Source organism: Brassica napus, chromosome C4 (genome assembly GCF_020379485.1).
Source record: "Brassica napus cultivar Da-Ae chromosome C4, Da-Ae, whole genome shotgun sequence".
NCBI lineage: Eukaryota > Viridiplantae > Streptophyta > Magnoliopsida > Brassicales > Brassicaceae > Brassica > Brassica napus.
Genome location: NC_063447.1, coordinates 45699151 through 45768689, shown reverse-complemented (window position 1 = coordinate 45768689; position 69539 = coordinate 45699151). Strand labels below are relative to the sequence as shown.

General features: G+C 33.8%; 9 protein-coding genes, 1 non-coding gene and 1 pseudogene across 16 annotated transcripts; 6 read left to right on the top strand and 5 right to left on the bottom strand.

Moving 5' to 3' along the window:
- Nucleotides 1–8010: 8010 nt before the first annotated feature.
- Nucleotides 8011–11171, bottom strand: LOC111212362. Its single transcript, XM_022713887.2, has 8 exons — nucleotides 10183–11171; nucleotides 10067–10088; nucleotides 9814–9870; nucleotides 9641–9722; nucleotides 9002–9097; nucleotides 8789–8913; nucleotides 8642–8660; nucleotides 8011–8558 (listed from the first exon to the last, which is right to left on the bottom strand). The coding sequence occupies exons 1-8, from the start codon at nucleotides 10283–10285 to the stop codon at nucleotides 8238–8240; spliced, it is 825 nt and encodes a 274-aa protein (XP_022569608.2). The 5' UTR covers nucleotides 10286–11171; the 3' UTR covers nucleotides 8011–8237.
- A 217-nt stretch (nucleotides 11172–11388) lies between these two features.
- On the top strand, nucleotides 11389–13812 carry BNACNNG66940D. Its single transcript, XM_013891420.3, has 4 exons — nucleotides 11389–12606; nucleotides 12696–12851; nucleotides 12942–13055; nucleotides 13483–13812. Exons 1-4 carry the CDS (start codon nucleotides 12058–12060, stop codon nucleotides 13588–13590), a joined length of 927 nt encoding a protein of 308 aa, XP_013746874.1. The 5' UTR covers nucleotides 11389–12057; the 3' UTR covers nucleotides 13591–13812.
- A 13574-nt stretch (nucleotides 13813–27386) lies between these two features.
- On the bottom strand, nucleotides 27387–30106 carry LOC106432902. Its single transcript, XM_048755930.1, has 4 exons — nucleotides 29166–30106; nucleotides 28715–29072; nucleotides 28167–28667; nucleotides 27387–28118 (listed from the first exon to the last, which is right to left on the bottom strand). Exons 1-4 carry the CDS (start codon nucleotides 30104–30106, stop codon nucleotides 27387–27389), a joined length of 2532 nt encoding a protein of 843 aa, XP_048611887.1.
- On the top strand, nucleotides 29574–29680 carry LOC125586603. The gene has a single exon (XR_007323140.1). It is a non-coding gene; the product is annotated as a small nucleolar RNA R71 (small nucleolar RNA).
- A 4326-nt stretch (nucleotides 30107–34432) lies between the features above and the next one.
- LOC106432918 (general transcription and DNA repair factor IIH helicase subunit XPB1) lies at nucleotides 34433–40680 on the bottom strand. Of its 3 annotated transcripts, none has more exons than XR_007322784.1 (18): nucleotides 40450–40680; nucleotides 40320–40363; nucleotides 40166–40241; nucleotides 39922–40090; nucleotides 39543–39765; nucleotides 39409–39462; nucleotides 39063–39203; nucleotides 38873–38953; nucleotides 38698–38785; nucleotides 38245–38582; nucleotides 37865–38134; nucleotides 37525–37688; nucleotides 37375–37447; nucleotides 37156–37269; nucleotides 36981–37061; nucleotides 36755–36898; nucleotides 35189–36181; nucleotides 34433–35090 (listed from the first exon to the last, which is right to left on the bottom strand). XR_007322784.1 is itself a non-coding variant. In XM_013873764.3 (17 exons), the coding sequence occupies exons 1-17, from the start codon at nucleotides 40457–40459 to the stop codon at nucleotides 35948–35950; spliced, it is 2304 nt and encodes a 767-aa protein (XP_013729218.1). In that variant the 5' UTR covers nucleotides 40460–40680; the 3' UTR covers nucleotides 34433–35947. The 3 variants fall into 3 exon arrangements, 1 of the variants encoding a protein (XP_013729218.1); XR_007322785.1 differs by having other exon boundaries at nucleotides 35262–36181; XM_013873764.3 differs by having other exon boundaries at nucleotides 34433–36181.
- A 3027-nt stretch (nucleotides 40681–43707) lies between these two features.
- On the top strand, nucleotides 43708–45941 carry LOC106446261 (probable E3 ubiquitin-protein ligase RHB1A). Of its 3 annotated transcripts, none has more exons than XM_013887960.3 (5): nucleotides 43708–43904; nucleotides 44579–44707; nucleotides 44865–45303; nucleotides 45401–45510; nucleotides 45596–45941. In XM_013887960.3, exons 2-5 carry the CDS (start codon nucleotides 44639–44641, stop codon nucleotides 45623–45625), a joined length of 648 nt encoding a protein of 215 aa, XP_013743414.1. In that variant the 5' UTR covers nucleotides 43708–43904; nucleotides 44579–44638; the 3' UTR covers nucleotides 45626–45941. The 3 variants fall into 3 exon arrangements, with proteins under 3 accessions (XP_013743414.1, XP_013743415.1, XP_022569611.1); XM_013887961.3 differs by having other exon boundaries at nucleotides 43742–43830; XM_022713890.2 differs by having other exon boundaries at nucleotides 43755–43920.
- Nucleotides 45942–47021: 1080 nt separating this feature from the next.
- Nucleotides 47022–48839, top strand: LOC106432917 (ubiquitin-conjugating enzyme E2 4). The gene is made up of 6 exons (XM_013873762.3): nucleotides 47022–47216; nucleotides 47327–47406; nucleotides 47602–47716; nucleotides 47811–47863; nucleotides 47956–48084; nucleotides 48480–48839. The coding sequence occupies exons 1-6, from the start codon at nucleotides 47173–47175 to the stop codon at nucleotides 48617–48619; spliced, it is 561 nt and encodes a 186-aa protein (XP_013729216.1). The 5' UTR covers nucleotides 47022–47172; the 3' UTR covers nucleotides 48620–48839.
- A 142-nt stretch (nucleotides 48840–48981) lies between these two features.
- LOC106432915 (BTB/POZ domain-containing protein At5g41330-like) lies at nucleotides 48982–52039 on the top strand. Of its 2 annotated transcripts, XR_007322786.1 has the most exons (3): nucleotides 48982–50398; nucleotides 51419–51506; nucleotides 51658–51791. XR_007322786.1 is itself a non-coding variant. In XM_013873760.3 (2 exons), the coding sequence occupies exon 1, from the start codon at nucleotides 49008–49010 to the stop codon at nucleotides 50376–50378; it is 1371 nt and encodes a 456-aa protein (XP_013729214.2). In that variant the 5' UTR covers nucleotides 48982–49007; the 3' UTR covers nucleotides 50379–50398; nucleotides 51419–52039. The 2 variants fall into 2 exon arrangements, 1 of the variants encoding a protein (XP_013729214.2); XM_013873760.3 differs by having other exon boundaries at nucleotides 51419–52039.
- LOC106446259 lies at nucleotides 51222–53269 on the bottom strand. Of its 2 annotated transcripts, none has more exons than XM_048756201.1 (2): nucleotides 53115–53269; nucleotides 51222–52808 (listed from the first exon to the last, which is right to left on the bottom strand). In XM_048756201.1, the coding sequence occupies exon 2, from the start codon at nucleotides 52765–52767 to the stop codon at nucleotides 51421–51423; it is 1347 nt and encodes a 448-aa protein (XP_048612158.1). In that variant the 5' UTR covers nucleotides 52768–52808; nucleotides 53115–53269; the 3' UTR covers nucleotides 51222–51420. The 2 variants fall into 2 exon arrangements, with proteins under 2 accessions (XP_048612158.1, XP_022569610.1); XM_022713889.2 differs by lacking the exon at nucleotides 53115–53269 and having other exon boundaries at nucleotides 51222–51750; nucleotides 51832–53035.
- Nucleotides 53270–54427: 1158 nt separating this feature from the next.
- Nucleotides 54428–60463, bottom strand: LOC106432896 (annotated as a pseudogene).
- A 2812-nt stretch (nucleotides 60464–63275) lies between these two features.
- On the top strand, nucleotides 63276–64520 carry LOC106432901. The gene has a single exon (XM_013873751.2). It carries the CDS (start codon nucleotides 63276–63278, stop codon nucleotides 64518–64520), a length of 1245 nt encoding a protein of 414 aa, XP_013729205.2.
- Nucleotides 64521–69539: the final 5019 nt, after the last annotated feature.

The following is a 69539-nucleotide window of genomic DNA, read 5'->3' as shown; positions in this document are numbered from 1 at the left end:
AATATACTTAGAGTATTCTATTTTGAGGGGAAAAATGAAGGGAACCATTGAAGCAAAAGTCAAACTTATTTTGGGTTTACTTTATTTTGAGAAAAATTTGATGATAATCACTGGAAATGCCCTAACAAAATATGAACGATCATAAAACCATGTGAGTACGAAATTTATATAATAGATATTCATATTAAAAATATATTCTAATATCGTTATAAACTATATACAATATAAAAATACATAAATATTTTAATTTTCAAAATTTTAGAAATATATAATAATTTTATAAATATCTCACTCTACTAAGGATGTGAGTTATTACCTAGTTACACAGTACTTGAGGATTTTGGTATAGGGTTACTTCTATATTTACTATGACATTCTGTCTTCGAATGGTAACAGTGGACTGAACAGGGAGGGATAAGCCCATTGAGTATTGCGATACGGCTTAACTACGGTTTATATAAAACATATACTGCAGAACAAATGCGGTTTGTCTAAAATAAACGGTTCAAAATAAAGTATGAATGCTAACATGTATAGTAAATAGTATAACTGCGGGATACATATAATATATTTATATTTTACAAACTAAAAAAAATCTGAGATACTAATATAATTTTTAAACTATAAATTTTATTTTACAAATTATTTTATAAATCTTAAATATGAAATTTAATATGCTATTATTGAGATTTATGGTCAACTATTTTATTTTAAAAAATTACAATTGCTTTAATTGTCTTTAAACAAAATATAGTGAGATAACTGAATTTTTTTTATTTAATTTATAAATTAAGATATCACTAATACTAGTATAATTTAAACAACTATTTTATTTTATTTATAAAAATATTTTATATATCTGAAAACTTTAAAAATCATATTCACATATTTACTCATATAAAATATAATATTGTATTTTCAAATTTCAAAACTGTAGCTATGTCTAGACACATTATCCGGAACAAAATCGAACTGAACTGTAAAACGAGGTTTGGTTTGAGTTTGAAATCTATCAATTATACTAGTGGATCCTATATCTCTAGATCTGGAAAGCCGGAACCGAATCAGAACCCAGCCGATAACCGAACCGAATAGGTACTCGAGTTTCCTATAATATAGTTAATATTATCCGGAACCAAATCAAATCGAGCCGTAAAACGAGGTTCGGTTTGAGTTTGAAATCTATCAATTATACTAGTGGATCCTATATCTCTAGAATTGGAAAGCCGAAACTGAATAAGAATCCAACTGATAACCAAACCGAAACCAAACCAAGAACCGAATGTACTCGAGTTTCTATAATATAGTTTATGTATTTATAATATTAACTATATTTAGAAATAATCAAATAATTTAAAAATATTATTTATAGTAAATAAATATGTATACAATAAAAATAATTCACTTACAATAATATAACCTCTTAACCGCACCATATTAGCCTCTTTCAGTTTTGAAGTGCGGTCATTGACTAAATGCATCCCGCACTACTCTTTTTCAAAAAAAAACAAATTATTTTATTTGAAAAATTGACAGCAAAAAAGAAATACTGAATGGTAACATGATTTCTCTCCCGCATGGGCGTTCTACTTGTCCCGCAGATAACATTCGAGGCCTCTGTTTAATTATTTTAAGGCATGGGTAAATTAATCTGAACCAAAAATTGAAACATTACCAAACCAAAACTATATGATCTGAAACCAAATTAGAAAATACAATAACCAGAATGGTTCTTATCTTAAAATATTGTGGATACCTGGACCGAACCGATAATTGAATCATTACTCTGGATATTCATAATATAATACATATTTAAAAATCTTACTTATATTTATATCAAAATTAACAAAAAAAATAAATTATATTACAAACAAAATAGTTATATTTAAACTAAATACTGAAATATTCAAATGTCATTAGTTGTAATTTTTAAGTTAGAACATATTTGTGTAGAATTTAACATTTTATTTTATTTTTTTGATTTTTTTCTGGGGTTTCTGGATAATTTTCGGTATTCAGATAACTTTATCATGGCAATTCGGATAATTTGGTTACTTTTGGATATTTTAGGTAATTTGAATATAAAACAAATGTAATCAGAACCGAATTGGACCCTGCATTTTATTCCTTAAATTTTCCATATCTTTATTATTGTAACGTAAATACAAAATATGAAAAATAGAGTAGTTGGTTAAAGTTAGTTACTTCTGATGTGTTCTAACCTAAACCATCTCACTATAAAAGAGCGGTTGTTGATTAACTAACATTGACCAACTAATCTATTATTCATACTTTGTTAAAAGAGAATCATTAATGGACCTATTAATTTAAACATAGATATACACCAGAAGTGAACGAAGTGAAGAACGATGTATATGGTTTTCTAGAGTTAATGGTGTTGACATGAAGAATTAAACAAAGGGAAGTAGTGGAAGAAGTGGGAGAAATGGCCATATCACTTACCAAATGGGGAGGAATGGCTAGTCCACTACTAGTTAGTGGAGGAAGTGGGAGAAGTGGCCATATCACTTACCAAATGGGGAGGAATGGCTAGTCCACTACTAGTTAGTGGAGGAAGTGGGAGGAGTGGCCATATCACTTACCAAATGGGGAGGAGTGGCTAGTCCACTACTAGTTATTTATTCTTCCACCATTGAGTGCTTATTGCTTTTGTTTCCTTTAAATACACCATGTATGTTACACAATTAAACATACAATTCAATACAAACATTTCTTTCATTCTCTCAATCTCACAAATCCTCTCATTCTCTTAAATTCTCAAATTTCTCTTCTCTCTCAAATACTTACGGTTACTTCACTCCTTTTTACTTTGTTCGTGTGCTTCATCACGGTTAAAACACTTAGAAGCTCTCATAATCCCACAAATTATCATGGTATCAGAGCAGCAACAATCTTGAAACCTTTCTAAATTCCGCAAAATCAAAACTCTGTTTCTAGTTCTTAAACTCTACCTCTGACCAAGTAAATCCCCAAGATGGAGAACAACAACAACAATAACAACAACCGCATCAGCATACCTGTGACCCTGAAGGGGATTAACTACCTCTTGTGGGCCAGGATGGTGAAGATTGCCCTTGGAGGAAAGGGTTTGTGGAGTCATGTCTCAGCAGAAGCAGCTCCAAAACAAACCACCCAAGGAGAAGATGGACAGGAGATTGTGGTAGCTACTGATGAAGACAAATGGGCTCAGGAAGATCTCATGGTTCTCACAGTGCTCCTTAGCTCCCTAGAACCCGCCATCATGGAGTCTTACTCCTACTGTGAAACTACCAAGCAGCTGTGGGATACACTCTACAAAGTGTATGGAAATACCTCCAACCTTACAAGGGTCTTTGAAGTAAAAAGAGCTATCAATACCCTCAACCAAGGAGATATGGAGTTCCAGCCTCACTTTGGCAAGTTCCGGTCTCTTTGGGCAGAGATGGAACTACTCAGACCACATACTACCGACCCCGCCACTCTCTTAACCAGGCGTGAAGAGGACAGAGTGTTTGGACTACTGCTCACGCTTAATCCATCTTATGGGAGCTTAATCAAGCACATCCTGAGAGCTGACAAGTTACCTGACCTGGATGAAGTATGCGCTCAAATTCAGAAGGAAGAAGGCTCTGTGGGCTTATTTGGAGGCAAGGGAGACTTAAACATGGCACATCAAGCTGAACGAGCCGTGTCAAACAAGGCAGCTTACAAGCTAGATGAGAAGAAAAACTTGACCTGCGATCACTGCAAGAAGAAGGGCCACATGAAGGACAAATGCTGGATACTACATCCGCACCTCAAGCCCAACAAATTTAGGGACAACCGCCCTCAATACCAAGATGCAAGAGCCAACTTCTCAACTGATGGTGCTGAGCCAACAACACCAATCACCATGGGTATAAGCAACCTAGGTGTGGGAAGAGCTACTGCCTCCACATCAGGCTATGCCACGCCAAGAGCCAATCTAGATGAGACCATCAAGAAGTCTGACTTAACCGCTCTCATCAAGGCTCTCAAGGAATCTGGTATATCTAAAACTCTTGGTATCTCCCTTAATGCTTCTCACAATGCAAATGGTTCTATGAATAATTTTAAATCGGCTAAGCCCTTAGTTATAGACTCTGGTGCTTCTCATCACATGATAAGTGATTTAGAACTGATTAAGAACATAGAACCGGCTTTAGGAAATGTGATGATAGCAAATGGAGATAAAATTCCAATAAAAGGTGTAGGTGAACTTAGATTGTTTGATAAAGAATCTAAAGCTTTCTATATGCCTACATTTGCCTCAAACCTACTGTCTGTTAAAAAAGTAACTAATGATCTCAATTGTCAAGTTACTTTCACGCCTAACAGTGTATACTTTCAGGATATTGATTCTAGTAAGTTGCTTGGCAAAGGTGTTACCAAGGGAGACTTGTACTTACTTGAGGACACAAGACCTGTATCTCAATTATCGTGTGTGTTTCATTCTGTTTCTGAATTCCCTAAAGATGAAATCTGGCATGCTAGACTAGGACATCCCCATTCTCGTGCCTTGAACATCCTGTTGCCTAGTATTTCTTTTAAAAATGAGTGTGAAGCGTGTATATTAGGAAAACATTGCAGAACTGTGTTTCCTAAATCAAAAACCCAATATGAAAACTGCTTTGATTTGATTCACTCTGATGTGTGGACTGCTCCATGTGTATCTAGAGAACAACATAAATATTTTGTGACATTCATTGATGAAAAATCTAAATACACATGGATCACTTTGTTGCAATCTAAGGATAGGGTGCTAGAAGCATTTAAAAATTTTCAGAACTATATTACTAACCATTTCAATGTTAAGATTAAAATTCTTAGATCAGATAATGGTGGTGAATATACTAGCACAGCCTTCAAACAACATCTAGCCTCACATGGAATCATTCAACAAACCAGCTGTCCTTACACACCCCAACAAAATGGTGTGGCTGAAAGAAAGAATAGACACTTGATGGAAGTGGCAAGGAGTATGATGTTCCATACAAATGTACCCAAGCGGTTTTGGGGGGATGCAGTAGTCACAGCCACCTACCTAATCAACCGCACACCTACAAGAGTCCTCTTTGATGCCACCCCATATGAGGTACTAAACAAATCTAGACCATCAATTGATCATTTGCGTGTGTTTGGGTGTGTGTGCTTTGTTTTGATTCCAGGAGAACTAAGAAACAAACTGGAGGCAAAGAGCACAAAGGCAATGTTCATTGGATACTCTACGCACCAAAAGGGGTACAAATGCTATGTACCAGAGACAAGGAGAGTCCTAGTATCCAGAGATGTTAAGTTCATGGAATCCAAGGCCTATTATGATGAGAAGAGTTGGGAGGAACTCAAAGATCTATCTCATTCTGCCTCGGACAGAGCTAACAACCTGAAGATTCTTATGGAAAGACTCGGCATTAACCTAGAAAAGGAACCAGAGAAAGGCCGGGACACTACTCCTTATAAAGAGACCATGGTTCATAACACTGAAGACTCTCATCCTGACCATGAAGGGGGGAATGAAGATCAACCGGCGCAAGCTCAACCTGAAGAAAACCCAGTATTATCTCATGATCAAGATGAGATGGGACAACCAGACACTGAAGCTCAAGAAGGAGAACCAAGCAGCAGTAATGAACCTGAGCAGACACAAGTCCTAAGGAGAAGTACAAGGATCAGAAGACCAGCCTCAGATTGGGTTAAAAATGATTTTGTTTACTACAATGCTCAAGCTGTGGCACATCCAGAAAGTGGATTATGCTCCCTAGCTCACTATCCAGAAGAACATCAAGTCTTTATGAGTTCATTGGACCTGGAATGGATACCAAGAACATATGCAGAAGCTATGGAAGATGATGAATGGAGGAAATCGGTGGATGATGAAATGAGGGCCATGGAGAAGAACAACACCTGGTATGAGACAGAACTTCCAAAAGGGAAGAAAGCCGTGACCAGCAGACTCATACATACCATTAAGTATCTTGCAAATGGGAAGCCAGAAAGAAAGAAGACCAGACTGGTGGCAAGAGGATACACACAAGTGTATGGAGAGGACTATCTAGACACCTTTGCACCAGTGGCCAAGCTTCATACAATCCGGATTCTACTCTCATTAGCAGTGAACCTAGAATGGGACCTTTGGCAAATGGATGTGAAGAATGCTTTCCTGCAAGGAGAACTAGAAGATGAAGTGTATATGAAACCACCTCCGGGGATGGAAGAAATGGTGAAACCAGGGAATGTTCTTAGACTCAGAAAGGCAATCTATGGCTTGAAGCAATCACCAAGAGCTTGGTACCACAAGCTAAGCACTACATTGAATGGAAGGGGATTTGTGAAGTCTCAAGCGGATCACACACTCTTCACTCTCACCAGCAAGCAAGGAATTACGGTAATTCTAGTCTATGTGGATGACATCATCATCACGGGTAGTGACAAGGAGGGGATCAGTTTAACCAAGACATTTCTCAAGGCCGCATTTGACATCAAAGACCTGGGAGAACTGAAGTACTTCCTTGGCATTGAGATGTGCAGATCAAAGGAAGGATTATTCATGTCCCAAAGAAAGTATACCCTGGACATATTAAAGGAGGCAGGAGATCTTGGAGGAAGACATGCCAAGACACCACTTGAAGAAGGTTACAAGGTATTGCGAGAGGGGGAGTATGAAGACACTCCATTTGAAGATGTCAAGCAGTATAGACGGATGGTTGGGAAGCTGATCTATCTAACCATCACTCGGCCAGATGTGTGTTTCGCAGTTAATCAAGTGAGCCAGCACATGCAAACTCCCAAGGTTCATCACTGGAACATGGTGGAGAGGATTCTAAGATACTTAAGAGAAGCGCCAGGACAAGGTGTATGGATGGCTTGCAACAAGAACACTGAGGTGATAGGATACTGTGATGCAGATTGGGCTGGAGATAGAGTAGACAGAAGGTCAACCACCGGTTATTGTACATTCATTGGAGGGAATCTTGTCACTTGGAAGAGCAAGAAACAGAAAGTAGTATCTTGTTCAAGCGCAGAAGCAGAGTACAGATCAATGAGGAAGCTAACCAGTGAGCTTATCTGGATAAAGGGGCTTTTAGGCGACTTGGGAATTGAGATCACCTCTCCCATGACCATGCACTGTGACAACCAAGCCGCAATACACATTGCATCCAACTCAGTCTTTCATGAAAGGACAAAGCACATAGAAGTAGACTGCCACAAGGTCAGACAAGCAGTGGAGCAGCAAGTGATTCTCCCATGTTATACAAGAAGTGCGGATCAGCTGGCTGACATCTTCACCAAGGCGGCCAGTAGCAAAGTTTGTGAGTCCATTCTTCCAAGACTTGGACTCATAAACCTTCCATGTCAATGATCTCCTCACCGTGGAGTATTCTACTCTTTTTCCTTTGCTTGGTTTTTATCCCAAGTGGTTTTTCCAAGAAAAGGTTTTAATGAGGGAATACTTCATGGCTTTCCAAGCTTGACACTCACTACTGTCAAGCTTGAGGGGGAGTGTTGACATGAAGAATTAAACAAAGGGAAGTAGTGGAAGAAGTGGGAGAAATGGCCATATCACTTACCAAATGGGGAGGAATGGCTAGTCCACTACTAGTTAGTGGAGGAAGTGGGAGAAGTGGCCATATCACTTACCAAATGGGGAGGAATGGCTAGTCCACTACTAGTTAGTGGAGGAAGTGGGAGGAGTGGCCATATCACTTACCAAATGGGGAGGAGTGGCTAGTCCACTACTAGTTATTTATTCTTCCACCATTGAGTGCTTATTGCTTTTGTTTCCTTTAAATACACCATGTATGTTACACAATTAAACATACAATTCAATACAAACATTTCTTTCATTCTCTCAATCTCACAAATCCTCTCATTCTCTTAAATTCTCAAATTTCTCTTCTCTCTCAAATACTTACGGTTACTTCACTCCTTTTTACTTTGTTCGTGTGCTTCATCACGGTTAAAACACTTAGAAGCTCTCATAATCCCACAAATTATCAAATGGTTCTTCATTAGATAAAATTAAGAAAAGAAAAACTGATGAGACAACATAGCGGACGGTATATAAAAACTTCCTGGCCCTAAACCAAACAGCAAAAGTAATTGCGAAGTAATCACAACACATAAAGGGACAACTCAAAGTTTAAAAGCTCTGCCCACCGGTTTGAGATGATAATACAACTTGAATTTGAATATATAGATTTCGATTTCGGTTAAGGTTCTCACTTTGAGGGATAGTCCGGTGCGGGAGGGTAACCATGACCAGGAGGTGGATATCCCGGTGCAGGAGGGTAACCATGACCAGGAGGTGGATAACCCGGTGCAGGAGGGTAACCATGACCTGGAGGTGGATAGCCTGGCGCAGGAGGGTAGCCATGGCCAGGCTGTGGATAGTAAGGCTGGGGGTAACCAGTGGCTGGAGGGTAACCGGCATATGGAGGGGTCGGTTGATCAACGCGAGACATTTGCTGAGCAGGTGGCACTGACATTGGTTGAGAACCAAGCACACCATCTCTTTTGTCCATCTCTATCTTGTGTTGTGTCTACAAGCAAAGAGAAGAGATTGGTTTATGCCTTTTTGGTCATATATACTGTAAAATTATGTGAAAGATATCGATTTGCATACCTGCATACACGCGCAGACCCTGCAAAATCCAACACCAGAGTAAAGAATCAGCAAGAATAAAAATAGCATTAATAATGAGTCCTTTGGCTAAATTTGAAGTAGCCAAAGCGAGTCAGGGAGATGGAAGGTTAATGAGATTAGACATACGTGCAATAAACCATATCAGCCAAGCAAGAAAGAAGCTGAGAAGCTTCAGAGAGTTCATCACTTCCAACAATGCAAGCGACAAGAGAGAAAATGCAAGCGATTTGGTTGAGACAGAACATAAATCCCTGCCAAACGGAAAAGAAGATGTGAAAATGTTAGTAATCTTGTGTGCACTCAGGGAAGTGAAGACAAAGAGAGAAAAAGGACGAGTACAATGATGCAATTGTCGCATTGTGTTGTGTGGATGTTGAATTCATCTTGCAGCATAAAGCGAGTAGATGCGACGGAGTTTCCAAAACATAAGAAAACCTGAAAAAATTCCTCAACTAGGTCAAGATCATAAAAGAGTTTTGTATCGAATAAATTTTCAGTTGAAATCACATAAGAGCATGATTATTGGAAGGTGGGGTTCTTAGCAGAATATAAGAACCCGTCTCTTAACTTTTAACTAAAAAAGTTAAGAACCGGCTCTTAAAACTCTTATTTAAGAGCTGGTTCTTAATTTTTTTTAGTTAAAAGTTAAGAGACAGTTCTTATATTCCGCTAAGAACTCCAAGAACCCTGCAATAATCATGCTCTAAGAAATCTCAGTATTAAAGTTCCCATAAACAGTAAAACGTTAACAAATTGCACAATAAATTATTTCAAAGAAAATTATATCACACGGCACTAGAACAACAAGCAACACAACTGCATCATCTTTATATTTTCACCAATTCCACAATGTGCCAATCATTTTTTATATCATAACACCAAAATTGGGGAAACGATCATCAAAAAAGTAAAGCACATTGCAAATTCCACTAGTCATTTTTAACCAACATGAAAATCAAAATTGCGTTAAAGGCTAACCTCAGTGGCAAGACAAAATTGAGGGCACTTGCTTTCTCCACACCTACCACTACAAGGCATGTATCCACCACAACAAGTGTACCTTCACAGTACAGAATAAGACAGTAGAATTTAAGAGAAAACAAATCATTTCACAAACTGGTCATCTTTGTACAGAAAGTAGAATTCAATACCTTGACATGTCATTGTAAAGTGCTCTCTTTCGAAGTAAGTATGAAACACAAGGTCCACTACAATCAGAATAAACGACAGATTTAGGCAGTGAACCAAAAACATACAATCATTCAATGAAAAATACACTTGTATATCACCTACTATAAGGAGTAACAACTGGATCATTTAATAACAAACAACCAGTTCATCATTTGAATGACAACAAGAAGCTAATAAAATATATCACCTACGAGATGAGCGAGAACCACTTACCACAAACACGAGAAGCAACAATCTGCAGAAACCATATCAAGAAAAAGAAACGAAAAAACTGATCAAAAACATAAACCTTTTGAAAAAATAAATGATATATAGAGAGAGATAATCACATGGAGTATCGGCCGTGACGGTGCTCATGAGATCCGACTGCCATACGTTCCGGTAACTCTGCCGGAGCTGCATCTTTTCAAGCTTATCTTGAGACCTTCCCATGATTTTTCAAATAACCACTAACTAAAACACGAATCTCTTCAATACAAAACCTGCTTTATGGACACTCGGATTCAAGATTACCCAAAAAGTACAAAATTTCTACAGAAAATGCCAATTAGAACATGGTAACAAAATGAAGTTAGCGTTTCACGCGCTAGATTTAATAAAACACATCCAACTTTTCTGGAAACAAACGTAGAAAATTTACAAACTTCTTCTCTCCTGTTTTCCTTTTTCTCCTCTTTGAAATTTTTCAAAACGACAGTTATTAAGACTTATTGTCTGAACTTAAATTTCGCTCCGCTTGAGATTTTATTGGTTGAATTAAAACTCTTTGACCATTGGAAATGCCGAAATTTCAGAAAGGTAAATAGTCATGTGACACCCTTTTTGCATGGGTACGTATGCTGTAAAAAATGTGCACGGGTAGACTTAAACCGGAGTTTTTTCGGGTAAACCAAATTATCAAACATGACGAAATTTGTTTTACTCAGAACAAGACGAAATTTGTTTTACTCAGAACAAGACGAAATAATAAGGTCTTTTACTGAATAAACCAACTTATTTACAAGAAAACATTGAAAAAATATTAAACTCATTATTTTCTTGCTAAACACATACTTTTATGTTTTGTAAGAGGTAGAAATACGTAGCACAAATCATATTAACGTTCTTAAAATTAAACGATCTATTCACACAATTAACAATCATCTTCAAAAGTACTGATTCGGAAGTGAGCTTGTAATCAGACGCGTTATTATGCAACACGGTTTAAAATTTTTGATATTGAAAAAGGAACCCCCTATTAATTAACGATGATTTTATAAAAAAAAAAAAGAAGATGATTTTATATTAAAAGCTACTCCCTCCGATCTCCGTTTCATTTTAAGTGTCGTTTTGGGTTTGTATACACAGATTAAATTTCATTTTAAGTGTTGTTTTGGGTTTGTGTACACAGATTAACGAAACAATTAATTTTATATATTTTCTATATAAAAACGCTATTACTTATACACCTAATAATATTTCAACCAATAAAAAAAAAATAATTATTAAATTTTATATTGAAAATAAAAAACAACACTTATTTTGTAAAGAAATCTACAACGATACTTAGTATAAAAGAGGGAGTATAGTTTTCTTGTACAGTACTGCATATATCCGCATTCACTAATTATATCGAGGATTAGCTCAAGAGTATTAAATTTACATTTTTCGTCCTACTAACTTTCATGTATATCTGTATTGGGTAACATGAATGATCTGATAATTCATCGGTAATATGATCATATAATTTTTTTATCATTAAAAAATATTAACTGCAAACAAGCACAATGTTGGTAGTAAAGCCGCGCGAATATTCTCAACTACACCTCAAAAAATAATTATATAATCAAAAATTGCATTTTCAACAGCTATGCCAATGACGGAATTAGATTCTAGAAACGTAAGAATTGAATAGTAATATAACAACAAAAGGAGCTTTTGCTCACATCATACAATCAAAAAGACAGTAAGACCAAGTGGATTTGAATTAAATTATTTGAATGTAAGCATTTTGGTTAGAAATGTAAGAATACAAAACTTAAAGAAAAAATCCACAATACAGATAAACATAAGGATATATTAGTGAAAGAAATTGTTGTTTCCGCCGTTATAAATACATTGTCACTCACCAGACAAAAGAAACTTAACCTGTCATGTCTTGGTTCTAAAACAGAGAAACCAAACAGAACAGAACATAAATAGAGTTTCACTTCATCAGTTTCAAAATGACTTCTTCAGATCTTTATATCTTTGATGGTTCTTCTTCATCTTCTTCCTCAATTTTCCGAAACTCTAGTCCAGATATGTTCTCTTCAGACACAACAACAACAACAGATTTGTTCGGCAACAACGAACTCTACTCTGTTGATGAATCTCTCAACATGTTTGACCATTTCACCCCTCACATCCTCTCTTTATCTCCTCCAAGCGACCTTCTCGGAACCCTAACTCTCTCTCATCAGATTCCCACCGGGTTATATCCAAATATCTCAGACGCCGTCAAAACAGAGCAGTTTTACGGCGGCTCCGGTCATAATCAGACGGAACCGGTTGCATCAATGGCGAGAAGCTACAGTGCAATAGAGAATGCAGGAAGATATATGCAGAGAAGCTTTAGCACCAACTCCGTAGACGGAAAACCAAATCAGATTCCCTTCAACAACGTTCCGATAATGGATTCTTTAAATATCCATTACAATACCTTGAACTCGCCGGAAAATAACTTCTTTTCCGGTCAGATGATGCGGCGAGTCTACAGCACAGGAGATCTGCAGGTCTCTGTTTTATTGCTCTGTTTCTTGCTTTTTGGTGTAATTTTTGCCAAAGGTGTTTTGATTTTGATTTTCTTTTTTTTTTCTCTCAGAACACAAGAAAGAATGTTGCCGAGCAGAGATCATCGGAGCCGTTTCCAGACGCGCAGAACTTGAAGGTGGGACGTTACAGTGCAGAGGAACGTAAAGAGAAGATCTCAAAGTACAGAGCTAAACGTAACCAGAGAAACTTTACCAAAACTATAAAGGTAAACGGTCTAATAACATTTCTCAAAATTTTAAAGTTCTTTATTACTTTATTTTGATTAGTAATTTTTTTTTGAAATGGAAAAAAAAAGTATGCATGCAGGAAAACGTTGGCGGACAGCAGACCTAGAATACGTGGAAGATTCGCACGCAACGAAGACGTTGTAGAAATTCCCACCATTGAAGACGATGACGCCGAGCTTTGGGTAAATTCATATTCTAAAACTAGTTTTCTTACTGTGAATATTTTTAGTCAAAACCCCAAGTGAAAAAATTGTTGTAAATATAGTGCATATACATCTAGATGTAATATATATAAGTGCATGCATGTATCGTAACACAAGCTACAATTTGATATTACATGTATAGATTGTCGATGATTAAAACAAAATATATAGATGAATTATCAGACGTGGATAAAACATGTGGATTTAGAATTTGGCACACAAATGTTTTTGTATTTTAGATGAAAAGAAATTATATACGCTTCGCGTTTACTTCATATATGTTTTAACGGATTTTGCATGTCATACCAAAAAAAATAATACAATGAAAACGTAACTAAATTGTAACTGTAAGATGTGTGTAATTAACTAGAAAAGGTCTCTTTTGTACTAAAATAATGATGTGCAGAAATTGGATGGGCTGCATGAGGAAAACGAAGCTTTTGGGAGCAGCTTTGTGGTGCAACAATCTCATTTGCAATACGCAGCTTCTGATTTTTCTTCCTCTTTCTGGTGAAAGACTTTTAATAAGACTAAGGTCGTACAATAGTTTTTTGAACAACGTAAATTTTAATAAGCTGCATTGTATTTAATTTATATACTGAAAATGGCTTGTCAGGTGTCCTTTCTTTTTGTGTGAATGTTGAAGTTCAATAATGTAAATTCAACGTATGCACAAATTAGATACTTGACTGAGGAAGAAGATTCTATTCTTTAATATAATGTCATTTTATAAGAATTTTGATTAGTGGACTTAAACATTGATTTTGTTATGCTCTTTATCACGAATTTATATTGTTATTTAATAATAATCCCTAACATGGAGAATCTTGGTCATCTTAGTGTACCAAAAGCATTGGAAATTATTGCGTTTGTATTTTGCTCAAGTCAAATGAGTCCACTCAATATGCAAATCTCCCGTATATTAACTGAGAAACATTACAACTTCTTTTTGTAGTCACGTGTCATCACTAGGATGATTTTTAGAATTATTAGAAAATAGGTTGGTACATCTAATTATATAATAATTTTTTTATTAAACTAACCATAAATTCATTATTAATGTTCTTTATTATTTCCTTAAATAAAAGTAATGGAATTTCCTAATGTGGCTAAAGTATATATGGCAATTAATGATTTTGAATAATAAAAGATTTGATAAAAATTAATGTATCTTCTATCATATTTGTTTAATTTTAAACTATTAAACTAAATTAAACAATCATAATAACCATATAATAAAAAATTATATTTTTCTGTATATGTTATATTTTGAATTTTTGAAAATGACTATAAATTACTAAAATTGTTAAAAGTCTCACATTCAAATTTTGTGATCCATGGCTTAAATTTTTTGTTATGACAAAATACAAACGATTACAAAATCATATAAATTTCGAAACTAAAATATTTATGTATTTATAGGGTTTATAGTTTAATTTAAATTAAACTATAAACCCTATAAATACATAAATATTTTAGTTTCGAAATTTACTTTGAAAATTCTTTTTGATAAAAGCTTTGAACGAACACTGACAACTTATTTTTTTAAAAAAAATTATAAATTACTAAGATTATTAACCTCACAATGAAAATTTTGTTATCAGTAATTTAAAGTTTTAGCCATTAAAAATACAAATGATCAAAAACACCATATGAGTAAAGAGTATCATTGAATAGACATTAATATTAAAAATATATTATGTATGTTAATATCATTTAAATTTAATTACATATCCTATCAAATAAAAAAATAATATTGTTTAGATTAATAAGACTGATTTATATGTTTACCAATTTAATTATATATGAAATAGTTACTGATTTTTGATTATTCAATATATATTTATTATTTTATGATGACTTATTCTTGGGTTCACCCCCTAGGTTCACCAACTAATAGAATTGTGTTATTTCATATTTGATATCTTTTAAAAAAAGAAACAAAATATTGTCAAATTATATTATCTTTTTAAAACTAATAGATAAAAAGAAATAAATAAAAAATAGTAGTAATTACAAAAGAAAATATTTTTAACGTCGTCAGCAAAACGTTAAACCCTAAATCCTAATCCCTAAACCCTAAACTTTAGGAAAAATCTTAAACTCTAAATCAAAATCACTAAACACTAAAACACTCAAGGGTTTAGGGTTTAGAGTTTTAGGGTTTAGTATTTTTATTTAGAGTTTACGATTTATCCAAAGGTTTAGGGTTTACCCAAGAGTTTAGAATTTACAAAGGGTTTAGGGTTTATCCAACGGTTTAGGGTTTAGGGATTAGGATTTAGGGTTTAGTGTTTTGCTGACGACATTAAAAAAAAAATTTAATTCTTTTTTCTGTAACTACTATTTTTTTTTTACTTTTTATTTTAAAAGTATAATATAACTTGACAATATTTTGTTTTCATTTTTAAAAGATATCAAATTTGAAATAATGAAATCCTATTGGTTGGTCAACCTAGAGGTTCACCATAGGGGTGAATCCAAGAATAACTCTTTCATGATATGTAAAAATATACATAAAATAATTTGTATATATAATGTTCGTTCCGCGCAAGGAGAATGTATTAACCTAGTGGATATATACATCTCAAGGAAATCATTAAAGGCAGCTGATTTTTTTTGCCATCAATATACTCAGATTTTGAAAATGAATTAAACGTCGAAGCTTTACAATTTATAAAGCTTTAAGTGACTTTAAGTCCACGGTTGGACTATTTTAGTCCTAAAAATTCAATCACTCGAAGACTAATATTGCAACACTGAAGATGTGAATACAGACTAGTAGTCTAGTGGATATATTTTTGGATTCATAAAATTTATAAAATAATAATGGAAAGTTACAAAAACAGAAAAAATATTCACTACTATTGTCCTAATGAGATAATGAATTTGTAATGTTGTCTATTTAGTATAATGTTCAATGAAAATTCAGTTAAACCCCTGAATTTATACTTTAAAATATAGTTAATTTTATATCCATACTACTAAAGAAGAATCACTCTTAGGATTATGCCCTAACTTTTTGAGTTATTTACAAAGCCATGCTACTACTATTTAATTTAATTCTAATATTATTTATTTAAACTAATCAAAAAAAAAAAAAAATTCAATAAACATTTTTGGAAAGTTTTTCACCCCCATTAATGTTGTCTAAAAAATATTACTCTTGCCTAAAACATATTAAATCATTAATGCGACATAATTTGGGTAGTAATATATCCACTTATTATTCTTATTACCTTTTTATTTTATTATTAAAATATTTTACCAAAATATCTTCGTAATTATATATCCTCTTATTATTTCCATCCACCAAAATGTTTTGCATACCTTTTAATGATGCCCACTTATTTAATATTGAAAAACTCTGTTTAAAATTTTAATAATACCCATTGAGAAAAAAATTTGATAGTAAATTATTTTTCCTAAACATGTGTATATCAATGTACTTTTTAAAATCCAATCTTAAAAAATTGTACATATCTATTTTTATGAATCTATATTATTAAAACATAGATAAAACTTTAAAAATTAATTTTATTACTACATATTGTATTATGAATTATATACATTTCAATAACTGATATATCATTATTTAGTAAAATAAATAAAATAAAATTATATTTTATATCAATATATTAAATCAAATTAGATTACATGTCGATCACTCATCGGTTCAATCGGTTAATCTTGGATTTTGTGGGTTTTTGCAGGTTTTATTGGGTAATCTATAATTTTTAAAACCCAAACATGATTACATATCAGATCACTGGGTTTAGCAGTTCGACTAATGATCCGGGTCGGGTATAAAAGATTTAAATACAAAAATGTTTAAATATAAAAATTCCTTTTGAATTAACAAAACATTTGAAATATCTAGTTTAGAAATTAAAATAAGAAATTAAAAAGGTACACTCCCTAAATTCTATTAATTTTTAACCTAATCTTATACTATTAAAATAGAAATCATGATTTCTTTCATGTGTGATATTTTAAATGGACCATCCCCTAGAAAGTTGCTTACATTTTTTTTTTCATAATCAAATCCTAACAACATATTTAATTCTCCTTTCATTCCATCAAAATATTATTATTATTCCATCAATATATAATTATATTTGCATATAAACATTTATAATCTACTTAATAATATTAATAAAAGTAAATGTACTCCCTACCCACCATGTTTCCTATATTTAGCTCCATACTCTATTTCCCCTCCTTTCCCCCCCCCCCCCCCCCCCCCCCCCATCATAACCATTTCCCTCCCTAACCATGGTATTCCACTTCTTTTAGTATATCTACCTAATTAGCTCTATTAATAATAACATTTATCATGCAAATACAATAATGTTAGAATCTTACCATGCAAATAATAAAATCGAATCAAATATAAAAAATCCTAACACTATTGTATTTTCATAATAAATGTTATTAATATTAATTATATTATACATGTATCAATATTTATACAGATATTGTGCTAACAAACACATATCGATAAATATATAATATTTTAAAATAAGATACTATAGATTCAACCATATACTGGTTTTGTAATAAATTGCTTTTAATATACATATATATATATATATATATATATATTGTAGTGATGAATTTTTTATGCGTGATTTTTAATTTGGACCATTCTTTAAAATATTATCAAATTTTACATGAATTAATTATTATATTTATAATATTTTCTCTTTTTATTTGAAGAAAAATAAACATTTTAAAGAAAGTTCTAACAAAATCTTTTAAAAATCTTTTCACAATCAGTATAAATTTTATTTCCAAAATGTACTTAATTTTAATTTTAGTTATCATAAAATATAATTAGAAATTAAAATTTGTTTTAGTTTTTATTTATATACAAAAATTTAAATTATATAAATTATATATTTAATGATAATAACAATTTAAACTGATTAATTTTCAAAAATACATGGTACAAAGATTTTGTTAGAAAGATTCATTTCTATTCAAATTAAAAGAAGATATTTTATCCAACTTAATGTATTTTTTTTTGTTAGAAACTTAGTGTATTTTTTAAATATGATATTTACTACAAAATTATTTTGAAGTACAATGTATTATAACTTCTCTTTTAAAAAAAAATATGTTCTAAAGTATCTCAAAAAAATTTCTTCTCTACTATATAGGTCCAATTTTTTTTTTCCATATAAATTTAAAATTTAAAATAAAAATATGTAAAGCAGTAATGTTACGTAATAATGTTTTCAAAATAATTTTTATTACAAAAATACAAAATTTATAGTAATAATATATAAGCCACGTAAACATAGCTATTATAGAATTATGTAATATATATATATCACTAAATTAGATTAAGTTATTGGTAAATTTTGTTATATAAACTAAAATATTTTAATATAGAAATTAAAAAAAAACGTTGTGGGGGTCAAGATCCAGTTCATTTTATTTCATCTCCCGACCCATGAGTCTATTCAAGAAATCATCATTCGACCCTCTCTCTCCTACACATGGGACAATCTTTGTGGATCATTAAGCTTTAAGTTAGAGCCTAAGCTGAAGATTCACGGTCTGCTAGTTTTTGATCTTCTCCGTTCGTTGCTGACCCTCTGAAGCTTTCAAACCTACTCTCTTGGGTTTTGGTGCCTCTCCAAGATTTGGGCTGAGCTGTAGTCACGGTGATTCTCTAGATCGTGGGTATGAAACACCCCTGCTCGTTCTCAATGGTAGTGTGTGTTCGGTGTTCGTTGGATTCCTCTGTTTTGTCAACATGATTCAACTCTCCAGTGATAATTGATATGCCCAAAAAAAATCTTTAAGTTTCTCATTCAAATAAGGGGATCACTGTGGTACTTAATGATCCAATCTACAGAGACTGGAGAACAAATAATAGACTTGTGGTTTCAAACAAACTAAGTCAGAAAGATGGAAAAAATAAAACAAAACTGTGAATAGATCAGTTGTTTGACAAATGAGAAGGCGTTAAACTAAGGGAAATCAAACATGTGATTCAAAACTTTTTTTTAGAATGAATGTTAAATTTATATTCATCAAAAAAATTTTTTACATCAGATGCATCAAGAATTTAGAGTTTTTCCTTCAGCCAGTACGTGACTAAATTACATATGGATTCTAATTCCAAACCAAAACCCAAGAGTTCCCTTGAGCTTTTTTATATCCTTCTTGCTAAATAGACTGAGCTTGTTTCTAACACTCTTTTCCACTACCCGTCTTAGCACTTTAAGGGCATAATTAACTCTAGCACCCCATTTGGGATGCTTAATTTTTTTTTTTTTTGGTTTTTGTCTGATTAAAAAAAAAATTAAAAATGAACCAATCGCGGGCCGCCACGTATCTGTGGGACCCGCGAACAGTGGGAACAACCGATGCTTGCTGCGCTTGTTCAAGCGCAGCTGCTTACTTTTTCCATTTTTTTTTTTAAATGGTTAAGCACCGGGGTAAGCACCCCCGTTAATGGTGGTCTAACAATATGAGGCTCTCCTTGCCTTCTTTTATTTATCTTCCACCACAAAGCATGAACTGCACACTACAGTGCATATCGTACACAGAAAGTTTCCTCCACAGTAAGTTGTTTGTCTACAATGATCTCCTGAATTTCACTCCACTTGGTCGTATACAAGCACTTTAGGATTCCTCTCGTAAGGAGCTTTCGGATCTGTGTCGAGTAAACATAATAAAAAAACAGATGGTCTCGCAACTCCAATGAGCATGTGATTTAGAACTGAAATCAATAGGTGTCAAGGGTTTGTTAAGAACAATCCCACAACTCGAATTTAAAAGTAAATTACCCAGCTTTCGCTGTAAAAAACTATTAGATGCCTAATTCTATCAAAAACCAACTCTCGTTGCGGATTCAATGATTCAGACAAACATTAGATCAGATTTGATTATGTTCAACTAAATTCTTAGATTAACTCTCGTTGAAAGTAAGTATCTAGTCCAACATGATTAGGTTCATGTAATTGATTACACTCCTGCGTCACACAATTATCTTATGATTCTATGTTCTAATTAGATACTCTAAAAACTAGTATGATAAATATTCATGGTGTAGAATATGATGAATAACCATAGTAATCATATGGTTATCAATTTAATATTAACTTTAGAAATCAGTAAACCTAACAAGTTGTTTACTTAGACATAATTTAACTTCCAGTAAAGTTTAGATATAATAGTACTCAATCAACTATATATGCATTTCTTCCATCACAATTCAGTTTCCCCCTGCATTCAGATAATATTATCCTAGCTAGTAAGGCACCTCTTATCAAGTTATCACTGAAAACACTTCAGGAAAATACCTTTTAAGCATAATTGGTAATTTGATTGAATCACATTTATTCGGAAAATAAAGAAGAAGAAACGGAGAGGCTCACATGTGTTTTCTTGTATCTAAAACAGATTCATTGTGGAGGAAAAATCCAAAAGGACTGAAAATAGCACTTTGAAGGAAGATCCATTTATCGTAGTTTTATATAGTATCTTTTTTTTTTAATTTATTTTGCAATCGTGCTATATTTAACAAAGTGATGTCAAATCCAATGGGCAATGACATTATTAGCCGCGATAACAAATTATAAGAACAACCACCATAATACAACTAAATAATAGTATATATATTACTAATCATGACTTAGCACACAATGAAACTTCAAGTTCAAAAAGATTCAAGTATTGGGCGGCATGTTCCCCCTATATATTATTTCATGTCATTAGCTTAATAGCAATCAATTTGTTACTTTATGCCTCTTCTTTCTGAAATTTGAGCTAAAATAAATCAAGTTGTATATCTTAATAAAAATAAATTGTTTGTACTGTTAGTTGAGAAAAACAATTATTCATCATTTTATCATATTTTATTAATAATATCATATATCTAAAACAGTTTAGAAATCCAAACCTATAATATAAGATTTATATATGAAACATCAAAAGGAAACTTACAAGCATTACGTGAGATTTGTGTGATAAAAGAAAGTGAACCCCTATATATTTCTAAGAAATTCTTCCAAATAGATAGAAATATAGGTCATTTTTGGATGTTGACACTGTCTTCAACAATTTTTTTTTAAAAAAGATTTGTAAGAGTTACCATGTTTTGTTTGTGAAACACGTACTAGCATGTAGTCTGTCTAAACAAACGCTTTCAACTCTGTATATAAAGGAGAGAAACACTATTAAAGAATAAAGATTCATAATTCTCATCATTGATCATTTTACACCATTTTAGATTTTTGATAGCAAAACCAATCCAAGCTGAAACATTATCTTAATATTTTCACGAATCATCTATATGCATATAACACCAACCGGCTGGTTAAAAAATGAATACGTCTAAGCTAACCCATTAGATGTTAATAGTTTTTAAATTGTATTACTCGTGGAACCTTGTTTTAAGTTGTTTTAGCCAAATTGCATAGTTAGTTGTCATTATTCTCTGAGCTAGATTTCTCACACTTGCGCTGAAAAATCACAGTCAAAAATCACATTTTTTATCTTTCCCCCATTCAAACATATCTACAAATCATGTTGTGGAAAATCGAGGAACCAAAAGAAAGGAAACGTTTTAATACTTTTTAGCTTATAAGAATATAGGAGATGCCATCATAAGACGAAACTACACCTGTACAAATTCTCAATTTAAACACGTAAAGAGTTGAAGATATAAAGCAGTGTCAATATTCTAGAAAAAGTGAACATTTGCCTAAAGTACTCAATTTACAGAATCGTTACACTATGGGAATCGTGACTTCTTGTCATTACCAAAAAAATATCGTTATTGATTAGAGAAGGTTGATGAATGACAGTTTAATAGGAAAACGAACTTTTACACTTTTAGATGCACACTAAGGAATGTAAGTTGATTCTTTTTCTTAATAGTTAATGTGTAGAAATAGTAAATAAAAGACCCTTTTCTGTATTTGGCAATCATGAAATATAATCAACTAACCAAAGCATGATTCCAAAGTTCTTATCTTTTGACCAACTGCGTTATATTTTCTGGGGTTAGGATTGAGCAAAATATTCGTAAATTTTGTTTAGATTTGTTATCCATTTCTATTTGAACCGAAAAATATGGATATCCGTAAATCTACGAAGCAAAACAAATAATAATATGTAATATCTGTAAAAACAAAATGAATCACACATACTCTTACTTTTAAGAAAGTATATCAGATCAAATCCGTTATATATTACATATATATACATATATTTTAAAATTATATACATAAATTATTTAATTATTATATTTTATGTAAGTTGTAAAATATTTTTATTTAATAAATAAAAATAAATTAATTATTAGTTATTAAAGTTTGAAATTAGAATAAAATTTTAAACTTTTAATAAAATATTATTTTATATTTTTATTTAATTATTTAAGTTTTGTTTTATTTATACGGATCAAATCAGATATCCGATTAAAATATAAAATTTCAGATATACAAATAGATTAAACAATGAATACCTCCAAAAATTTAGATATCCGATTCATTCATGCACACCCCTAACATTTTCATTCTTTCTCACTTTGCTAACTGTATTTGGTAATAGTGTTTTCTTTTCTTCTTGCCAATTATTATTGTATGATCAAAAAATACCAAATATGAATAACTGCAGGTGAAACTAAGTGATGGTCTTTGAACCATAAGACAAAAGCTCATTCAAAATGAGTAGAGAACAGTCCAAAACGATAACCAAATGTTAGTCCAGATATATATCTGAAACTAAGATTCACGTTTGAACCTGAAATATGAGGCTCAAACATGTGATAGATTTATCTCTTCACTTATTTATATCGTAATATATCTATAGTGTTAAATTTTACTTTAAAATTTTATGCTTTATATTTTAAAGAATTTTCTCAGAAATTCTAATGAATAATATTTTTCATTTTTAACGCGAACAAAACTTTGTTTTCACTATACAAAAATATCCACTATTGAAATTTGTCAAATACTATGTCAAAGAACAACTAAGTATTTCATCAAGATATGGTGACGAGATCAAACAAGACTGCATAATTTAAACTAGAATAATTAATACATCATATTTAAAAAGGAAATATTATTTTTATGGTATTATGGAAGTTGATAGTATCATGAAAATATTACTTTCACGGTTTATGGAAGTTATAACTATTTTAGAAATATTCCTAATAGGTTTATGAAAAAGAGTGAAAAACCCTAATCCAATTATGTTAGTGTAATAGATTCTCTATATAAAAGAGGAGCTCCTATGTTCTATTCTATTATGTGTTTTCACACCAAACAAGTCGATTTGTAAGCTTGAGAGAGAGAATGTGTATAATCTTTGTTCGAAGGTTATAGTGGATTGTCTTTTCCAGGCCCTAGAGACGTAACCACTTTATGCGAATTTCGGATAAACAATTGTTTGTGTCTTTATCTTCTACTTTCTTTCCGCGTTCCTCTTCTATTGTTCTCAATTCTAAGAATTTATATTCTCTAACCTACGTCAACAAGTTCGCGAGTTTGTGTGTTTGATTCTTGTTCTAGGTCAAACTATATCAGTCATCGAGACACAGAAAAAGTGGTATAAGATCTCTAAGTTGTGTCAACTTCAATGATGAATGCAAGAATCGAAATCGATCAATTTGATGAGAAGGGAGACTTATCTTTGTGGAAGAAGAGGATGCTAGTGCTTCTTTCAGTCCTTGGTTTAAAAGATGTACTAGAAGAATCTTCGCCACTTTTTGCATCAGTGATTAAGAAAGATGAAAACGAAAAATGCATACATGGAGCGATTGGTAAAAGAGAAAGCTGGAAGGCTTGAAAGATCAGAGAAAGGAATGAATTAGATCATTCTCAATGTGAGAGATCATGTGTTAAGGAACATCGAGTTGTGTACGCCATCTGCTTCTACATGGTCTACATACGATGGAGATGTTATATCTTTCGAAAACTCTACCGAATAGAATTTACTTGCACGAAAAAATTTAGCCTTCAAGAAGGTTAATACCCGGACTAGAATGGGAATATCAATGACTTCTTGAAGGTTGTGTCATGCCTGTCAAGCGTGAATGTAACTGTGTCAGAGGAGGTGCAAGTGATTTTTCTTCTGAATTCGCTACCTTCACGGTTCAACGCTCTCAAGGAAACATTTAGGTATAACAAGTATACTTTCCCATTGGAAGATATGACGAGTGATGCAAGGTATAAAGACAAAGTTCTTAAAATATCTAGGGTTTCACATGATGATGGTGAAGGATATTATGCTAGAGGCAGGTCTGAGAAAAAAATTCTGGGAGAAATAATAAGGCTAATTCTAAATTAGAATAACATGCTAGTTCTGCAAGAAGTGAAATGGACTTTTCAAGGGTCGTAATTCAAATCATGTAATATTTAAGATGTCAATCTATTTCTAAGAGTTTTAATGCAGAGAGAATTCATGTTCAAACTTAAGCTAAATGCAATCAAAGTGATGAGGTGGTTCAATCAAGCTAACAAGGTTCTAACACAACTAACTAGCAACTTTCAAGCAAATGGATAAAGGAGGAATCATGAGTATAGGAATTTGATGTCAAATGATTAAGATTCAATCTAAAATGGCAAGGTTTCAATCAACACATTTTCCTAAGTCTAGATAACAATTCTAAGCAAGTTCTTTGTCAAGACAAATGCTCATTTCCTTTAATTGATCAAACATCAAATGTCTTTGGTTTGTGTCAATCAAACAATCATTAAGAACAGATCATTCAACTATCAAAACTCCCCTAACATCAAATGTCTTTGGTAGGGTAAGTTAAGAGCATGTTGAGTTGGCTCAGACATTTCATCGAACACCTTTCAGGCAATAAAATGTCTAGATTTCTAATCTGAAATGGCCAACTCTAGATTAGCATTAAGATCACTCAACCAAGCAAGAAAACATATTAATCTACTCTAAATATTCTAGATCATCACTTAATCATCCTAATCATCCTAATCCATGAATCCAAAGATGACTACTCACTCATTATCATGGTAGACACTAAATCATTAGTTGATCTAAGTCTAAACATGATTAATGATCAAAGCAATCAAGCAATCACAAAAGATAATGATCAAGATTAGATCCTTCACTCCAAAGTGGTCTTTGATTTGATAGATCATAAGATAAGTCTCAACTTTGGGATAACAAGGGTATTTATACAATCCCTAGAAAACATAATGATTTTCATTAAAAAATCTAAAAAGCCCTTTAAAAACACTAAAATTCGACCAAGAGAAAAAGCGCCCCTGGTAGAGGTCGAGTCGCCCAACCCGCTCTGGTCTACCCGCGCTGGGTCGTCCTGGGTCGTCCGCGCGGGTCGTCCAACCCGTGCTGGTAGGGCGTCGGCTTCTGTCGTCCAGCTTTCTTTGCCCGCGCGGGTAAGGGAACCCGCAGTGGTCTACCAGGGTTCGACCAGGGTTGATATGCCTCTAGTAAATCGATCATAACTCCTCCAATACAGCTTCAAATTACTTGAAACCACTTCCATTAGAAACTAACTCAATTTAATATGTCTTCCAAAAATATTAGCAACAGAAGATATCTTTAAAACTTCCATCCATGTTCATCTTTCACCCTTTTACACCAGAAATGTCTCTAAACACCTCCAAGAACTCCATAGCACACTCCAGCCCCTAATAAAGACTCATGTATGCAAAATGCAACCTAAAGATGACTAAATCCTAGTCTATATGATCAAAATGTACAATGATGAATGACTAAAATCATGCAAATTCATAAGATATCAACTCCCCCACACTAGTCCTTTACTTGTCCTCAAGTAAACTTTTCAAAAAATCAAGAAGAAAATATATAAAGATGAGAGCTTATAACCAAAAGAAACACTTTCTAGCACTCAACTTGACATCCTAAAGAAACATAGCAAAAATCATGAGCAAACTCTCTTATTGTACTCTAGCTTCTCTAGGCCTGTCAAAACTCTTAAACCTCTACACAAGTTGCAATGCTTATCAACCAACAAGTTCTTTTAACCAGCCCTCGCATTGATTCACACACACAAACACACACAAGGTGAATTCTCACAAATGGGCACATGATCTCAATCATTTGGCTAGGTAAGTAAATGGTCTAATGTGAATGAAGAAGAGGGTTCAAATGCATCATTTCAAGGTGGTTATCACTCAAGAACAAGGAGCTTGATCATTATGCAAAATTTATCTAAGACTAGAAGCAATTCATGCATACATAAATCCATTCTCATCGTTCTACCTTTTTCCTAAGTGATTACAAGCTTTACCCTTTTCATCCCCATCCTAAAGCCGAAATAGCACCCACTCACATCACTCACCCAATGAACAACTCTCTTTTTCTTTAGATTCAACCAACTAGGGACTTTTATTCACTTTTTACAACACTTAGCTCTAACTCTTTCTCATTTCCCTTCCCACCTTCTCATTGATTCTCTTTTCTTTTCTCTTTTTTTTTTATTATAAGGGAGAAGGTTGTTTTGTACACAATCTAGAGCTTCCTTCTTTCCTTTTGTCCCTAGGATTTTTTTTTTCTTTTCCCATGACACTTTGTTCATCTTTCTCACTCCCCAAACCCAAAATATTAATATTTAAAATACACAAACCCACTCACCATCCCCAAATGCTAGCTCATTATGCTAGCAAGAGATGAGAACAAATCTATGTCGCCTCACTCATGCAAATCAATGTTTGGTCTCAAAGAATGGCTAGGGTTGTAGGGTATGGAGTGCCATTTGAGTTAACAAAAAGTGGTATAATGGAATAAGATAACCCAAATGTGTATGAGATCCATGATCAAGTATGCAAGTGCCTATATGCAAGAGAGATTAAGTTCATTCAAGTCAAGTTCAGTTTGGAGCTGATTTTAAAAACAATGCCAATATCAAGCAAGCAAACAAGTTTCAAGAAGAGTTTTCAAGGCTCGAAGCATGCAAGGCTTTCAAGGGATGCTTAGGCTACTTGATATGTTTAACTAGGGTGTCACTTTGAGTTCTAGACATGTGTTCTTTACAAGGTTTCTCCCTATTCATGAATGCAACCTATATGCTCTAGACTCAATCCTAAGATGCAAATGATGCAACTACATGCTTCTTTTGTGTTTTTCAAAAAAATTTGGTTGTTTTATGCAAATATGTATGTACAATGCAAGACTCAATGCAATATCATCAAAGCAAACATGATCAAATACTTGATACCTCCTCCAGACTTAGTTCACACAGTCTCTGTGTTAGTAAGTTGAAAGAGATACCCAAAAGAAAAAATAAATGCAAAGAAAAACTGGTATATACAATGAAAAGGTTGGAGTGGTACCTCAAGCGGAGAGTGGAGAAGGAGGATCCTTCCGACTTTCAAGAGTGATGGTGAGGACTTGAGAGAGAAGCTCTTGAAGCTTGATTGGATCATCTTGGAGCTGTGGAGTGATGATGGCCTTTGCACTTAAGAATGGTGTAGACTTTCCCTTGCATTTGATCTTGTACTCAATAGCTCCATCCTTGAACTTCATTGGGTGAAGAGTGAGAGTGTGTGGCATCATATCAAGAGGTGGAGGGTGAGGTTCTTTCATCATCTTCTTCTTGTCCTGAGCAGTCTTTGTGGCTCTACTCACCTCCTCCTTTGTAGTACTTTCCAAGTGCTCATCACACATTTCTTTAGAGGACTCTCCATCAAGACCTTCTTTTCCACTAACAACCATTTCATCCTTAATCTTTTCAATGGAAGGTTCTCCACAAGTGATGGTTCCACAGTACTCAACATTCATCATTGGAGACTTGATTGGGTAGGAGACAACTTTGTTCATATTGAGTAGTGTGACCTTCTTGTTGGCAAAGTCAATGCAAGCTCCTACTGTTGTGATAAATGGTGTTTCAAGGATCAATGGGACTCTCTTCCCAATTGCCATCTTTAAAACAATGAGGTCAATAGGAATGGTGCAAGCTCCAATCTTCAAAGGAAAGTCCTTGATGAGACCAATTGGAGTTGTAAAAGAGGAGTCCCCAAACATTAGTAAGGATGTGTTTGGTTTCAAGTTTTCAATCCCAAGACTCTTCACCATCTCCATTGAGATCACATTCACACTTGCACCAGAATAAACAAGAGCATCATCAAGTGTGAACTTACCAAGGGAGCAAGACAAGGTGAACTTCCCTTGGGTTTCTAGTTTGGGAAGGGACTTTGGTGTGACTGGTGGATCAAGCTGCATAGTAGAGATGTCTAGAAGCTCTGCTACTTCTTCTTTGTGAGCTAGAATGTCCCTGATGAGCATCATTTGTACATGAGCATCACGCATATGTGAGATCTCTGGAAGCTTAACTCCTACAGCACTCATGTCCTTTCTGAACTTGGAGATCACCTTCTTTTGAGCTTTGGTGAGGACCCTTTGTGGAAATGGGAACTTATCATAAGGTGACTGCTCAACCTCAGTGGTTCCTTTCAACTTTACTTCCTTTAGCCTCTGCACAGCCTCTCTTTCAACTTGATTCTCAGCCTTGTGCTCATCTCTCTTCAGATTTTCTGCTGCAACCTTCAGTTCAGCTTGTGCCTTTACCCTCTCCATAGCCTTGTGTTCAGTCTTATCCACAATCTGTGCTGCAGCCTGGGAAAAAATTCTATTCCATACAAAAAGCTGTCAATTTGATCCACCTCTTTCTCATGATCACTCAACTCAATCTCAGAAGAAGTAGTAGAGAGGATAACATTGCAATACTCTGTGGAATTTTGCTCTGATTTTCCTGGTAGAGATCCCATTGGGCGCTTGGAGGTTGAAGGCATAGAGGCAAACTGATTCTCCAAAGCCTTGAAGTGAGAGGAGAGTTGTAGGAAATTGTTGTTGAGGTCATTGTAGCTTCCATCAACTTTGGTGTGAAGGTTCTTCAGCTCATATTCAATGTGCTTCTCACTTCTAGTTTGAGACTCCAAGATCTGTTTCAACATTGCATCAGTGCTACTCTCTTGTGGAGCAGAAGTAGAAGATCCGGCTTTGCCTTGTGTAGACCGAATTCTGTTGGAGGAGAAGCCTTGAGAGTAGTTTTTCTTAGCTTTGTAACCACCTTGTTGGTTGTTGTAGAAGGGTTTTTGTTGGTAGTTGTTGTACTGAAAGTTCGGCTCCTTCTTGTACCATGTCCCATTAGCATTCACAAAACATAGCTCTTCTTGACCTTCTAGACCATCAACTTCATGAACCACAACTGTCTCCTCTTGTTTCTGCTCACCAATAAAGTTTACTTTCTCTTGTTTGGCTCTATCCGAAAGAAGCAAATCCATCTTATCTTGTAGATCCTTCAACTCTCTCTTTGTGTTTGTATCATCACCTCCACTGCCTCTGTTGCTTTTATCATGCTCATCACTGTAGACTGAATCACTCTTAGCCATATTCTCTACAAGCTCCAAAGCATCTGCTTCAGTTTTCCTCAAGAAGAAACCATTGCTAGCAGTATCAAGTTGGCTTCTAAATTTAGGCAAAGCACCTCTGTAGAAAGTACTAAGCAAACTCTCCATATTGAAGCCATGATGAGGACATTGAGAGATGTAGCTGTTGAACCTTTCCCATGCTTCTCCAAAGCCTTCAAGATTCCTTTGACGAAATCCAGAGATTTCATTCCTTAGCTTAGCAGTTCTTGAAGTAGAGAAGAATTTGGTGAGGAAAGCTTTCTTGCACTCATCCCATGTGGTGATTGAATCTCTTGAAAGGCTCTTCTCCCATGTGTGAGCTTTGTCTCCCACAGAGAATGGAAACAACCTTAGCTTGAATGCATCTTCAGAGACACCATTGATCTTTGTTGTTCCACACAGCTTATCAAAGTTATCCAAGTGGTCTAGTGGATCCTCCAAGGCAAGACCATGGTACTTGTTGCTCTGGATCATGTTTATCAATCTTGACTTGATCTCAAAGTTGTTGTTTTCCACAGCTGGTGCTCTGATGCCAGCTCTATGCCCATGGATATTGGGCTCATCATGTGTGCCAATAGCTCTAGCTTGGGGGATGTGGGTGTTGTGGCCTAAGGTTGGTAGCTCCTTGGCCAATGCCCTCTCCATCTTGAGGCTGATTCTGATGTTGATCCATCACAAACTCCAATCTGTCTAAGTGAGCTTATTGCACTTCTTCTCTTCTTCTCCTTGCAATCTCCCTTTCAAGTGCTCTAATGTCTTCAACTCTTGAAACTAGGTCTGTTGGGGCTCTGCTCTGCAAGTTCATGCACCTGAGATACAAAAGGGCTAGGAAAGAGAATCAGTAACTAGATAAAACGAAAATAAGACTTAGTCTCAAGTAAGGACCAAATCTCAATGTTAAAATCAACTTAGAATTGGCAACGACGCCACATTTGAAATGGACTTTTCAAGGGTCCTAATTCAAATCATGTAGTATTTAAGATGTCAATTCATTTCTAAGAGTTTTAATGCAGAGAGAATTCAGTTCAAACTTAAGCTAAATGCAATCAAAGTGATGAGGTGGTTCAATCAAGCTAACAAGGTTCTAACACAACTAACTAGCAACTTTCAAGCAAATGGATAAAGAAGGAATCATGGGTATAGGAATTTGATGTCAAATGATTAAGATTCAATCTAAAATAGCAAGGTTTCAATCAACACATTTCTCTAAGTCTAGATAACAATTCTAAGCAAATTCTTTGTCAAGACAAATGCTCATTTACTCTCATTGATCAAACATAAAATGTCTTTGGTTTGTGTCAATCAAGCAAACATTAAGAATAGATCATTCAACTATCAAAACTCCCCTAACATCAAATGTCTTTGGTAGGGTAAGTTAAGAGCATGTTGAGTTGGCTCAGACATTTCATCGAACACCTTTCAGGCAATAAAATGTCTAGATTTCTAATCTGAAATGGCCAATTCTAGATTAGCATTAAGATCACTCAATCAAGCAAGAAAACATATTAATGTACTCTAAACATTCTAGATCATCACTTAATCATCCTAATCATCCTAACCCATGAATCCAAAGATGACTACTCACTCATTATCATGGTAGACACTAAATCATTAGTTGATCTAAGTCTAAACATGATTAATGATCAAAGCAATCAAGCAATCACAAAAAATAATGATCAAGATTAGATATTTCCCTCCAAAGTGGTCTTTGATTTGATAGATCATAAGATAAGTCCCAACTTTGGGATAACAAGGGTATTTATACAATCCTAGAAAACCTAATGGTTTCCATTAAAAAGTCTAAAAAGCCCTTTAAAAACACTAAAATTCGACCAAGAGAAAAAGCGCTCCGGGTAGAGGTCGGGTCGCCCAACCCGCGTTGGTCTACACGTGCTGGGTCGTCCTGGGTCGTCCGCGCGGGTCATCCAACCCGCGCTGGGTCGTCCGCGCGGATCGTCCAACCTGCACTGGTCTACCCGCGTCAGCTTCTGTCGTCCAGCCTTCTTCGCCCGCGCGGGTAAGGGAACCCGCGGTGGTCTACCCGGGTTCGACCATGGTTGATATGCCTCTAGTAAATCAATCATAACTCCTCCAATACAGCTTCAAATGACTTGAAACCACTTCCATTAGAAATCTAACTCAATTTACTATGTCTTCCCAAAATATTAGCAACAGAAGATATCTTTAAGACTTTCATCCATGTTCATTTTTCACCCTTTTGCACCAGAAATGTCTCTAGACACCTCCAAGAACTCCATAGCACACTCCAGCCCCTAATAAAGACTCATGTATGCAAAATGCAACCTAAATATGACTAAATCCTAGTCTATATGATCAAAATGTACAATGATGAATGACTAAAATCATGCAAATTCATAAGATATCAAGAAGCAGGGACATGCCAGAAAAGACTGTTATGCTAGAAAGAAGTATGGCGAAGATGTGTAGTGGCTGTTGTGATACCTGATTCACAGGTTGATGCATTGTCCGGGTTGATGCACTATCCGCGATAATAAATCCTATGTATTAAAATCTTAAAACTAACTTCCATTTCTGATAACATGCAATAAGGAGAAGTTTGATAGATTCACAAAACTCCCTAACATCAGATTCTAGGATCATTCAGACATTTAATCACACTTTTGATACGCTAAACAGCCTAAAATCAAGAACTAGGTTGTCAATCCAATTGAGTATTAAAAACAATCTAGATGAAGAAATTGATATATTGTCTTTTATTGTGGCAAATCATAATAAAAAATCCACGAGTTTCCTTGAAACCCAAAACCTAATTAATGAACTACTCAGACATGGTAGAAGAAACACATAGAGATGATGAATAATGCATAATGAAATTAGAAATCATAGATGGGGTTGATAAATCTTCTCCAAAATTATAGATTTGTCTCCTCAAATCTCCAAAAACCATTAAGTCTAATGAAAAAATGTAGCCTAAACAGTGGATGAAAGCAAGAGATATAGGTCTAATTCACACTAGGATCGAATTATGGATTATACTAAACTGAAAATATGGAAAATCAAAAAAAATCTTTTACTCGTTTTAAACCGACAGACAAACCAATCTTCAATAAAACACACATAACGTTTCATCTAACCGATGATCGACCTAAAACTGATGGCATTGGAAAGCTAACTCAATTATCTATCATGTGTCGAAATTTGAGAGGCATCTATTGGTGCGAAGTTCCTCATATATTGCTAAATTTCTGACGTATATGCATAGTTGTATATTTTTTAATGCTCATTTGCATCTAATTCGACACATTCTATTTTAAATCAACCTAATACCTAGTGATATTCTGTAAAAGACTAAAAGATTCAAAAACATATACTATGACTCGATAAACAACTTAAAACCAAAATTAGAAATGGACAAAAACACTGTTTATCAGTAAAGTATACAGTATATAGAAGAAAAGGAAGAATCTCATAACTTTCTGTGAATTGTGATCTTAAAGGAAGTGATGATGATTTGAGCTTCAATCGGGTCCTTCTTTACGGAAAATTCTTTATTTGTTCTCTCTGTTATGCTCCACTTGACTAGAGTAAAGGCCAAAGGGTGACACAAAATAACTAAAATGTAAATTGCATAATTTACGTACATCGATTTTCTGTCGATAAAATACCAAAAATCTCTTATAGTACAATTTACTAGTGAGTAAACTATAGAACTATATATGATGTCTACTTTTAAGTCAAATGCTGCACATTTTTAATATTTTCTTTTCAAAAGTGAGTATAGTGTAATGTATCGAAGATCGGTAACATACTAACATGTACTATATATCATCAGTATACATGCATAAAAAGAAATAGTTATGTATATTTTTCTTCTTGTGTTTGGCTTTTCAATTGAGAAGCATAGTGAGAGAACAATTGTCAACTTTTTATACAAAATTAAGTTTCATGATTAATTCAACTTACCTTCTTGGTGATGGCTTCTTTTTCTCTTTTCATAATAATTAATTATCTGCAACCAATGGGTGGTTGACATTTTAAAATTTTGTGAAATACTTATTTATCCTAGAAAGAAATAGATAGAGAGAATATCAACCAGTGAGAACTTAATGTATGCAGAAATTTAATAAATGTCATTGAAAAAGCGGTCAAAGTGCTACTACCTACATGGACTTTTATAGGTTTAGCTAATAAAAATACAAAGATGGTATCGTGTACATATGAAATAGAAATTGAAAAATAAATAAGAAAATAATATTCCTCCAGCGTGGGAATAACCTTAATATATATTCGTTTTATCTTATAATTAATTATATTTTTGTCGTTGTGTGAGCTTGAAAGAGTATCTTACCAACTTCTTCCACGAATGCAGACGAGCCTCAAATGTATATATATGCACATACATTTCAAAAGTTACTTTCTATTTCTTGGTCATCGTTTCAAATTTATAGAATACTGGCTAATTTAAACAAAAACTTATATTCCTATTTAATAAAAATTTGTGTATACAACTTTTTTCTCTTGTTTTCACCCACAAAGTAAAGAATAAACTAATTGTATGTTTTTTACTGAATACATATTGTTATGGTTGTGCCTTGTGAGCTGATTATCGAGTCTTGCAAATTATGCAGTTTTCTTGAACTCGTTTTTCACATATCACCTCTAGATGCCGTTTTGCCAAATATATAGAACACCCAAAATACACAATCTTTGATATCAACAATAAAGTTTTTGAACTTTTTATAAAAAAACTTCGTTGTTATTCATGCTATACAGACCCGGTTTTCTTAATATTTTTCTAATTTACAAAATTGAGCTTGTACATGGCCCAGATATACTTTGAACCTGGCCTGATGCTATGTTTTAAGAGTTTGACGTGTATATTTTTAATTATGGTGAAATAGAGGAGACGATCAAGATGGAGTCTTTCCTCATGACTTTTTTCATTTCTCTTTGTTTTACCATAGTTTTTGCTACTTTGGAATTCTGAAATAAAATAATTATGCTATGCTTTTTTTTTTTCCATTTGATTTTCATTGATAGCAATGGAAGGATACAAAGTTGAAACACTAGAGCCGGCAGAAAACATACACTTCCCCGGAAACTAAACCCAAAACACCCGGGCTACATACCAACACAGAAACATAGAACATATCCTAACACTCCTTAAAAGAACCGAACAAAACACTCCAAAGATACAAGAGTAAGAACTTAAAAAGATGATGACTAGCCGGAAGTCTTGCAATGAAGTAAGCAAGATAGCCGTAACATAGTAGACTTCTTCATGAAGAGCAAAGACCTCACCTGTCACCTGAACCACAAGTTCACGATGACAACACCCAAACAACAACGATCTCATCTGAACCTCATGTTCACGATGACAACCAACAAACCACTACGCATGTACCAAGGCAGAAACCATGAAGAAACATCAATAGAAGGAAGCCTCCACTCAAACGCATCTTCATCTGGAAGCTTTCGCACCTCAGCCTCATTATATTGCTTCACTACAAGAAGCCACCGAGGGCAAACAGAGAGTAAAAGTATACCAGGAATAACACTTATAAAAAGGGAGAAAAGATGACCACTTCCAACCTGAGATGAAAAGGTAACCAGAAACCAACTTCATCACAAGGACCACAATCTTCACCTGCTCATCACACACCACCACGTTACTGCTAACCGTTGCTAAATCAAAGACCAACTAAGCCACACTCTAAAAACCAGAGAGAATAACTGGATTCAAACCCTTTCAAACTGTCACAACACCACTCGAACAGGCTGAAGACACAGGGGAGCCACCAAAGCATGAAACTTTTACCTCGATCAGGGTCGCAAACGGATAAACCACCCACAACCATCCTTCCACGCACCCAGATCTAGCGAAGGTTCAACGGATCTAACAAAACATGGGCTCTTCACACTACTCTGCAGTGTTCCAGGTAGAGGAGACAAATCTCAGAGAAGGAAGAAGGACATAAACAAAGACAAAACATGGACACAAACGAAGAGAAGACAGGGACACAACTTTAAGGACTAGCTCCGGCGACCGCGAGAGACGACGGCCGCCGGATTAGGGTTTCAGCACTAGATGCGCCGGCTTTAAGCGAGAGAGAAAATAGGGTTTTTACTTTTTGAAATAATTATGCTATGCTAACTTTGAAATAAAAGAATAATTTATAAAATATTTTTAAGATGCATCTTTTGATTACTTGTCCATTTTAGCTTCTGTGCTAAAAACACTAAACATGTCCAAGTTTCATGATAATGTCTTTCTTCTTTTACTGTTAACACTTTACCTATTTGTTTGTCAGTAACACTTCTACTTTAAAAAGGAAAGAAACCAACTGCCACAAAAAAATCCACTACATATAGGATTATTAAGTACAAAGTAAGTTCTGAAGAGAAATTCTCCAAAAAGTTAAAATTGCTTATGACAACTCAAAAATAAACTAAACGCCAGCGAACAAGAGGGCTCTGAAACCTTTTCTTGGTTTACCTTGTGTGTTACACAAAACGTTTCTTGAAGAGTTGGTGTCGTTTTGTAGGATCTTTAGGCTTCCTGGATTGTTGACCAGAAGATTTGTGACGGCCAGAGTTGAATTCCTGGTAAACAAATCCTTTTGCACCCGACATTTCACTCATCAGTCCCTTCCTCCGTCTCGCCGCTTGCAGGGCCATTCCGTCTGTGTCTTCTTCCAGTTGCTCTAAACCAACCAAGTCGTCTCCAGCATTCAACACCTGTGTGGATCAGTGTTTTTAATTCCGGTTGAACCAAGTTAAACCAAAAACATATCTGAGTTGAGTGAATAAATACAGGGGTTGTTTGTAATCCACCACCGGAAAAAATTCTATTAGCTATTTTTTGTATTAAACCAATATAACAGAAATTAAGAAAATGGACGCTGTCACAAATAAAAACTTTTACCCTTCTCACTATATTTGATTTGTTCTTCTGAATTTTTGTAATTCAATAACAAAACAATTTAAGTTAAAATACTGATTTTGTGTTTGTTTTCTCGGTTTGTATTTTTTTGTTTGAAGATTATTTTTTATTGAAAACCTTAATAATTAAAACTTCGTAAAAATCTTTAGTAAAATAAATAAAAAAACATGTAGATTTAGTTTAAACATTTATTTTATAATAAAATTCAATGAAAAAGGTTTAAATCCGGTCAAACAGTAATGACCCATGACCTAAAAGCTTTTCTGTCCGGTTTAGAAACATTGATGTGAAAAAGATAGTTTCAAAAAAAAGTAAATCATAAAAAGACTTTAAATTGCTTAAGAATAACAACTAACAAGGGAACAAACCTTGGCGAGAAGGGATAACTGTTCTTCTTGACTGTGGTAGCTTAAGCTCGAACCGGCATCAGCAGGTGGAAGACTTGTTATAACTTTAAAGCTGTAACCTTGGTCGATCAAGAACTGCTGTCTTTTCGTTGAATAATACATTTCCTGCCAAAAAAAAAATTGGATTTAGCGTTCAGGAGATCATAAGAAATCAAACTACACTAGCGACTTTTGTCCGTCCTTATACCTGCGTATCTGTAGAAACAAGTGAGTAGAAGAATGCATTGTACTCTTCTTTTCCACCAGCCATTCTATCTTCAATTTTACCCTGTTTTTGAAATTAGAACCTAATTATCTTGGATTCAACTAACCAAGAAGAAACTAGAAGAGACACATGAGCAAAAGAATATCAGAGATCAAACCTTGGCCCTAAGAATACGACCCAGACGCTGAGCCTCTTGACGTCTAGAACCAGCATGTGACGAAATCTGGATGATCACATTAGCTTCAGGAATATCTATAGAGTTATCACCAACCTGAAGTCAAAAAAAGAAACCGATCCATTATTGGTAAGTTCCTCTGTGAACATAAACAGATATCTATAGTTTCAAGTTAAGGGAAATGTAAAAATGCTAATATACCTTTGACAAGAAGACGGTGTTCACGTCTTTACTGGTTTTAAACGCCTCTAGAATTTTGGTTCGTTCGATATGGCTACAGATAAAAACAAGCGTTTATTAATTGAATGAATCACGCAAAAGTGTGTTTTCAATACAAGTTCTTTAACGAACCTGGTTGCACCATAAATCATCGGTTTGCGGAGTTTCATTGCATACTCTGTAAGTGCAAAAAGATTGTCTGCAAAGACAATGATTTTATCCCCGCGTTGTTGTTCATGGAAACGTATAAGAAACTCACAGGCTCTGAACTTGTTAGGGTTCATTACATAAAGTGCCTGCAGATATTAGAAGACAAGATATATGTACGTGTCAGACCAACTGAAGTGGTTTACTAGCTCTACACACTAAAAGAGCCTATCATATGGATGTTTACTATATTCTAAATTTCTAATCCTCCAGACCACATAAACTTAATGGATTATAAAATGAGAACAAGCTTATATTCATGAACCTGTTTTTTCTTGGAGTTCTCTTTCTTCAGATATTCTGCAAAAAATTCTTTGGTCATAGGACACCATACTTCAGCACACTGAACATTTGCAATAAAGCCTCCTTTAACTAAATCTAGCCAATTGGCTTCATACAGTTTCGGGCCAATGAGGAAGTTCAAATCTGTAATCTTTTCGTCTTCTCTGACAAGGGTGGCTGTAAGTCCTAGCTTGCAGTGAGATTTTGTGATACTGATAACTTTCCTAAACATTTGAGCGGGAACCACATGTACCTATTAAAAAAACACACTCTGGAATAAATTCTTGGCTAAACACTGGAAACACCTTCTCAGTGAACCACATATAACTTTTCCGTAAATCATACTGAAAACTATTTGATTACCTCGTCCATGAGCAACAACCCCCACTCTCTGTTCCTCATTTCTTCTATGATCTTCTCTGATTCCTCAGATCGTTTACCACCAAAGGCAACCATATTATAAGTTGTCACAACAACACCAGCATTTCCACGGAATCGTTCTTTACTATCAGAAGTGAAACGGCATATTTGGTCATCTCTTATAGTCGACCACAGCTTGAACTGGAAGGCCCACTGGTCCACCGAAACAGCATTTGTAGCCAAACAAAGACAACTCTTTTTTATACGAGCAGCTGCAGAAACACCAACTAGAGATTTACCAGCACCACAAGGCAACACTATAATCCCAGATCTTGCTCGTCCTGCAAAATGCTAGATCAATCAACGTATGACAGCCCACGGGACCATACAAATATAAATATCCCATCAAGTTAAGCAAATGCGGTATGTAAACAAAAGAGATGAAGACAGCTATACCGTTCCCAAACATTTTGCTCAAACTTTTTTCCTGGTACGGCCTCGGCTGTGCATGGGGCTTCAGTTCCATGTCAAGATCAGGATTAACCTGATAGACACAATCATCAAGTTATTCAACAATCATGAACATGTGTTAGGCAAAAATAGGCCTCAAGTGTATTTTTTTTTAACTCACGTTGTCGTTCCTGAAGTCATATTCCTCTAACATAGGGTAATTCAATTCACTTGGCAAGCAACGCTGCTTTACAGTCTCAACCTACACATGAAGTGTAAAAGAGTATGAACAATGCCAGTTAAGTAAAGATCACCTACCACTACGAAACTCATTGAGACACCATTTCAGACGCCCATTGGGGAAAATTTACCAGTGCGGGGTCTATCTCAAACGAGTGAGTTTCTTTCTCTTCTGCAGCAGCTGCCAACTCTGCTGCATTCAACAACTCCCCATGTCCTGCTTCAAGTTCACCGCTTGTTTTTCCGACTGTGAATCCATCACCGCCGTATGGCTAGCAAAAAAAAATGATCTAAGTTAGTTCGACATACAGTGGAGAACACAATGGTATAAGAATCCCATAAGAAGAAGAAGATTAATCAAGTCTTATGTGACAACTGGAAACAGAGCTCCAAAGAACTAAAGAATAAACACACGAAACCAAGAACCTGAGATGGAATGGTGACAAAAGATATAACAAATGGAAGAGTTCAACATACCTCATAAAATCTAGCTTTGCTTATAACAACATCATTGCCAAGCTTTTTCAGCACCTGAATCAACGTTTTTAAAGAAAAGAATTAGCAATAGAGAAACAAGACCAGAGAAAAGAGGGTAAGGCTTGTGAACTTACATCAGGGAATGGGGATTCAATAAAATACCGATTCTTTTTCAAAACCAGCTTCACTTTCCCGTAATTGGCAGTAGAAGCATTGATGAAATCAATCATATCCTTGGGCAGCTTAGTCTTAGACAGCTTATTCAAAACGGATATGATGGTTTCCGTCTCAAGACCGACGGAAACAGCAGCATAGAGAGAGTGAGGTGTTAAATTATATTCGTGCATCGACTCTGGCCTGAAACAACAAAACAAGATCAACCCAAAAACATGCAACACCACAAGACAGACATAAACGACGAGCAACGGCTTTCACTGGAGACCACCCATGACATCCCTAACCCTTTGAATCATTCATGCATAACAAAAAATCATAAATGAGGAGTGAGAGGACCTGCAAACGGGCTCAGCAATGGCGATAAGGAAGTCATAAGCCTGCTTGTAGAGAGGAGAGAAAGTTTCCAGGAAAATCCTTCCATCAGCACAAGCCCACAAGGGTCTGTTGCCATGATCTGGCTTCAACTCCAACTTGCTAAAATCAGTATTCATCTTCTCTCCTTCACCTACAAAAAGAAAGAAACCATTAATAATGTCTCTTCGTTCTCTTCCAAATATTTAGAAGCTTAGTAAAGTTTTACCTTCACGAGAATCTTCATCAGCATCATCACCGAGGTAGTATTCTTCATTTTGGGTGTTCTTCATCTTTTGATCATCCTGACATACAATGAATGAATTAACATTGACAAAGAGAGAAAGAGGCTAATTAAAAATGATTCCAAGGGAAGCACGAACCTTGCCACCATACTTCATCTTCTTGCTAGATCTTCCTCTTTCACCTGAACAATTTAAACAATTGTTAGCATCTTATTCATATTCTCTGCCGGATAATTCTAGAAACCACTCAAAAAAATCAGATGATTACCGTTTCCCATCTTAATTGAATCGATTCAGAGATTATCAATCAAGTTACGAAGAGAAGAACACGGCGGCGTGGAATTCCGTTGAAAGTTATACGTCGAATCGAGCCGGAGCGACGGAGAAGATTCTGATTTGGATTCGGGTCGGGTTCTGTTTCGAAACGAGGAGTCGGTAACTGGTTTTGATGAGAACGACGAAGAGATAGTTAAGCGGACGAGACCAGCCTCTTAGCATTTATAAAAGAAAGGTTAAAATAACGGATCAAATATGGCTTTACTATGGGCCTTTCTATTACCATATTGGGCCACCTACCATTTTGTATAACGGAACGAACCTTCATCTACATACATTAATTTGAAACTCTGTGAAAGAATTGATGCTATACATTGCCAGATGGTACATAAATGATACTTTGTTGTTTGACTATGTTTTGACCTTGACTATATTTCTCGTCTCAAACCTTGTTATAAACTTTACTGAGTTTGGATCTCTTCATATTTGAGGTTTCTTTATGAGCATTCTTCAGATAATTCCACACCTCCTAGCTTATTCTCTTCTCAACATGGAATACATTTGAAACTGGTTTTCATTCACTCATTTGGAAATTTCAGACAAAGCCTTTGCTCCACACAGATTTTTTTTCCTTTGCACCCACATCTGAGTCATCCTCATCTTTGGATGTAGGTGGTGATGTCATCCTACTTTGAACTGCAATCCAAGCATCCTTTTTTATTCTTTTTGTGAGCGTTCTCATCTTCATCTATAGTTTTATTCATCATGGGATTCCAGTAGCTGATTTGACAAGTCCATCTTTTTATAAAATCCTCATGTGTTGTAGAGTTATAAGTTGAGTCAGATGCATATTCTGATACAACTGTAGAAAGCGGATGAATCAATAATAGTGTCTTAAGATGTTTATAATACATTTAATTGAATTTTCACCAAAACTAAGAGACATTCTTAATTTGTGACCAACATATGTAGGTCTTGAATTGAGCATACGATAGTAATCTGATGAATGATGTCTAGGATGAGACCTCTAAGAGCATATCCAACTCCACTCTATTTTCCACTCTAAAATAGAGTTTATAATAAAAATATTCTAATGGTATTCTATTTTGTACTCTGTAATTGAATAAAAAATGGGTTTACTCTATATAAAGTAAATATAGTAAGTTGTTTTATTTTTTGTTCACCACTCTATTTTTCACACTAAAATAGAGTACTATTAGAGTGGAACCCAACTCTATTATTGAGTTACTCTATTTTAGAGTGAAAATAGAAGAAACCATTAGAGATGGTCTAACCTCTTCGTTAAAAAAAGGGAAACATTAGTTTGGTCACCTCCAAAATAGTTTATATGTGTCTTCATCGTATTATTGAAGATCCAATTCTTTTAACCTAATTTTATTTTTAATTATATGATTATTACTTAAAATTTCTTTTATTGGGCATAAACAGTAATATTATAAATTTTATGTTGTATGTTTATTATGAAAAATAATAATTAGTAATATAATACATTTGATGAGTATGTATATAAAAAATATCCTCCTATATATTAAATGATAAGTCACTTAAGTGACTTTTGCGTATGTGTCAATTATAGAAGGACTTGAAGAAAATTGTTATAATTTGATTAGTTGAACGATATTCAATTTTTAATTATTTAATTAGATCTAAAATAAAAATTAAATCTAGAACTAATTAATATCACTTATCAAATAGTCTAAATGATATTACAAATAATAATTTATGGTAACCAATTGTCAAAATCATAGAAAGTATAATAATGTTTTATTAATATTTTTATATTTATATACTACGTACAGTAATTAGTAGAATACAATTTATAGAAATCGATATAATGATTCCATATTCTTATATAAAATATTATATTTGTATATAAAGAATTATAATAATTATTAATGTCTTATAATTTATAAAAAATAAATTATTTATATGTGTTTATAAAATATTTATAAAAAAAATAAAAATTCTCCTATATATTAAACAAGAAGTCACGTAAGTGACTTTTTCTTACATGTCGATCATTTGTGAAGTCTTAAGAAAATTGTTAAAATTTGTTTGGTCAAAATTTTTAGTTTTATTTATTTCAGTTTAGATTTAAGTAAAAAATAAATCTAGAGCCAATTCTTATTTATTAAGTTTTTAATGATTTTAGTTTGCTTATTTGTCATATTTTACATAATTTTGGTTATTTATTTATTTTTCATGTTTTTAATAATTTTAATTGGTAATTTTATCTATTTGTCATATTTTTAAATAAATTTAATAAATAAATTTCTGAATTGTTAGTTTTAAAACATTTTTAGTGATTGTTTTCATTATATTCAGGGATAATTATTAACGATTATTATCAAATTTTAGAAAATAATTTATGGTTTTTCTCATGTTATGTTTACTTCAGTGATATTAAGTCGTTTAATGTTTTTTTTTAAGCAAAGTTTCTTTGTTAAAAACTAAAAAAAAAAACCTAGGCCAAAGAATACAATATAGCGCTTTTAAAAATAAAAAAAAAATCCAGTTTTTGCTTGACATATTTAATTTATTACTTGTAGTTTATAAAATTTAAGTTTTATATATACTATTATTTATGAAGTGGTTTTGCTTATTTGTTAGCTGCTCCATAGTATTAGGTGGTTTTGCTTATTTGTCATTGATTATTTTTTAATTGTTATATTTTTCATAATTTTAGGTAATTTGTTTATTTATTGTGTTTTTAATAATTTTTAGTTTTTCTTATTTTTCGTATTCTCAAAAATCCAGATTATTTATTTATTTTTCATGTTTTTAATAATTTAATTGGTTATTTTATCTATTAGTCATACTTTAAAATAATTTTAAGTAGTGATTTTAGTTTTGCTTATTTGTTTTGTTCTATATGATTTTAGGTTATTTTGATTATTTGTCATGTTTTCATTATTTTTAGAAGATTATTAGTCATATTCCAAGATTTAGGTTGAGTCATTATGTGTTACTGTGAATTTCTATGACTAAGAAATTCATATAAAATGCAATTAAAACTTAAGAAGAGCACTGGTAATTAGTAATTATGGTTTATTTTGTAGATTTATCTTTTATGTTATTTTAAAGTATTAATAAAAATTTATTAAGTTATTATTCTGATTAATTTAATATTTAAAATTAATTAAATAATTTAGATTGAAATTAAAAAGTTCGGTTAAAAATTGAATTAGACCAGAATAAAAAGTAACTATCTATTTATTAAAAGAATATTTTAATAAGAGGTGAGTGTTGTATTTTTGTGAAGGAAAGTCAGTTTGATAGAGCGCACGATAAACAACACAGCAGCGCAAAAGCAGAGAGGGGACGAAAAAGAAGGTTTCGCCCGAGAGAAAAAGTGAAAACGCTCTCTCTCTCTCTCTTTGATTTTGAGATTTTGAACTTACTCTTCCCGATTTAATCTCGAGAAAGGTGATCGGTTCCTCCTGTATGCTCTTTGATCTTACTTGCTACTGATCGATCGTTGTTTTCACTCTTTGTTGAATCTCTCTCTCTCTCTCTCGTCTTAGAAGCTGATTTCGTGTGGGTTTTGATTGTTTAGATCCGTTTTTGGTGTTGCTAGGTTCTGAAATTCTGATGTTGATTGATGATTTTGATAAGGTTTCGGTTTAGGGTTTTACGGAGCTTGGGAGGGGTTGTGAAACGCCGTAGCTACCCTCCTGGTTATTTTCTTTCTTGTACGAGTAGAGTTTCTAGTGGCTTTGGGGTTTAGTATAAAATTCACCCTACTTGTGTATTGAATTGATGGTGCTAAATATATTGCGATATGGGCCTTCTCCTGATTCAGTAGATGCACAGTAGGCTTAATCTCGAATCATTGTCTCCATGTTCTTGTAATCGGATTACTTTTTCTTTTCTTTTTTTGTAGTTTTGGACTCTTTTAGTTGTGTGATGATAGTATTTTGCTCGCTTGGTGTGGTTTTATAGAGGTGTAAATGTCGTTATCGTTGCTACCATTGTAAACCTGTGTAGACAGCTGAAACTGATATCAAAAACAACAAAGCTTGTTTCAGTTTCTAGCGGATGTTAAATGATTCAATTAATCACAATCTAATTTGTTTCCTGTCTTTTTATACTGCTTGTAGCTTAGCATAGATGAAGACTCTTCGGTTTTTGGAATTGTGATAAAGAAAAGAAGAAGAGAAATGGGAGGTTGCTGCTGTTGTTCTTCTTCAAGAAGAGCTGATCTTCATAATGGACCTCCCTACTATTACGTTAGTCTCATGCTTCTTCCTACTTCCCTCTTTTATTATTTATGTGTTCTTGTGAAGATACTCTGCAAATAATCACTCTGATTCATATGGGAATTGATTTTCTTATCACAAGATAGAGTTGTTTGTTAGATAACAGGTTTTTGTTTTGTCTCTGCAGTATCCGAGAGCAACAGAAGAGCGTGTTCCTTTATCTACCGCTCTTAACAGAACTTCCTCTGCAATCTCCTCTGGTGTTGTTGTAGTTGACACGAACTTAGAGACTTCATCTCCTGATGCTTATATACCGCCACCACTGCCTATTCCTTTCGATGTCGCTATAGGTGTTCCTCAAACACCAGAAAACGGTGAAGAGTCTGCTTGTGTTGATATAAGAGAGGTTTCAGTTGAAACTGCTAATACTGAGTCTGCTCAAGAAACAGTCGATGGTATCACTCTCGGGGTTCCAGCTACAACATGCCCGTGTAAAGAAACAGAAAGCAAACTACAGACAGAGATTGATCTTGAATCTACTGAAGAAGATATAGACCCCAAGAAGCTATCAACAGACCTCTTTGTGCCAATAGAGGAAGAGGAGGATTGTCCCATTTGTTTGGAAGGTAATGTCTTTTTGCCTTCTGTACATCTCCAAGACATAAAACATCACTCTGTATGAATGTGAATGGTTTATGTATCTTGTCTTTGTTATTGATTCAGAATATGATATGGATAACCCGAAACTTCTAGCCAAATGTGAGCACCATTTTCACCTGGCATGCATTCTAGAATGGATGGAGAGAAGTGAAACTTGCCCCGTCTGCAACAAGGTATGTCTTTGGTGCTGTGTCTGCTCCGACATTTTCGATCTACTTCCCGGGCTGTGTCTTAGTGAGGATCCGTTTGTTTTTGCAGGAAATGGTGTTTGACTCTCCCCTCGACTAGCAACCTGCAAGTACCACAGCTTAGAAGACTCGTTTCGGCTCTGAATCCCCAAAAAAACAAAACTAAGAAACATAAAGAAAAGAAAAGAAAGATGGTAAGAAAATACACAACAGTAACGTTCTTGATTCACAAGTTGCAAATTACACATTAGTGTTGATATATATGTATGCTTGTACAGACGTTTGAAGTCATCTACAAAGACTATTAAAGATAAGTATTTAGGGGTTTATTATGCTTTAAGATTTTCCTCTGTGAATACCCCAAAAAAACGAAGCTCTTGTTATTGTATATTCTAGTAAGATTTTGTGAAGGTTCTCTTGGAGCATTTGCAACCATGATTCTTAACAAAAAAATCTTAGCATTATGTTATTATAATAATCTGTGGGGTCTTTAAAATTTAAGAATCTGTGTTAAATTAGTCTCTTGCAGATTTGCAGTCCTTAGTTAAGAACCAATTTTCGGACAGGTTTGTTACTGTGCGTGGATCCCATCGTCACGTGAAAACCTACAATTGGTTTTTTTTTTTTTCAATTTTTTGTTAAGCTGAAAAAATAAAAATAATAAAATAATCTAAAAACTTACATGGGTTATCGAGCCGAGAGTATCGGCATTGCTGATGCTCTTAGACTCTTAGTTGTGTTTAAGTTTTTTTTTTTTTTTTTTGAACAAAGCTTAGTTGTGTTTAAGTTGCGGTCTCAAATGGGTTTGATTCTGTTTCTTTTCCTGGGTTTTAGAAAAATAGTAATCAAAGTGGAATGTTTCAAAAAAAAAAAAAAAAATTATAATAATCAAACTGGAATTGGTTATTTATGGTGGGTTTAGTTTAGTATATTGTTTATTTACTTAGTTTTTACCGTTTTGTAAAATGATAAAATACTTTTAGTGTGTATATTTTTTTTAAATCTTGTTAATTTACATTCCCGAAAACATCTACGTAGATATGATTGTCTCAACTTGTTTAATCTGATAGATTTGCTTAAATGTTACAGAAAGTCAATAAAACTACTCGATGTGATTAAATTATTGAAAATAAGATCTGACAGTAGCCATCATAGTTCTCGTACACGTACTTATCCCAAAAAACGTTTACTTCGGCAAGAATAAGAAGATAAAAAAATGTCTATGTAGTCATGCTAAATTATGTCAATTTTCTTTATTATTTATAGTATGAATAATTTATGAGAGAATCTGTGAAGTATATAATTTCGTGAATATGTAAAGTTTTAATTAAATGGATCTGAAACATTAATGAAATATTGCATCTACTTTAATACTAGTTACTTTGGGAGAACGTAGAATTGAAAAGCAAAAAATTAGTATCACTGAAACTGAATCACACACAACATTTTACCGACAGAACAAGTTGTCCTGATCTCTATCTATATAAAGGATACGGTCTTCGCTTCACTTCATCATCGGCGTTCGTGAAAAAATACTTTTTTAAAAAGAAATAAAAACATATATCCTTTTTCAGATTTTCTCTCACACCTTATTTTCATCATCTTCACTCGAATCCTGGAAGAACAAAGACACACCCAGAAGAAGAGATGTCTTCGCCGAGCAAACGCAGAGAAATGGATATGATGAAGCTGTAATTTTCTTATACTCCTTTCTCCCTTTTTTTATGATTTTGATTTGTGGGTTTCTTCAAAAAAGTTAACTTTGATTTGGGGTTGAATGATTTGATCTTTGTCTCCAAAGGATGATGAGCGATTATAAAGTGGAGACGATCAACGATGGCATGCAGGAGTTCTTTGTTGAATTCAATGGCCCCAAAGACAGTATGGTTTCATTCTCTTTTTTTCATATCTTAATCGAAGACTGGTTGGTGCTCATGATTGATGATAGGGTTTTGCAAATCATCCATGATTTCTAAGATTACTGTATCTTGTTGTTCTGATCTGTGTGTGGTTTGATAAGTTTTACCAAACAATTATCTCTTTTTGTTGTTCTGATCTGTGTGGTTTTGGTGAAAGGTCTGTATGAAGGAGGAGTGTGGAAGATAAGGGTTGAGCTTCCAGATGCTTATCCTTACAAATCTCCTTCTGTTGGTTTCATCACCAAGATTTATCACCCTAACGTTGATGAACTGTCAGTTTCATTCTTTTCCATTATTATTTATTTATTGGAAACTGCCTCATCTTGAGAATTTTCTACATCTTTTGTCTCTCTTTTGTTTGTGCAGGTCCGGTTCTGTTTGTTTAGATGTGATCAACCAGACTTGGAGTCCTATGTTTGGTAAGTGCCAAAATTAAAAGATCCAATTCCAGAGGTTTTGAAGGTTTGGTTTTAACTTTTTATGTTTTGGATTTGTTCTTTATTTTCTGCAGACCTTGTGAATGTGTTTGAGACATTTCTGCCTCAGCTTCTTTTGTATCCAAACCCATCTGATCCTTTGAATGGAGAAGCTGCTGCATTGATGATGCGTGATCGTCCTACTTATGAACTACGAGTTAAAGGTAAACTCAATCAGACTCTTCTAGTGTTATGAGAGAAGGGAGAAAAAAAAACTGTCAAGTTTCTTGAAGGTTTTTCTTTAATTAGTATCTTGAACTTGTTGTTAACGTGTGGTGCGTTGTTGAGATTACCATTCGTAAGCTAAATGTTGGTCTGAATCATTTGTGTTTCTCTGTTCTAATCGATTATTGCTTTTTCTTAGTTAATGTGAGAACTGGTTTTTGGTAAGTCTCGCAGCTAATGCAATAAGTTCATGATGAATAAAAAGTTTCTGATCATATTAAAGTTTAGAATTCTATTTAACTAAAGAGGTGAATAACAAATATGATTGTACAGACTTAACCATAGGTTGATGAAATTTGATAGGTCATTTTGATTGTGTGATGTTTGGTTTCAGAATACTGTGAGAAGTATGCAAAAGCAGGGGAAGGTTCAGAAGATAAGTCTAGCGATGAAGAACTAAGTGAAGAGGAATATGGTTCTGATGACAATGAAGAAGATGATGATGTTGCAATTGCAGGCAACCCAGATCCTTAAACCGGGATTTGGTAGACGACTTGGTTTTTATCTATATCATGCATTTCTATTTATATATATATAAATCGCCGAACTGCGAAATCTGTCTGCTGTCTCTCCCTTTGTGTTTGTTCGCCTGTTTAAATGTACCGGTTCCGAACGTTTGTGTACATTATTAGACCGAACCGTATTGTTGAATCTTTCCGATTTCAAATAAACGTGTCATTCCGGTTTAGACCGATCATTGGTTCGATAATCTTTTTCTTACCCGTTTACCTTTTGAAGAATTACCGATTCCGGTTTTAACCGTACCGAATTGTTTAATCTTTCTGCTTCAGATAAACGGTACTTCGATGACTATTCTCTCTCTCTCTGCCTAAAGCAACAGAAGGTTTTGTGATCTGCTCCGATGAATATTCCGGCCACCGCTCATGAACCGAACGTTGTCTCCATCAACGTCGGAGGCAGAATCTTCCAGACGACGAAACAAACCTTAACCTTAGCCGGAACCGATTCTCTTCTCTCCCAACTCGCCACTGAGTCTACTACTCGTTTCGTCGATCGAGATCCCGCTTTGTTCTCCGTCCTTCTCTACATCCTCCGTACGGGAAACCTCCCCGCGAGATCAACCTCCTTCGACGTCCGAGATCTCATCGAAGAGTCCAGATACTACGGAATCGAGCCCTTCCTCATCGACTCCCTCTCGAATCCGTCCCAGTTCGAGGCCTTCGATCTCCGTAAATCCCGCATCCTCCAATTAAACGGACGAGACTCTCCGTCAACGATCGCACCGGCGAGTAACGGCGGAGGAGGCCTCCACGTGGCGCACGGAAGCAAAATCACTTCCTTCGACTGGTCGTTGCGGCGGAAATCGACGGTGCTGACTAACTTCTCCGCCGTGGATTCGCTTCTGGAGATCTCCCCGGGAGTTTTAGCGGCCGGAGCCACCGACTTCCCCGGCTTGCAGATCATCGATCTCCAAAACGGCGGAAACGTACGGACGACGCTGAACTGGGAGAACGTGGCTAGCTCGACGGTTCAAGGCGTAGGCTCTTCCTCCGAGTTTCTGTTCGCTAGCTTCGAATCTAGCAGAAGGAACTCGAATTCGATTATGGTGTACGATCTCTCCACGTTGTTACCTCTCTTAGAGCTCGACCGTCGCGATATCTACGGTGCTGGAAATGATTCTGCGATCCCGTCGAATAAGTTGAGATGGATTCAGAGCTGTAACTTGCTGATGGTCTCTGGCTCTCACGCTAGTCCGTCTGGCGTGAGTGGTCACGTGCGGTTTTGGGATGTTAGGTCGAGGAGTATGGTTTGTGAGATTAAGGAGAGGGAAGATTGTTTCGCTGATGTCGCTGTCTCGGAGAATCTCTCAGCGGTTTTCAAGGTTGGTGTGGCTTCAGGGGAGGTTTTCTACATGGATTTGAGGGGTTTAGGAGTTAAGGATCAGCCATGGGTTTGTCTTGGGGAAGAGAAGAAGAGAAGTTTTAATGAGAGGAAAGGAGTTGGGTGTAAGATAGAGAGCTATGGGAATCATGTGTTTTGTAGTAAAGGGAGTGGGATCGAGCTTTGGTCTGAAGTGATTACGGGTTTGGTAGGGAATGCGAGCCGGGATGTATTAGAAGAGAGGGTTTTTAGGAAAAATTCGTTCGCGGCGGATTCAGGAGAAAACAAGATTACTGGATTGACGTTTGGAGGGAGCAGGATGTTTGTGACCCGGAAGGATCAACAGTCTATCGAGGTTTGGCAGAGTCCGAGTCGTGGAGTATCGATGTAATGTCCCCCAGTATCAAGCGGGTAAGGGTATGAATTGATCTATGGTTGTTTGATGGTGGTATGAGAGTGTACAATGGATTAAGAATATATTTATAAAAATTAATCTGTTGGTGAATGATCTTATTAAGTAAAGAGGCTGGAACAGAACATAATTAGATAATCTTTTACTTCCGGGCTGTTAAGTGTAGGGAGAATCTCTAACTTAAACTTTAGAACAGAAGGTGTGGAGGCGGGTAAAACTTGGGAAAGCTTTTCCACAGGAGGAATGGTTCAAGTGAAACATAGGCTTTTCTTGTTCTAAGAATAAAGATTTGCTAGGAGTCGCTTGGGTGCTAAGATAATCTATTACTCTGATGGAAAAGTATTGCTTAATTGTAGCTTTCGCTTATATTAGAAGCTTGATTTGAAGCCAAGTTTAACAGCTTAGTGTTGTGGCTTATGAAAAAACATGTGAAGTCGTATAATGAACCGGCTAATATTTGCATCTCAGGCGTCAGATCTTTTGGACGTGGTTCTAAGACATAGAGTGCTTGACCACCTTTTAGGCTCCAAGCGTCTGAGGTTTTGATTGTTTTAACTTTTAAGTGAAATGGATGATTAGAGTTGGAAAGTAGAGCCCATGGAATCAAATAGAGGTGCTACTCTCATTGTCCAGAGTGTTCTGGTTGAGGATCGTCGTCAGTCTTATGTGGCCAAAGAATACATTATCGAGTCTCTTAGAGAGAATAATTTTTGGTTCGTGTCTGAGAAGTGGATGGAATTTTGATTGATAAGGTATAATATTAGAGAGAAGCTTAGACCGATGATTTGTTGCCAACCAAAAGAAAAAAAGGAAACAGAAAATTTTAATTTGTTAGGGACAATGAGACCTTAAAGAACCAGAAATCCTTTTTCTGTTTGCGATGTCCCAGAAAACTAGACAACATGTGAACAACAGTTTACACTTCAAGTCCCATTTTTGTTGCGTCTTTGAACACAAGTCAGTCACCGAGGTCCATCTCTACCGGTAGATAATAATTGTTGCTCTTGCCTTTGGAACAGGTTTATCTACCTGAGCTAGTTCTGTAATTGGAGAGGCTGTTATTACCGTTACCAACTTCGGATTCATGAAACATGATACCGGAATATGGTATGGCTCCAACAGCCATTTGCAGTTCTCCAAACATATTATTGTTATCTCTCTGCTGCGAATAAGTCGTAGGATTCATTTGCAGTCCTCCGAACATATCATTGTTGTCTCGCTGCTGTGAATAAGTCGTATGATTCACTTGTGCCATCAGATTAGGTTGGGAAGCTGCCGGAAAACCAGAAAAGTAACCATTGTTGTGAAACGGAGAACTCTTGTCATATCCTTGTCCTCCTGTGAATCCTGTCTGAAATTCATAAAGATCAGAGAACTGAGGTACTACTGGTGGTTGCATCGGTTGGTAGTTGTTACTTGCTAAAGAAGTTACCCCTTGGCTTGAGGAAGGAAACAACGAAGAACCTACTGGAAAGCTCTGCAACGTTGGCGATGAAGACAGCTGTGGCACATAGGGTATCGCAAAGTTATCATCTTTCTTTGTTTCGGATCTGTTTTTGATGGTGTTGGCTTCTCTCGTCTTCTTTTGTCTCTGTCTTAGCTTTGGAGCTTCAATGGCCAAAACAACACTCTTCTTCTCATTAATGGCCGTCGCATTCTCGATCTCGATTTGCGCAACAATACCTTGTTGTCCTTGTTCATGACCGCTCCTGAGAAACATATCCAACGTTCCAACATCATAATCAAGTTGTTGAGCTTGATCTCCACCGTTCTGCACAACCTCTGAACCCTTCTCTTTAGGTTTGTTCATCCTTTGACAAATCTCGTCCTGTTTCCTCTGTTTTTCACTCTCCTCCTCTTGTCCTTTTGTCTTCGTTCTCCTCTTCTTCACTGGTCCCGCAGCAACCGCTCTCTTCTTCGGAGGTGGTCGAGACACAACATGTTGATCCGATGGTCCATCCAATTCAGTGTTCATCCAATTCATTAAGCTCTCTCTAGAAGCTGTAAGATCATCAAGCAACGTCTTCATAAACATTCCAACTTCATCCGTCTCCATTACCGTTTCCTCTTTCTTCGTATTCTCCTCTGCACAAACAGTTTTCGGTTTCCTTCTCCTTACTTGTTTAGCTTTCTCAGGCTTACTCTCATCGTTCTTGCTCTTTCTCTTCCGGGTTTTCACAGGTTGCTCCGTAGACACTGTTTTTGTTCCATTGTCTAGCTGATTAGAGTCAAGAACAGGATCTGTGTTATGAATAATCGGTTCGTGAGTTGAAAATGAATCCGGATCGTCGCTTGAAGAATCATCATCAAAGTTGTTCTCCTGCCTTCTGAAATCCCATTTCTCACTAAACCTTGGCTCATCCCCCATTCTTATAAGATTCACTTTGTCTCAAATCTTACAGATTTCAACTGCAAGACAAAAATAACACACCAGCATGTTGTAGTGTATCGAAAAGGATCATATATATACATAAGATTGCTAGAAAACTTCACGCAAACAAGATGAACACAAAGACTAATATATCAACCGCAGTTTTTTTCGTCTTTGCAAGCATCTAAAGAAAGAATGCATTTATAGCAGAAAATCGAGTCCTAATCTCGATGAATCTCACTCTACTTGAAAACTAAACTATTGTAAGCAGTATTTTCAAGAACTAAGCAATAAAATGTTAAGAGATATATAAACAAAGTAAATTGAGTTTTTTAGTTTCATACCGGAGAGAGGATGTTTCAGGGCAAAGTCCTAATCAACTTCACCATTCTCTCTAATATATCATCTTTTCACTGGTCATCATTGTGTATATACAGAATTAATATCTTTGAATACATGTTTTCGGTTTCGCAGTTGAAAAGGAAAGATATTATGTTTTTGTCTGAGAGAATATATATTTCCATAAGAATTGGTACATTGAATATATGCTGTGCTGTGCAGTGCAGTGGACTAGTCAATGATTTTGGTCATAACTTGCAAGATGATTTTAATTTCCCAAACGTAGAGTTTTTAATCTATAATTAATTCCATTTTTAGGTTTATTGGTGTGAGTAGATATGTCAGACGGGCCCACCCGCGTCTAAGTAAACCAACCCATAGCGGATTCAATTATTCTATGGGCTGTGCGGGTTGGTCCGATGCGGATTGCGGTTTATATATATATATATGTCCAAGCCCCCATGTCTAGCTAAGTGGGTTTACGGGCCAATCCGCGGGTTTAAAATATGTTACCTTGTTTTCATGTTATAAATGTCATTTTAAAATATGTTATCTAGTTGTGACAAAAAGAAATGTTATATAGTTTTATGCCATTTAAAATGAACAAAAAAAAGATCATTTTTTTGTAAATGATATACAGTAGTGTATTAAATTGAAAAACATTCATACTAAAAAACGGTAAAAGAATTGTAGAAAAACGAGAGAATATAAACAAATATATTTTACAGTACTCTTATCAGTTAAATTATTTACATATAATATGTTCGTTTTTAATTATCATCTAACACTTCTGTTCAAAAATAACAAAGCTGAGAATAAGCAATTCATTAATATATAATGAATTGAGATACAAAAGCCAAAAAAAATCTGTAAGCCTACTATATCAGCTAATACAAAGGAAGTGAAAATTAAAATGTTGAGATAGTTGATTTACAAGATTCACTTCTATATGTTATAAAAATACGAAATGCATTTTTTTCTAAATGTCTTATTCATGCTTGTTTTTCTATTTTTTTCTTCATTTGTATTTTAAATGGCTTAAACTTTTTTTGTTAAAGATAATATTATATTTAAGAAAATATATGTGTCTCATGTTATTCATAATCTTTAAATTCCATCGGAATTCTTAGTATTAGAAATGTTAAGCGGGCCAACCCGCGTCCAAGTAACCCAACCCGCAGCAGGTTCACTTTTATTTTGGTCGTGTGGATCGGCCCACCGCAGGTTGCGGTTTGTATATGTATCAGACCCGCTTCGCTAGTGGGCTATTTTTGGTCTACCTTGACGTCTCTAGGTGTGAGCCAATACAGACTCACAAGATGATTTCCATCATGTTATAGAGCAAAACAAATATTCTTAAAACAATCTACCTTCAAAGAAAATTACAGGTTCCCTTTTTAGTTCTTCGCGTACGTTAACCAGCAACAAAAAGAAGAAATAAAATATTTGTCTTTTTTGGGGGGGTTTTACATGAATTCCTAAAACTAGAAGAATGCCAAAGATTACAAAAACCTAAGCGGGAAAATATTTTGCTAATACTTTAAGCTAAAATGTCTTCAACATATCCATGCAACCTTTTGAGTGCCTCTTTGATCATTCCTGGTGTGGCTATTTTTGAACCCTTGTGCTGAAACCAACATTTCACAATATGTCAACATTAACAAAATCCAGGTTTAAGTAAGAAGGTTACAAATTGTACCTTGCAACTGACGGTTAAGCAGAGTAAACCGTCTCCGGTCGAGGATTGTACCGAATGCGAATCCAAGTTGAGATTACTAATCACATCCATTATCTCAAGCAAAACGCCTTCTCTCCAAACACATCTCAGCTCAATGACCACCTCGTTTCCAAACGACCTGATCCTTATATCGGTTAAACCGGTTTCTGCTGGTTCGGCTTCTCCCACATGGGTTCTTTTCACGTAGCCGATTTCATTGTTTGTGCAATTAGCTGATGTTCTTTCGCCTGCATCATAAGGTTTCTTCCTCTTCACTGTTATTGTCCCACGGGTTTCTGTATCGGTTGATTCTCTGCATGATTCTAGTTCTTGAACCCGTCTCTCTAGTTCTTGAAGATACTCAATTGTATCATCAAGAATCGATACTTTATCGCTCTATTGAAAATAACCAAAAATAACTTAAAACTCATTATATAATATGGATTTACAGTTTTTAAAAGGTCAAATCTCCAAAATAGCATCTTTCTAAGTTTATATCACAAAAATAACACTCAAAAATTAAAATGACCAAAATAGCATTTTTCTAAGTTTATCCTTTGAAAATTTTAATTTTTTTATTTTTCAAAATTTGAAATCTTATCCCCAAATCCCCATTTCTCAACTCTAAACCCTAAACCCTAAACCCTAAACTCTAAACTCTAAACCCTAAACCATAAACCCTAACCCTAAACTCTAAACCCTAAACCCTAAACTTTAAACCCTAAACCCTAAAATCTAAACCCTAAACCCTAAACCCTAAACTCAAAACCCTAAACCCTAAACTCTAAATCCTAAACCTCACCCTTTAACTCTAAACCCTAAGTTTGTGACTTTTGATAAAACATTAAGTGCTATTTTTGTGACTTTTGACCTTGAGTGCTAGTTTGGGAACATAAACTTGATTTAGTGCTATTTTTGTCTTTTTCTCTTTTTAAAATTCAGTAATAAATATATATATATATATATATACCTTATTGATTGAAGGAATGATCGATCTCAAGATCAAGAACCGTTCATTCAGTTTCTCCCGCCGTTTCTTCTCTGAAACCGCGTGGTTCGCGGTTTCATCCCCAGCCACTGGTGAATCCAACATCAGCTTCTCTTTCTGGTGCACACGTGGAACCTCGAAAATAATCTTCTTCAACATTCCTTGTGATGGTGCTACGATTGATGCGGTTCCACATGATGATGGTGATGGTTTCTTCCACCTTGTGAAGCTTGACCGCTTATCGCAGTTTCGGAACTGTGGTCCAAGGATTAGCTGGTGACTGGTCTTGAAAATTGTGGAGATAACACTTTGGTAATGAACATCATCGTTTCTTGGATCAAAAGATAGCATCTTCACATTTTTCTGTTGCTCTTGGACATGCCCTAACCTTTGAACCCTACCCTTTCTTGCGCTGCAAGAACCTCGTCTAGCCCCTGCTTCAGCAAACGTCTGAGAGACGCAATCGCTGGAATTTAGCGATTGGTGAACGCAGTTACTGAGTTCATCGTCCATGTGCTGCCAACTTTGTACTTGAGAGTTGATTCCTTCGGCCATGAACGAATCATGATCTTCTGCTAGTTGATCGTGTTCGGGATCGAAACCGTTGGTGGTTCTGCTCGGAGAAGTTGCTTGAAAAGGCCGAGTACCAAACATAGGAGCATAGATTTCGTCTTCTAGGATGTGTTGCGGATCGAGGACGTTGTCTATGTGATAATCTGATGATATTGGTTGTAATATTGTAGCGTTTGAATCAGGAGCTTCGAGGAATGATTTCTTCACGCATTGTATTACGTTCATATCCTCTGCAATCTATGAAACACAAAGAAGAATATTCTTACAATTTTGGTATTAACAATTAGATAAACTTTACACATTGTTGTATTAGCACTAATTGGTAACAATTTTTGTATTAACAATTTTTGTATTCATTCTGAAAATTCTAAAGCAAAACAAATTGATTAATTCAGAAATGTGGCTTACGTACGTGTTCTGTGGTACCGATCTCAACGACTCCTCCAAGAAACGGGAAGCAAATTACTGTATTAACCGAAGCGCTCTAAACGCACAAAAGGATAAACGATCGACTTTAGGGTTTTAAATCGCAAAAAATAAGAGTTAGATAGCAACTACAATACTAGAACTTACTTTAGCGAGGAGAGAACGGCTAAAAACTTTACTATCAGCAGTACCAGCATTGCATAGCCATATCGGTTCACCGTTTGCAAAAGTCCGTCCAGGCATTCTGTGAAAAAAAAATTAATGTGAAATGACTCTATGTTTTACCAAACGGTTCTATGATAGCTGAAGTAAAAAAATAATATATATATATATATATATATACAAAAATATATTTAATTAATTATATATATCTTATATATTAAAACAGAAGTCACAACTTTGATTCATGTGTGATTTTTTTTAAAATAGACCTAATGGACATATTCGTAAAAAGTTATGTTACATTTAATCTCTAATCTTATCATTTAAATTTTGGGCATACCAAAATTTTTATTGGGCTATCAATAATTGAATTTAAACAATAGATGATCCATTGTATTTATAGATATTATAAATTAAATAGATATAATTTAGTATTGTAATATTATATCTCCATATGTTAAATATTTGTCGATGTTAACTTTTAAAATTATAAAGATTTTTTTTAAATAACAAAAATTATATTATCTAACAATGATTAATCTTTAATACCTTAAACCAATGAAAATAAATTTTAAACTATATAGTTTATTTTTAAAAATTAAACAAATACTAAATGTTTAATTATTTACTCGATAATATAAATCTATGAAGCGAAAAGTTTAATTTTTTAAAAACTTTCTAAATTTGTGAAATGTTACAATAACTTTGAATATAAAAAAATATTTTACTAATCTTTATATATATAGTTATGATTTTAACAATGAAATAATAATCCGAATATATATATAGAAGAAAATACAAATACATGTGAAAGTTTGAAACAATCTACTCAATGAAAATATATACCGTAAACTTATTATGTTTTAAAAATTGATAGACACATATATATTACAATATATATCAATTTAGAATTGAAAACAAAATATTTATATAAAAATAAATGAAAACAAAAATTTGCGCGGTTGCACGGATCAAGATTTAATCTACCTTATTAAAGCTAAAGTACATTTGAGAGTTGTTTAGGTATATGAATAGTAGGATTAATAAAAACTGTTTTGTTTGGATGCATAGATAGAGTTAATCCTTTAAATTTTTAACTTAAAAATTCGACATTTAAAAAAAAAAAAAGACAAACTTCCAAGTTAACAAAACATAACTTCCAAGTTAAAAATGCGGCATATATTTCAAAAAAAAATATACACAAAATCTAAACTTAACAAAACATAATTCGAACACAATAACTCCACATATATCGAGCTTACAAACTAACATATCTTCCAAGAATCATAATTACTTGATTCCCTCATTTCACACCTTCCTTATCCAATTTTCAAATAATAAATTATCAAAACCATTTTAAGTATAACAACCGAAATTCTCCTTTTGTGCTAACTAATTTACTTACTTAGGCAACTAATATAGATCTTAGCTTGATTGACTCCACAAAAATCGTGCTATCAAATTAAAAAATATTCCCTTTAGATTACGTATAACCCACCGTAGCAAAGAAAAAAAAGAAGCTAAAATGTCTTAACAAACAAAGTAGTTTGGTTTTGTCGAACAAGCAAAGTTTGGTTTTTCTTAACCAAGTCAAACCCTTCAAAGACACTTGGCGAGTACATGTGAAGTGTCTTCACTCATGGAAGATAAACAACAACTTTAGTGAATCTCTCGAATACGTTCTCGTGGATGAACATGTAAGTTTGATTTTCTTTTATATATATATATATATTGTCTCTTATACGTAATACTCTATCGATTTGTTGTTACAAAATATATAATACACATGATTTTTTAACCATATTGAATTGATATATTTGGCTTCGTGTATTTTTTTCATAAAAAATAATTATTTACATAAAATAGAATATTTATTTTTCATAAAGCTGTAAATTTGTTAAAATCTAAATAAAATATTGTTTTCTCTCAACATTTCAAGATTACACAATACAGTGACAAACTACAAAGTTTAAACAGTAAACTTTAATAATACAAATTCGTTCAACTAAATTAAGGTCTTGAAATGCTTTTATATATCATAAAAATATAGAATCTAGTATCCTATTAAACTACAACGAATTCAAACCATAATTATTTTTAACTTACACTAAACCAAACTAAAATGGAAATCTTATTCTATTTCAGATTCAGACCACATCTTGCCCGAACGAGATAACATAATCTAATGTCCAGACCCTACATGTAATAAAAGCGTATTTTGTCTTTTTATATAAAACTGGCAAAAAGATCAATCTGAACTGGACATGATGCACCAAATAATAAATGTCAATGTTGATTTTGGGGAAGACGGAATTACCCTTCACCGATTTTGAAGACGAAAGACATACAAACCAAGTAGTACCACTCGGTGTCGGCGAGATCTTCCGGCGAGAGTGCAGCCGCGGAAGCTCGTCTACTGACCTGAGATCCCGCGGCGGTTCCAGTGGAAGAAGATTCAGCGATGGAGAGAGACTCAAAAAGCTCTCTAAGCTGCTCGCTCCTCCGTAAACCAAGCTGATCAGCTTTGATTTCCGAAGCTTGAATCGTCTTCCTCGTTTTGATATCTCCGTTATAATATCCATCTCCCCATTCTAACACTCTTTGGTTTTAACACAAAATTTAATCGAATCAGGGAAAAAACAACTATATCATTTTATTTGAAACATTCAAGAACTTAAAGAAGAAGAAGAAAACTCAGAAACTTTTTCTTGAGTTGAAGAACATCACGGATGAAACTTATAAGACGAAAAACAAGATTTGAAGTAAAACATAGAAAGTTGTTTATATGATTTTTCGATTTAAATCAGTAATCTTTTCGTAAGTTTTTTAACTTTCAAAGTTTTTGGTAATATTCATGATAGAACCAAAAGAACTTCTAGCTTCCTACAACAAGCTTAAGCAATGAAGGTTCATAGTTAAAAGCTAACAAAGCTGATTAGTTTCAAGGACTATGTATCAAACTTACCCAGGCTGAGAAGCAGAGACAGACCAAAAGATCGCATAACTCCATTGAATACTTCGAATTGAAATTGCGAGCTGTTTTTTCAGATTCTCAGGAACAGATGTTCTGTTTTGTCCCGTAACCATTGTTTCTTCATCCCTACATCACCGGTGAAACAAAATATGATACACAAGAGGGAAAAGAAAACAAAGAGTGTTTTTGTCCTGATTTAGACAAAATATGATAATTTGTTAATTTATAGCGAAAAATAAGAGAAAAAACAACCTAAAAAGCTTTACATGATTTTATGAAGTATTAGAGATGAAACATATTGGATTACAAGGTTTTTGAGTTTGCACTTACATGAAATGGTTTCGGTTTCCGCCGGCAAAAGACAAATAAACACAGAAGTGTTTGTGTTTTTATATCACTTTACTTTCTTTTTAATATTGTTATTATAAATACTAGTTTTGTTGTTGTGTAAACTTATGAGACTATTACTGTCTAAAAGTCTATAATTTTAATCGATATGACGTCTTTATTGTCAGAACAGAACACTGAAATTTAAGACGGGTATATGAAAAGTACAAGATTATCTTCAATAATTACGAAATAAATCAGCGAAATAAAACAAAAGTGCAGAGAGAAAAAGAAGTAAAACTCTATGTTTATTTGGCTGAAACTTTTTTTGTTTTTAAAGAATCTTCACTTATTTTTTTTCGTTTTTGTTTCAAAATTATAAACCAGTTGAAAATTGAAATGCATAAAAATAAAATAACATAAAAATAAAACTAAACTAAATCGGACGGTCTAAAACGATCTATCAAATTAAAGAAAATGAAATTCCAAAATCAATATCAATCGATAGAGATAAAAGCAGTGATATTCGCCACAGGAAATATCCGTCAGAACCATCTTCCAAAGAAGCCGTCACATCAATTATCGTCAAACCGGAACATCAACAAAATATAAACTAAAAATTGAAATAATTTTCACCAAAAAAACACCTGAAAACATAGTGAGGTAGAGATATTATCACCTAACAAAGATGATCGACCAACCAGTTTGAAAAACGTTTAAAAAAAGAGAATCACAAGGGGGTGAACAAACAAACATATCTGAACAATTTCGTCGGTTAGACATTGATCCGAGGGAAGCCATGAAGCTGGTAGAAACTGAATCATTATTTTGAGCATAAGCTAAGGCATCTTTTTCTCATAATGTTCCACAATCAAAAGAAATGTAGTCGTCAGGTTTAATTTCCATCCCGGGGAGATGGGGTTTCACAGATTGATTCATGGAAAGCGCATAAATGTTTTTTTTTTTGGACAAGGCTGGTGTAGTACTTTAGAAGGCTTTGATGGTCTGATGTGGTTAAGGAATATGAGAGAAAGTCTATCACCGTTACATTCGGAAATAGAAGCGCTCATTTGGATCATGGAATGCATGAGGAATCTACGTCAATATCACGTCACATTTGAAACGGATTGTTCTCCATTGGTGAAGATGGTTTCAACACCAGAAAAATTGTCTGCCTTTGCAAATTATTTGGAGGACATCAAACTCCTACAGAGAAATTTCAATCACTCAAAGATCATTCATATACCACAAACACATAATTTAAAGGATGACAGTCTTGCACGAAGTGTATGCAAGCAATCATATTTTATCGTTCATTTGGATGGAGAGTTACCAGTTTGGTTTACAGAGTCTTACTTGAAGTTGTATGTTGATGACAAAACAGAAAAAAAACAGTTTTGTCGATTCAAAGCAAGTGTTTGGATAAGCTTAAGCTGTACTTCTCAATCCACTCGTCTCCACTGCCACTAGCAAACCCTTGTTGCAAACTTAATATGCGTCTTCAAAATTGACATGCAAACCAAGAAGAAAAATCATATGATGGCCAAACTGAAGAAACAAACCAACACTACTTAAAGCCTTGGTTCCTCTTCCAAAGCCATCTTGCCATTTAAAATAAAGCTTAAAGCCGTCGTGGATCTAGAGAAAGAACTAAAAAAGTTTGGGATATCAAATCCTAACTAGATCCGACTCTAAAAATTCGGTTCATAAAGTTTCAGCCAAAAGCCATGCAAATTACCGATGTCTGTAATCTGGTCTTTTAAGACCATTGAAAAACTAGACACCTTGTGAAGTCAGAATAAAAGACGAAAAAAGTGAAAAAGATAAATCTATTACTTTTTGGTGCCATTGTTAACATCAGTCGTCGAAAAATCATATAAACATAAAACTGGTCGTCGAAAAATCATAAAACTGGTCACCGGAAAAGTGAAACAATGATTGTTTCAAAAGATAGAAAGTTTTGAGAATGAAAACCAAAGAACATATTTGGCTAAAACTAGAGAGTACATGATTGAGAAAATGATGAAAAAGAAAACACTTTACTTGAATTTAGATTGGATATTTTACCATTTAAACTAATTATTTTAAAAAAAATCACATTTCCTTGCTGTAAAATCGTATGCTGTATAATCTATATTGCTATGAGTCTCAGTAATAGATATCACCGAAAAAATAATAATAGTAAAAATTTGAGGAGGAAGAAAAGTTAAGAACAGTCTTTACTAAAATTGGGAAACACAAAGTGAAGATGTATATTCTGTATCAGTTCGTGAAGTACTACAGGAGGTAGTACATGCGTGTGTCATAAAGATGGGCTTGGTTGAAGTTCGTATGTTGTGATGTCCGTGGGCTTGTTAAGCTTGGAGAAGAAACAATATGTTTATTGGAAGATTTACATTAAGTGTAATGGATATTACTTGAAGAGAAAAAGGCAAGAGAGTTATTCCTTGGGAGAAAAAAGAAAGTTGCTTAAGTTGCTTTTGGAAGAACTTGGAGAGCAAGTTCTGGTTATGTATACATGGAGGACGTGCCTCTATGAAGAGAGTTGTCTCTGGAAAAAGAAAAAGTCGAGAGATCACTGTTTTGTGCTTGTGTGATCAAGCCATTGGTGTCACTGCACTGCGCTAGGTGCTGACGTAGTTGGTGAAGTACTTCCGAGGAGTTGGAAGATTGAAGTCTAGATTCAGGGGGAGTTTAGCTTGGGGTCGGGAAGATTCTGATAAACAAAAGTCTAGGCTCTAGGGTGAGTTTTAGCTTAGGATTGGGATAATCCTAAAGGATTCTTGTAATAGAAAAGATTAGTGTAAGACTTTCTTGTTCTAGTGAATTCGAAAAGAGAAAAACTTGTGTCTTGTTTATTTCTGCATTTTACTCTGGCCTCACTGCACTTACAATTGGTATCAGAGTGGGTCACCTAAGTTACTGGTGAGATCATAAGGGTGAGGACAGAAACTGGTTCAGGTTGAAGGACAAGAGTTTCAAGTAGATCTTGAGGATTGATGGAGAAAGCTAAGTTGCCTTTCAAGAAGCGTTTCTCATGGAATGGACGAAACAAATCTTTTATCGGGTTCATGGTTGATGATAACATGAAGGAGAAAGAAAGAAGAGGAAGATTTTGTGATTCTCCAAAGGTTCTACAGTGCCATGAATGCAAAGGTTTTGGGCATGTAGCTGATGAGTGTGCAAATCTGCAGAAGCGGAAGAAAAAAACAGTTACCAAGAGTGATTCTAAAAGTGAATCTGATTATGGTGAGGAGCTAAAGAGTATTATGGCGTTCACAACCTTTATGTCTGGTTCTAAGACGAAATTTTCAGTGGGATCTGCTTCAGCGTCTGTGTCAGGGTCTTCATGTGGAAGTGATGATGATGCTGGAAGTGATGATGAAGGTGGAACCTTTGATCTTTCTGGGAATTATGAAAAGATGTATGAGCATTGGCTCAAGCTGGTTGAGACGAATTCAGATTTGGCTAAGGAGAAAGCCAAGCTAGAAGCTCAAGTTGCTGAAGCTCTTAAGTATGCTTCAGAGAAAGAAGAAGAAGCACGACAGGCTGGTGCTCAACTTGCAGATACTCAGAAGAATTTGAGGTTGCTGAATAATGGGACGAATCAGCTAGATCATCTTCTTAGTATTGGGCAAAGTGATAGATGTGGCCTTGGATATCAAGGCGAATGTTTGAAAGCTGAAGGTGTTTTTGTACCAGCAGGTAAAACTAAGGATGTAGCTACGTCTGATACAAAGCCTGAGGTTAAGAGATTTGCTGGGAATGCAACATATAGGAAGATTGCAGTGAAGCCTGCAACTGGTGTGAAGAATGTGACTGCTACCCGTGCTGCTACGCGTGCTGATACGCGTGCTGCTACGCGTGCTGCTACGAGTACTGATGCGGCAACTGATACGGCGACTGCTCCAGAGAGAGTTTCTGGATTGAAGAGTGGATCTCAACAAAGGTTTCAGCCTGTTTGTCATCACTGTGGTGTTGTTGGACACATTAGGCCAAGGTGTTTCAAGTTATTGAGGGAGAAGAATCAGATGGAGCAAGCTTATGGTATGAGGTATCATGGACCTATATGTTATTCTTGTGGAGTTCAAGGGCATATGCGGGGTGATTGTGTCAAGTCTGTTCAAGGAGCTAATCATGGAGGATTTGGGCTCAGAAATACGTGGTCTAGGAGATTTGATCACTATGGAGATGGTGGAATGGGATTTCCTCCTTACTTTGGAGGATATGGATCTTCATATTAGTTTTTGACCATGATGTGACTCATAGGGGAGATGAAGATGTATATTCTGTATCAGTTCGTGAAGTACTACAGGAGGTAGTACATGTGTGTGTCATAAAGATGGGCTTGGTTGAAGTTCGTATGTTGTGATGTCCGTGGGCTTGTTAAGCTTGGAGAAGAAGCAATATGTTTATTGGAAGATTTACATTAAGTGTAATGGATATTACTTGAAAAGAAAAAGGCAAGAGAGTTATTCTTTGGGAGAAAAAAGAAAGTTGCTTAAGTTGCTTTTAGAAGAACTTGGAGAGTAAGTTCTGGTTATGTATACATGGAGGACGTGCCTCTATGAAGAGAGTTGTCTCTGGAAAAAGAAAAAGTCGAGAGATCACTGTTTTGTGCTTGTGTGATCAAGATTTTGGTGTCACTGCACTGCGCTAGGTGCTGACGTAGTTGGTGAAGTACTTCCGAGGAGTTGGAAGATTGAAGTCTAGATTCATGGGGAGTTTAGCTCGGGGTCGGGAAGATTCTGATAAACAAAAGTCTAGGTTCTAGGGTGAGTTTTAGCTTAGAATTGGGGTAATCCTAAAGGATTCTTGTAATAGATAAGATTAGTGTAAGACTTTCTTGTTCTAGTGAATTCGAAAAGAGAAAAACTTGTGTCTTGTTTATTTCTGCATTTTACTCTGGCATCACTGCACTTACAGGACACCAAATTAATGTTTGGCCTCGAAGAGGTCCCCGATATGGACAGACAATCTTAATTTTTACAATCGCATCTTTGAAATCTGCTAATTGTGTAAGTTTTGTTACATGGGTATTTTCTACTATAATTTCCCATCTTTTTTAATCCCCTTGACTGATTTCCCCATACATGCAATCACCTAAAATAAATAAAAATAATATATATATATATATTTAAATTAATATCATTTTCTGACATCTAGAAAGAGGGGAGACGTCAAAACAAAAACTAAATCGGTCCCCTACAGAACGAAAGTCTCTCTAAACAATTGTTGTTTGGTGTTAATCAGAGATTTAGGTGATTAATCGGCTCCGTAGATGTTTTTTTTTGTTCTAGGGGAAGTTGTTAAAGTATCTTATATCAAAGTGAAATACGTCTAACGTTATACTTCCTTTGTTTTAAAATATAAACTAAATTTGAATCCGCGCATCCGTGTGAATATATTTTTATTTTTAAAATAACATTTAAAATATAAAATAAGTTATAATGATTATATTTAATATCAATTTCTATGTATATAATATTATTTTGAAAATTTTATATTTGTTAAAATTTGTTTTTGATGAAATTGTACAAATCATATATTAATGTAGTATTTTTTATTTATTTAAAATGCAATATCATATTAATAGTTTAATTTTAAATATTATTTTTATATGAATTAATACAAATTTTATTTAATTTTTTCGTTTAAAAATTTTTATTCTCGAAATGCTTGTGTATGACTAAATTAAATGATTTCATATTATATTTCAATTTGGAGTGTTTATTTATACTACAAAAATAAAACATAAAATGTTACAGCCAATAAATATTATTTATTTTGTTTTACATAAAAAGTTAATCTGATAATTTAAAAATAATTGAGCTATACCATTTTATTTCAAAATTAATTAGTGATATATATATATATATAATATGGTCTAGATTAAACATGATAAACAATCAAACGATCATTTCTTAATGGAAATATATATGTCTTGTCATAGAAATATCATTGTTTAGTTGTATATTGTTTTTTTTAGAAAAATATCATATATGAGTAAAATTAAGATGTTTAGTTAAGTTTCTAATGATTGGTATAACATAGAATTTTGTATGGTAGATAAATTTTTAGGAAAAAAAATTGTTTCACAAAGAAACAATTTTTATGTTTCCTATATAAAAACTGCAAATTTCAATAAAATTAATTGAATTTATTGAAAAACTATTCGTTAAAAATCATTGGAATTTGATAATTTTTAAAAACAATGCATGATTAATGTATTTTCTTAATATGTGTGAAAACACCAAAAATATCTAATTATTGAATTTCAAAAAGAAAATTTGAAAAAAATAATAAAGAAAAAACTTCGAAAAAATTTTAAAAATAAAAAGTTTGAATTTGAAAAGGTATAATTTGAAAACATGAAAAAATTATTATTATTATTATTATTATTATTTTTCATTTATTTAAATAAGTATTTATTATATATATAGAGAGCAAAAGTATAAGAATCTTGAGGAAATTTTATGTTTACCACTTTCATGATACCACTTTTCAAATTTACCTCCACTAAAGGAACATTTTCAAAAATATCTTATTCATTAAGTGGCAAAACACTCTTATACCCTTGTTTTATATATATATATATAATAAATTATTATTAAAATAAATAAAAAATAATTTTATTTTAATGTTTTCGAATTATACTTTTTCAAATTCAAACTTTTTTCTAATTTTTTTTCGAATTTTGTTTTTTTTTCAAATTTCTTTTTGAAAATCGAAAATTATGTTTAAAACTATTTTTAATATTTTTTTTAATATTTTTGAAGTATTTATTTATATATTTGTTAGAATCCTAAATTTCACATTCCAAAAACTTTACCCCACCCCTCAACTCTAAACCATAAGTCTGGATTAGTTAACTCTAGATGTATAAGTGTCTTTTACCCTTCATTAAAAGTGATGGTAAAACTGGTTAGTGTAAACATGAAAAATGGTATAATGAATGTTGTATTTGTGGCAATTTTCCAAGAATCTTTCATCTATTTTTGAAAATACCTCTTTAGTGGTGGTAAACATGAATAATGATACCAACAATGTGGTAAACATGAATAATGGTACTAACAATGTGTTAAACATGAAATTTTCCGAAATTCTTATACAATTATAAGTAACATTTAATATTAGAAGAAACTATTTTTGGAAACCTTCTTAAAAATAGATATATTTATTTTATAAAAACAACTAGGATAAAATATGCTCCTTAAACGCGATGAAATTTGCGTATACAAATTATTTTTTTTATGTATTATTACTTATTTTGCGCTTATACATATTATAAAATTCTATATATATCAAATAATTTGAGAAGTGAGTAACTATTACATGTATAATTAAATTGAAAAGACAACTTAAATAAAAACAATCATATTTGTTTATTGGGAAATTGTCAAATACCACATTCATAGTACCATTTTTTCATGTTTACACTAACCACTTTTACCATCACTTTCAATGAAGGGTAAAAAACATTTATAACCCTATGGTTAACTAATCTAGACTTTGTGTTTAAAGTTGAGGGGTGAAATATTGTTTTTGGAATATGAAATTTGAGATTCTAATATATATAAAAATAAGTACTTAAAAATATTAATTTAAAAAAAAAATAGTTTCAAAAATAAATTTAGATTTTCAAAAAGAAATTCTGAAAAAAAAAATTTGAAAAACTAATTTTCAAAAAGAATTCGAAAAACAAAATTTATTTTTATCTATTCTATTAATTTTTTAATTATTTAAATAATTATTTATTATATATATAGAGAACAAGGGTATAGTAGTCTTGGAAAATTTTCATGTTTACCACTTTTTTGTACCATTATTCATGTTTACCACCACTAAAGAAATATTTTCAAAAATATCTTTTTCTTTAAAAGGCAAAAGACTCTCATCACCTTGTTTTTGAATTATACTTTTTCAAATTTGAAATTTTTATAAAAAACAATTCAAAATTTCTTTTTGAAAATCGAAATTTATTTTTAACTATTTATTAAAAATTTGTTTATATTTTTTTTAAGTATTTATTTATATATTTATTAGAATCTTAAATTTCACATTCCAAAAACCCTACCCCACCCCTCAACTCTAAACCCTAAGTCTAGATTAGTTAATCCTAGGGTTATAAATGTCTTTTACACTTTTTTAAAAGTGAAGGTAAAAGTGGTTAGTGTAAACATGAAAAATAGTACTATGAATGTAGTATTTTTAGCAATTTCACAAGAGTATTTTGCAACTTAACGAAGAATGTATTTTGATAATGTCTTTTTAGTGGTGGTAAACATGAATAATGGTACCAAAAAAGTGGTAAACTTGAAAATTCTCTTTTGTTAATTTACAGTCATTTTATGGTAAATAAATCCAAGAGAAATTCCATAGAATAGCCATTTTTAGTCTATTTTCACAAAATATCTCTCAATGAAGAAAATGACCAAAATAATTTTTATTAAACGATAAAAATACATTTTACCCTAGAGTTAACTAATCTAGACTTAGGGTTTAGAGTTAAGGGGTAGGGTTTTGGGGATATGGTTTCAAATTTAAAAAAAATATTAAAAAAATATTAAAAATTTCAAAATAAAAAGGGACTATTTTGGTCATTTTCTTTTTTGAGGGCTATTTTTGTGATAAAAACTTAAAAAATAATATTTGAGAGAATTGCCCTCAATCTAAACAGTCATTTTTATTTATTTTATGTGGTATAATTAAATTAAAATGATATTAACATAAATATATATATTTTCATATGGCTATTCATCAAATGAGGCTTTTAACTCATATAGGTTTATAATTATTTGCATCTTTTTATAACAAAATTTTTAAACCATTGATAACAAAATTTAATGGTGTTCTATTCTCCCATATCGATATCGATCAGACTTATTCAAACGGAGGTACTCCTCGAAGAATCGTCTTGTCTGATGAGAACTTTGTCTAGTAATATGGTTAGGTGACGAAGAAAAAAAAATTTATTAGACTTTTAATATATTCAGTAATATATAATTGTTTCTAAAAGTGAAAATTTAAATTTTTAATATTAGGTTTTTAATAATTGTTCAATGAAAATTTTTAAACTAAAGGATTTATGTATTTTATATGGCATATAATTTAATTAAATGATATTATTATATATTTATATATATATATATATATATATATATTATGAATATAGATTAATTTATATAGTTTTATGATCATTTATATTTTTTATAGAAAAAAATAAAACCATTGATCACATAAATTTAATGTGAGACTTTCAA

Excerpts from the sequence above, each read along its gene's own strand:
- LOC111212362 (XM_022713887.2), bottom strand. The coding sequence starts at position 10,285 with ATGGGAAGGTCTCAAGATAAGCTTGAAAAGATGCAGCTCCGGCAGAGT. Across the intron at positions 9,723-9,813 it reads CTTTACAATGACATGTCAAG|GTACACTTGTTGTGGTGGAT; the intron begins GTATTGAATTCT and ends TGTACTGTGAAG. Across the intron at positions 9,098-9,640 it reads AATTTTGTCTTGCCACTGAG|GTTTTCTTATGTTTTGGAAA; the intron begins GTTAGCCTTTAA and ends GAATTTTTTCAG.
- BNACNNG66940D (XM_013891420.3), top strand. The coding sequence starts at position 12,058 with ATGACTTCTTCAGATCTTTATATCTTTGATGGTTCTTCTTCATCTTCT. Across the intron at positions 12,607-12,695 it reads ACAGCACAGGAGATCTGCAG|AACACAAGAAAGAATGTTGC; the intron begins GTCTCTGTTTTA and ends TTTTTCTCTCAG. Across the intron at positions 13,056-13,482 it reads ACGATGACGCCGAGCTTTGG|AAATTGGATGGGCTGCATGA; the intron begins GTAAATTCATAT and ends AATGATGTGCAG.
- LOC106432902 (XM_048755930.1), bottom strand. The coding sequence starts at position 30,106 with ATGGAGAGGGCATTGGCCAAGGAGCTACCAACCTTAGGCCACAACACC. Across the intron at positions 29,073-29,165 it reads AAGAAGGAGCCGAACTTTCA|AATTCGGTCTACACAAGGCA; the intron begins GTACAACAACTA and ends CTCCTCCAACAG. Across the intron at positions 28,668-28,714 it reads TGAGTGATCATGAGAAAGAG|GCTGCAGCACAGATTGTGGA; the intron begins GTGGATCAAATT and ends ATTTTTTCCCAG.
- LOC106432918 (XM_013873764.3), bottom strand. Across the intron at positions 38,583-38,697 it reads GAGCAAAATGTTTGGGAACG|GACGAGCAAGATCTGGGATT; the intron begins GTATAGCTGTCT and ends AGCATTTTGCAG. Across the intron at positions 38,135-38,244 it reads GGTTGTTGCTCATGGACGAG|GTACATGTGGTTCCCGCTCA; the intron begins GTAATCAAATAG and ends TTTTTTTAATAG.
- LOC106446261 (XM_013887960.3), top strand. The coding sequence starts at position 44,639 with ATGGGAGGTTGCTGCTGTTGTTCTTCTTCAAGAAGAGCTGATCTTCAT. Across the intron at positions 45,304-45,400 it reads TTGTCCCATTTGTTTGGAAG|AATATGATATGGATAACCCG; the intron begins GTAATGTCTTTT and ends TTATTGATTCAG. Across the intron at positions 45,511-45,595 it reads CTTGCCCCGTCTGCAACAAG|GAAATGGTGTTTGACTCTCC; the intron begins GTATGTCTTTGG and ends TTGTTTTTGCAG.
- LOC106432917 (XM_013873762.3), top strand. The coding sequence starts at position 47,173 with ATGTCTTCGCCGAGCAAACGCAGAGAAATGGATATGATGAAGCT. Across the intron at positions 47,217-47,326 it reads GAAATGGATATGATGAAGCT|GATGATGAGCGATTATAAAG; the intron begins GTAATTTTCTTA and ends TTGTCTCCAAAG. Across the intron at positions 47,717-47,810 it reads CACCCTAACGTTGATGAACT|GTCCGGTTCTGTTTGTTTAG; the intron begins GTCAGTTTCATT and ends TTGTTTGTGCAG.
- LOC106432915 (XM_013873760.3), top strand. The coding sequence starts at position 49,008 with ATGAATATTCCGGCCACCGCTCATGAACCGAACGTTGTCTCCATCAAC.
- LOC106446259 (XM_048756201.1), bottom strand. The coding sequence starts at position 52,767 with ATGGGGGATGAGCCAAGGTTTAGTGAGAAATGGGATTTCAGAAGGCAG.
- LOC106432901 (XM_013873751.2), top strand. The coding sequence starts at position 63,276 with ATGGAGAAAGCTAAGTTGCCTTTCAAGAAGCGTTTCTCATGGAATGGA.